General features: G+C 42.5%; 4 protein-coding genes across 4 annotated transcripts in view; 2 read left to right on the top strand and 2 right to left on the bottom strand.

Moving 5' to 3' along the window:
- The first annotated feature begins 8536 nt into the window (after positions 1–8536).
- Positions 8537–19888, top strand: shtn2 (shootin 2). Its single transcript, XM_083992506.1, has 17 exons — positions 8537–8679; positions 10276–10325; positions 10556–10616; positions 10730–10824; positions 11761–11983; positions 12814–12911; positions 12991–13072; positions 13637–13731; positions 16493–16618; positions 16719–16884; positions 18186–18318; positions 18418–18476; positions 18587–18678; positions 18806–18826; positions 18921–18974; positions 19097–19247; positions 19525–19888. Exons 1-17 carry the CDS (start codon positions 8646–8648, stop codon positions 19683–19685), a joined length of 1701 nt encoding a protein of 566 aa, XP_083848632.1. The 5' UTR covers positions 8537–8645; the 3' UTR covers positions 19686–19888.
- Positions 19889–22795: 2907 nt separating this feature from the next.
- On the top strand, positions 22796–28703 carry tex261 (testis expressed 261). Its single transcript, XM_083993462.1, has 6 exons — positions 22796–22985; positions 24640–24719; positions 24820–24973; positions 25086–25153; positions 25297–25399; positions 27229–28703. The coding sequence occupies exons 1-6, from the start codon at positions 22916–22918 to the stop codon at positions 27342–27344; spliced, it is 591 nt and encodes a 196-aa protein (XP_083849588.1). The 5' UTR covers positions 22796–22915; the 3' UTR covers positions 27345–28703.
- A 1053-nt stretch (positions 28704–29756) lies between these two features.
- ankrd53 (ankyrin repeat domain 53) lies at positions 29757–34505 on the bottom strand (the record flags this gene model as incomplete). The annotated part of the gene is made up of 6 exons (XM_083993093.1): positions 29757–30356; positions 30441–30561; positions 31104–31268; positions 32937–33136; positions 34055–34154; positions 34453–34505. The coding sequence occupies 6 exons, from the start codon at positions 34503–34505 to the stop codon at positions 29757–29759; spliced, it is 1239 nt and encodes a 412-aa protein (XP_083849219.1).
- Positions 34506–60863: 26358 nt separating this feature from the next.
- Positions 60864–60948, bottom strand: part of LOC311001914 (uncharacterized protein) — a gene marked incomplete at its 3' end in the record, with an annotated part of 8144 nt that continues 8059 nt past the window's right edge. Inside the window, exon 3 of the mRNA XM_083993092.1 lies at positions 60864–60948. This exon is cut by the window's right edge and continues 5470 nt beyond it. Coding sequence (XP_083849218.1) covers positions 60864–60948 — 85 coding nt within the window.

The raw sequence follows: 60948 nt of genomic DNA, 5'->3' as shown, positions 1-60948 counted from the left end.
TGTTGACTGTGTGTGCGTGTGAATGCATGTATCTGTATGAACCTCACTCTCCCCTCTCTCTGTGTGTGTGTGTGTCCAGTGTTGTGCTGCAGACAGTGCCACTGTGTGCCCACCATGACTAGACACCCTGCTTCCTCTCCCTGTCATGACCCGGAGACGGTGATCGACCGTCTGTGCCACTTTGTGCCGGGTGCAGCGGGCGGCTTCCCCTCTGACATCATCACTGTGAGATGGTGATGTAGCTGCCGCCGCCGCTGCTGCAGGAGACGGGGCAAAGAGCCGACCATGGAGGACACTGACAGTGTGTCTGGGATTTTTTTTTTTTTGTTGCTGTTGTTGTTGTTGGCTGCACAGAGGATGAAGTGTTTTCTTTTTTTCTTCCAGACTTTGCCTGCAGTCCTGCACGAGGAGAGAAATGACACAAGAGGTGAATGAACATGAGAAACTCCTCCTCAGCAGGTGTGTGGGACAAAACAGGAAACACCTAGAAAAATATTGTTTTAGCATCCACAGATTATTTCTAGACTCCCAGAATAATAATAAATTATGATTAAAAGTAGCAAAGTAGCAAACACACTGTTTAGATTTCACAGTCCCAAAGATGTGAGCACATTTCTGGCATTAATTCTCCTCTTTTTTGGAGACACAACATCATCGCAATAATAAGTAGATTTTTTTTGCTTTTCATTTCATTTATTTGCATCGTATCTAATTTAGTTTTCTATTCAAAGTCCAAGTTCAATTTTTCCTCCCCTGCAGTCGGAGGGTGTTAGAGGCAGAGAGGAGGAGGAAGGAACATGTAGACTAGAGGGAAAGTGGCAGAGCAACAGGTGTCAGAAGAGCAGAGTTAGAGCGACACCTACAGAGCTCAGAGGGGAACGACACCCAGCTGAGGGGAGGGGAGGGAACACACACACACACACACACACACACACACACACACACACACACACACACACACACACACACACACACACACACACACACACACACACACACTGATACACACACACACACACACACACAGACACTGACACACACACACAGTGACACAAAACGCCTCCACATACTGTATTATTCACAGAGAGACACCCACAGTTACTATGTCATGGTATGTAAAGTATATCGTCTTGGCTCATGTGTTATATATATTTATATTTTGTGCAGTAAGAGCTGCTTTCTGTTTTTACAGAAGACTGACCTGATGCTACGGCAAATGAAAAGTGAAAATATAAATAATTTATTAAAATACTGAGCAGGAATTTAGCAGTCATGTTTCAAATGTGGTTAAACTTTTTTTTTTGTAATTTATTCCCTATATTTACATCAAAGATATCAAGCAGGACTGGGTATTTTTACCAAGTGATATGAGTTTTTTTTAAAATTTATTTTGGAAACCGTGTCGCACTTGAGCAATCTGTTTTTAATTTTTTTAATTTTATTTGTTTGTTTTTTTTTTACAATTTTTTTTCCTTCTTAACAAAATAAGAGAAACTTACTTATTGTATATATACACATAAGATTAAAAGACAAAGTGATGCATTGCAATATGTCAGAGTGTGAAAGGTTGTTTTTTTTTGCTGTTTGAAACCAAACAAGACGGAAAATCTCACCAGGTTTTTATTGCCAGTACAGTAATCAATATTTTTCTGATAATATAAATGTAAATAAAATCACATTTTGACCAAAAAATACTGTAGTTCTTATAGATAATACATGATACATTTTCTTTAAACTTGCTCTTTTAGAGAATCGTTCAGGAAGAGAATGGACACTAAATAAAATCCTATATAAACCTGTGTTTACATGTTTTATGTCTATGCTCTGTGGTGATTGAATTAAATGTTTATGATCCATTCTGATTAACTGGACTCTTATTGGCCTTCCTGTAAAAGTTTGCAGCCTGATCAATAGCAGCAGCAGCAGCAGCAGCAGCAGCAGCAGCAGCAGCAGCAGCAGCAGCCGGGACACGTCTGTGTTGGTCCTCTCCCTCTGCTCGGTGTGTCCAGTGTGTGTAATGTGTGTTGAAACTAATCACAGGAGAATATTGTCATTTACTCACTCCAATAGACTCGGTCATCATCCTCTGGTCTAAACTAATGCAGAGACAAATCCCCCGCAGGGAATTGACTCACCGGCTGCTATTCTCAGCGAGCGACACACACACACAGTCAGATATTCATTTACACCTGCAGCCTCCGCAGCCTCCGCACGCGTCTCCTCCTGCAACACAACGTAGTAGTGCTGAATCATAAAACACCGATGCACTTTAAAGCTGCGGCAGTAAAATATCAAGTGGTAAACATGGCCCACATTTTAAATATCCCATTAAGTGCTTATAAATAAATTCCTGCTGGCTGCTCCCAGATGGTTAAAGGATAGTTCTGGGGGTCGTGGAAAATGATCTCCTTCTGTTTTGGAGGCACAAAAAAAAAAAAAAAAAAAAAAAAAGTGCTGGTGTTTGTGTTTGGACAAAATGTAATGGCTTGAATGAGAGAGAGAGTGGGGGGAATAGTGTGAGGGAGAAAAAGGAGAGTCTCACATTAAAGATGATGGAGCCGCCGGCGGCAGCAGCAGCAGCAGCGGCGGCCGTAGCAGCAGCAGCAGCAGCAGCAGCAGCGGCGGGCGGGCGGCCCTGTTTGTTTGTGTTTCTAGTGTACAGTGGAGTCACCAGGAGGCCAGCAGTGTCTGCGAGGCTCTTCTGTCACAACGCATCCCGTCTCCCTCCTCCCAACACACACACTAGCCTACATCTTCTCTTCCCCTCCTCTCCTCTCCTCTCTCTCTCTCTCTCGCCGTTTGCAGCATCCCCTTCTCTGAATTCCCAGAAATCGAACGTGTCTGTCACCATCCTGCTAAAAACACCCCCCACTCCCACTCCCACTCCCACTCCTCCTCCTCCTGTCTTAAAGTGTCTTTCATTCGCTGCCTCGTCTTATCTTGTGCCCGAGGCCTCGTCTTCTGCAAAGTTCACGGCCCCGCTGACCTCCTGTTGACCCGGGCTTGACCTTTGCAGGTTAGCGTCTCTGTCAGCTGCAGCTGTGGTTGCTGCTAAAAGCCCAGATAATCCAATCACACAGTCATTAGTGCTGAGTAGGCCAGAGCCGGAGCAGGTGAGTGTGTGTTTGTGTGTGTGTGTGTGTTTCTGCCTCTCTCTCTCTCTCTCTCTCTCTCTCTCTCTCTCTCTCATAATCTTCCTCTGTTACTCAGATTTTTGCTCGTTGTTACACACAAACACTGTAGGTTTACCCCACGGCAGATAATCACAACCTTCCCCCTCTTTGTCATGTGCTCAAAAACACATCAGATCAGTGGCGGTAAAACCCAATGATCTGTCACCTCGGTGCAATTCTGCTCCGAGTATTAAACAGCTGCTGTAATGTCACATCTCAAATCGAGTCCATTCAGCTTCATTAAACCTCTGCTTTAAAAAAAAAAAAAAAAACAGAGGAGAGGACCAACGACACGTGTGTGTGGATGCAAATGAACAAACCAGGGGGTTGCCAGGATTGAGATTTTCAGGATGAAAGGCATCTGCGGTGTCTCAGCCAGTCATGACGGACACGAGGGACGGAGGCCAAAGACTGAAATTTATGATATAAACCACAATGACGAAAACTGACTCAGTCTGTGAGGGAGAAAACTTGGTAGCAAGATGGTGAAAATATTGTTTAAATGTGTCATTACTGTGCTCTCCTGTCTGTCTGTTGAACGTAGCTGATTAATTACAATTCAAAACAATATAATATACCTGCATATAATAATAAAACATTAAAAACGTGGCTTTATTTTTTAAATCATATGCTAGCCCACACTGTTTCTTTTTTCAATTCTTATTTGACGACTACTGTATATTTGACTTTTTCATCTTGCCTTTGAATCTTGTATGTTATGTTTACATGTTTTTATGGCTGTATTGCATTTCTTTGCAAATATTTAGCCTGATATAGTTGGTAGTTTCTTTAAAACCGTGGCAATCATTATTAGAAATCCAGGATGGATGATGAAATGTTTTTAAAATCGGTTTTTAAAAAAAGGCTAAACTTGTTGCTCCTTTTTCTTATTTTATTTTCAACGTTTTTTTTTTTTTAATAAATTTTTTAACCTCTGGTGTTATACAAATGTGACGCAAAAGCGTAACACGGACTTCACGCAGAGATATTCACCTGTTGAAACCGTCAGCACCAGTGGACACTGACTGTTACCTCTTTTCCACCAAACTGGTTCCGGTGCTGGTTCGGCGTGTGAGGTAAGAATATTTTAACAGACGTAGTTAAATAAAAAACCGTAAATGAAACCGGATATGGCCGTTTAGTGAAGCTTGCACGTGTTTTCATATGAAGTTTTTTGGCTGTAAAGTTAAAGTTTCAGTAGTTTACGGTGCGTGGCGTTGTAAGAAGCTCAACAAGCTGCTAACACTGTCAGTAACTCATGGCAACAGGAACGTGTTGCCTTCCAGAATGTTTATGTTTTTACAGAATGACGTGTTACACTGTGACGCAGCCAAGATGCGTTCAGGGTACTCTCTCATTAAACCAAACCGGGAAAAAAAAACAGACTTAAACTTTAGCATAGCTCCATGGCGCTATTGTTTATATAGCATCATGACGTCCATGCGGTATCACGTCAGGATGGCCGAGCGGTCTAAGGCGCTGCGTTCAGGTCGCAGTCTCCCCTGGAGGCGTGGGTTCGAATCCCACTTCTGACATTAACTTTTTTATTCACCACCACCACGGAATAACAATGTAATAGCAACGCTTCTGCCGAGTTTTCTCTCGATAAAGCGCCTTGGCTCACACTCTTATTTTGAAGAGACCTGGATAATCAATGGCTCCGCTGTCAGCACACAGCAGCAGTTGTTTCTTGTGTCAGCTGTAACTGCTCAGCCCTGCCGTCTACACGCTACAGCACACATACAGACACTCTGAGGTGCATGTGAATAATACGTCTATTATGGGAAACTATGGTGACCGTGCTCAGATACTGTATGTGCAGTGACGTCAGCGAGACCGGATGTCACTGGGTCCTAACGTCAGGATGGCCGAGCGGTCTAAGGCGCTGCGTTCAGGTCGCAGTCTCCCCTGGAGGCGTGGGTTCGAATCCCACTTCTGACAGCAACCTTTTGTTTTTTATTCCCCGTGTATAATAACTACCTTACCTCTGCTTTAAAGTTACAATCAAAGTTGTTTTCCCCCCCCGATAACTTTAGCGGAGACTTTTATTTTGAAGAGACCCAGGTAACTTCAGGCTGCCACTTCTCCATCTCAGGGGCGCCCTCTACATGCTACATCATGCTAGCCTAGCATGTAAAGATTATCCCCACTGTATGAATGATGCCGACCGTAGCATAATATGTCACTACAGTGAAATGCAATACGTTTTAATAGCATTAATCGCAGCTCACAGTGATATCAAACCAGGTAAAATATCAGGATGGCCGAGCGATGTACGGACACCGGAGCGCGTTTGTGACGTAGGCTAATTAATTAGCCGAATAAACAAACATGACGATGACAACACGAACCAACAGGTGAAATTGATTTTACCCTTCATCTTTTGTCATGTAGCACTGTAATAGTTGTGTAAATGTACTCACCACATCGATTTTCAAACTGTTTTCCCAGCTTGTGGATGAGTAGCTAGCAAGCCTCACTCGGTAGAGGGGAAAAAAACCGACGATATTTCTCCTCCAACATTTCTGAGCTGTGATTGGTCAAATGTTGGAGCTCCACGGAAGAATCCGCGGCGCTGATTGGCTTCCGAATGTTGGAGCTGCCAACGTGATTGGCTTCCGAATGTTGGACCTTCGAACGTGATTGGCTTCCGAATGTTGGAGCTGCGAACGTGATTGGCTTCCGAATGTTGGAGCTGCGAACGTGATTGGCTCTCGCCTCCAACATTTCTCCAACATTTCCAAAATTAAGCTGGACATCACCTCGAGGTGCGAGATCAAATCCCACCTATTACTTTCTCTCTCTCGACAACAACTGCTTTTGAAAAGATATATTTAAAGGTTAATAATACAGTGACGCAGAAGTAGGCTATCCTCAAAGTAAAATACCGTAGCCTACATAAATAAATTATCGAAGTTTGTAATTAACACAATATTTATGGCTATACTACCAGACATTTAGATATTTATATTTCAGGCTCAGTCTGTTATTTATTTATTTATTTATTGTGGCATAAAAGTTACTGTTTAAATTCAATAATGAGGCTACAAAAATAGTTTAATTTTCATGCATTATCTCCACCAACCAGATTACTTTATTTGATCATTTATAATGTTTTATAATGCATTATAATATTCATGTCATAAACAGGTAAAACATCTTTATTACTAATTACTACAGCTGTATTTTACTGTGTCAGCATCATCTGCCCATGCATCAGCCTCCAATGATGGAGGATCTGAGGAACAGTTAAAGCTGTTAATACATAAAAAATTATAATAAAAAAAAACCTAGTATGTATTGTTGATAAATGCTAAATAGGACAATCTATGGCTCTATTAAAGAAAATGTTGTGGTGACATTGATGTAGAAACCTGTGGGTGGGTGTTTGATTTTGACAAAAGAGGTGTCAAAATACAAGCTCACTGAGACCAAAGGCCAGCCATGTTTGTGATTTTCAAAAAAAATTAAAAGTACTGCTGCCTTTCTAATCTGTCTCCATTTAGCCAGAATTTAAAGACACAGTTTTAATGAGGAGCGAGTTTTCTGACAATGTCGCCCGCTGCAAGAAACACCAGACAACGGCTAATGTTAAGTGACAATTTCACCTTTATTAACATGGTGAAGAATCATTAGTAAAGGTCAGGGTGACAGGCTGGAGGAGGCTTTGGTGCTCAGGTGGTGCCTGTAAAGAGAGCAACACACTGAGAGAGAAAAGACTCATTAAATCACAAGGACGTCACCGCCAAGACTCACAGCAGCTTCTTTATCGTTCAGCTACACGGGCCATCCACTTTGTGCGTCAGTTGGTGAATTAACAGAATAAAAACATTTCTATGAGGCCTTTTGATTATTCCTTCAGGAATCATTAGACATGTTTATTGTTCCACGTCGTTTTACAAGTAAAGAAATCGTGCAGCCAATTTGTTTTGGAATTTAAAATGTACCTGTTCAAGGCCGCCATTAAAGACTGGCGTGCTTCAGCACAAGGCATTGATGTTAAAAAAAAATCATTTGTGAGCTTTATAGATAACCAGTTGTTGTTTCTGTGATGTCTGTGGGCATGAAAGTAACTCATGAATGTGTGAAATTACAGTGATCGCTGTAGCACTCTTTATTTTCGCCTGTATTTGCTGTGTTTAATACTGAAAGACTCTGCTTAAAACAGACTGTGGTCGAATACAATAAACTATCTCTGGTTGCAGATTGAGTCTGGCAATATTCAATATAGATCTCATAAAAACTCCCCCCAAAATACTGTATTGGTCCCACAAGTAATAGCCAAAGCTTTACTAATGAGGGTAATTTGTTAATTTATGCATTTGTGCATAAATTAAACACTGCATGTTCAAAAAGATGTTTGTTTTCTGCCAAAAAATATCCACTCAGTTCAACAGGCACTTGTGGTGAATCCAGCTGTTTTATTGTTGAGTTGGGGAAAGGCCTACCTCAATATAACTGAAACTGTATAAACTGATGGTAACTAATATAGACACTGTTTATTTGGTTCTGATAGTACATATTGGCTGGTTGATAGCTTTCTAATGTAAATACTTACAGGGCACAAGTGCATGTTAATCTACAGTGGAAAGCTTTCCCCCAGTAAATGCGCTATTTGTTCCTGTTGTATAATGTTTGATAGAAAATTCAGTGTCCAGCTGTTTTAGCAAAAGGAGTGATGCATTGTTAGTTTTGGTTTCTCAATGGGACTGTCAGAAAAATATTATTTAATACCAATGTAATCCCTTCTTATCTCATTTTGTTACCATGACAGGCCAAAATCCCTCAGGTCCGGAGCTTCTACCAGGCTACATGAAACGCTCACAGTTTAATGGAAGATGCACTTAACCCTCGGGCTTCGCTCTGCTCCTAGAAATCACCCTGGATGTGGTTCCCATGGCAGGTGTGTGATGTTTCAGAGGTCGTGAACTCCGAGCACACATGCTAATGGAGGAGTAAAACCCAGCTTTGCCGGGGCCCTGGCTGCTTGAGTGACACTGATCTTGCGGCAGGAAGACAGTGTCGTCCCTCAGAGACCACATGAATGGACAGAGGCTACATTTCCTCCTCTTTCACTGTATATGCAAAGGAGCGAAAGGAAGTTCACACACATCCTTATTTAATATACTTGTAAAACTGAGAGCAAACTGACACATTTGAATAGTGCTTGCATAGGGATAATATGTCTTTAGGCCGCAAAAATACACTGAAACTGACTGTGGTGTAGCTATAAATCCTCCTGTTGGATTTATTTTGATGAATAAGACGCTCCTTTGTGGAACTAAAGTTCCTTTTTTCGTAATCCTGGCAGCGGGGGAGGGATCGAGCAGAAATTCTCTCTCGCTTCTTCATAATAAGGGCGAGTGCTGCTCAAGGAGAAAGCAGGTTTTTTTTTGTTTGTGCTGGAATGTGCAGCTTAATTTAGTTTATTTACCAAAGAGCTAAAAACTTCTTAAGCAAGCAGACGACAGGATGTGGGCCCAAGACGACGACAGTGCAGCGGCAGGTAAGATATGATAATGTTGTGGTGTGGATATAAACTGCTGCTGAGATTCTTGTTTTAGTCACAGGATGACTAATGCAGTTTCAAAAAGGCGTCTCAGTGTCTAAATAAGTTGTGATACTTATCATGGCTGGAGCAACACTGCAAGAGGACCTGTTTTGTCTAGTTTGTCATTTTCAAATGCAGATTTACAAATTTATAGCCTATATGATGTCTGTTTCAGTCTGTTTAAAGGGGAAATCCATGCATTATAGTGGATATATACGCTTAAGTCTTTGGAGAGTTGTACTAAATATGCAAAAGACTTTGTAGGTGTGGCGGGAGCTGCAAAGTCTGATTAACGTCGTCAGATGACGTCACTTGAGTCAGCTCTAGTCTATAAACTGAAATATGGAAGAAAAAAAAAAAAAAGAAGAGAAAAAGAAAGAGATGTTGACAGCTTACTCTTCGTTCCAGGTTGAGGCTTGAGACTAGAGGTTATATTGTATATTTACTATAGGCTGAATCTTAAACCAAACTGGCTGTGCTTGAGTTGCATTGTGGGTAGTATAGATATGGATATTGGTAGAGAATAATTTCACTTCCCTATAGATAGTTTGTGTAGGTAATAGTCAATCCCTCTGTGTCATAATGACTTTCTGTTAGATTACTGTTGGGGTCAGTTATCTGCCCTATTTTCTCTCTGAGGAACATGCCAAGGCCATGGTCCCTCTTTGGCGTCCTCAATCTCACTCACAGACACAGCTGTAGAGTTAGAGGATAACGCCCTCCGTCACTGGATGACACTTTGTATTTCCTAGCTGGTGTGAATCCTTATCTTTATGTTTATGCACTCTAGCCAATTGGATGTTGACACATCTCCCCTTTGCCATCTCGTTCCGTTTCTAGTATAAGAATCTGAGCTTTACTGTTTGACCCTTAGAATTGAGGTGGACTCGTGCACTTATGTTGTGATGACGAATCTTCTGTTCTCCTCGGCCGAGCCTAAATAAACTCCTACAGCATAAGACATACAGGACTCTGGTACTTCTTCTTCTTCATCGGCATCACCACAAATTCCTCCCTAACAGATATCTCTAGTCTGGTTTTGTTTTGATCTTTTTGTTCAGTGAGAGTTGGACAAAGTTGTTTGAAGTGCAGCAAGAATAATCGAACCTATACACAGGGATAACCAGTTATAGTTGAGCGCTGAAGGTCATTAGTAAGTTGTGTTACATCTGGTTTGTTCTGGTCATCCAAACAAAAATCCCAACTTTCAATCTCTAACTTTTTTCAGAGAAAGCAATTTTGTGTATTTTCCAAAAATGCGAACCAGTCGCTTTAAAAACTGCGAAGCTCTCGGTTTGTTGCACACAAAGGGAAGTGCACTCTGGAAACTATTATGAGCGCAACTGCTGAAAGTGAAATAGGTTCATTTGTGATTTCACTTCCTGTATGTCTCTGGCTGACCTCCTTCAGACGGCCTCGAAGTTCCTCTTGCAGTCACGATGTGAGGATCCTTGTTTATCTCGCCTCCCACTGAGATTGTTCTCTGTTTTGTGTCGCCATGGTTCTGTTTGTTTGTTTTGTGTGTATAAAATGATTTTCTGTTTCCCACAGAGTCCGATGGAGAGAGCGGTCTGTCCTCTGAAGATGAGGGGGACATTCAGGTAGTGAAGCAGCGAATTACTTCTTAATTACAGAGCAACTTCAGGACAGGAAACTGTAGTATCACTTCCCTCAGGTCACAATTTAACGTAAAAACAGTGATGTTAAGATTTTAAAAGAAAGAAAAGATGTGCACAAAGTTATGTTTTGCTACTTTAGCTGTGAAAACATATTGGTTTGTTGGCTTTGATTGGTCTTCTTGTTCTTCCATCTTCTAATGGTTGAATGTCAGTATGAGTTCCTGGAGAGGCAGAGGGACGAAGCCAATCAGAGACTGTCTGAGCTGGAGGAAGGTGAGCAATCAGATCAGATCTTCACTTTATTTAGCCGGACCACCTATCAGATACATTTTCACACCTATATAGAAGCTTCAAAGCCAACGTGACTAACAACCTTTCTCCTCCAGTCTCCAGTCAGCTCCTCAAGGAGATCAGTGTGTTGGAGATGCAGTTCCAGATTGAAAGATCTTGTAGGGAGAGCGCCGAGGCCTTGGCTGTCACGGTAACTTTACCTCACCCTTTCCTTATCTTTTTTTTTTTGAACATTCATTATTTAAAGTTGTGCATATGAAAAAAAAACAATACACTAAAGACAAAACACAACAACCAAGGAACGGTTAGTCTCTATGCAAACATACAAACCCAATTTACAGGTCCAGTGTGTAATATTTGTCAAGGTTTATTGGCAAAATCTGAATATACTACCAATGAATATATTTGTATAAGTGTATAACTGCTATAAAATAAAATCTGTTCGGTTTTCATAGCCTTATAATTCTTCTTTTATATATACAGTACATATAGCGAGGGTGTTGCTTAGAGATTGTCGTCATCTTGCGCCGCCATGTTTGTACAGAATGGAAAATCCAGCCAACCAGAGAGCACGTTTCAAGAGTTTCACGTTCATAAAATAAACAATAGAATTATTTAATAGATAAATAATAGAGTCTAAATGCTATATGTCACTGTTTTCCCCTCATTTTACACACTGGACCTTTACTGTAAGATCTACTTCACATACTGTATGGACATCCCACTAAACAAAGACCCAAATAGGGCAGAGAAAAAACACCATACGACAGGCGACCTCCACACAACAACAACAAAAACAGACACAACTTCTCACGACAAGCTGTCACAAATTCATCAGTCTGGCCAGCCAAAATGGGGGATGACAGGGGCCCACAAAACCAAAAACAAGTCTATTTTTACATGAAGTTTTGCAGTTTTCTTTTCCATTGAACAAACTTTCTTTAATCTCTTTCGCCATTATCATTGTCCTCACCACCAGTAGGAGAATCTGTAAAAGCTGGACTTTCCTCTTCCCTGTATCGTCCCCTGGAGTCATCTTCATCATTTTTAAAAATATGAATTAGATAACACATCACCGGGAGCATCCACCTCCTCCACGCTCACCGCCGCCTCTTCTGTTGCCTAGGTGACCAAGGAGAACAAAGTGCTGAAGAGGAGGAGTCAGATGCTGATGATGCCGCTCATCCCCGAGCTGCCGGAGAACCTGGCTGCTGTGACCTTTGAACCAGAGGTTTGCGCCGCGGTTAACGGTGATGAGGTCGATCTGGGTGAGGACAGAGGTGATGGTGGCGGTGGCGGTGGCGGGGAGGAGACGCTGCTGCTGCTGGAGAACCAGGCCAAGATCGCAGGTCGGAATTCACCTAATTGAAAAGAAAAGGCACAATCTGAACCGTAGAAACTATATATTTTTTTTTAATCTTCCTGGTGAACCAAACTAAAAAGAAATGAATAAATGACTACAGAGTCACTGTAGCTGGTGTTCCCATAATAACCATCATAATATATTAAACGTTACCAGTTCTGCCAATTAGCTCAAGAATTACATTCATGTATTTATAATCAGGCTGCCACACTGAAGTGTTACTCTGAGCTCTACCTGTACTCGAGGATCTCATCACTGTGTTTTCTAAGCAGACCTTAGGGTTAATTAAAAATCTTAGTTTATTATGTTGCTAATTAATATTACTTGAATGGGTTCATTATATAATTCAGTTGCAGTGTTTTACTATTTTGTATATATATAATTTGTAAGTGTCACATTGAAGTGGGTTATTTAAGCCCTTTTTTAATACTCAAGGCCAGTGAAGAGAATTCTGGGTAAAATGTCACTCAGCACCTGAGATGCACCTTAGTCCGTGTTAACATGATGCGAAACAGCAGTTATCAGATCATCAGGGAACCTGGAACAAGGGTCACTTCAGTTTTGACTGGTCAGGATCTTTATTTTCACTATGGAAATAGAAATCTTACGTACAAAGGGTAGGCAGTAGGCACAATAAGCTGTTGCTTCAGCCTACACCTTTTGGTTGTATGTATTACTGACCAATCTATGCATTTTGTCAGTCTCTTCTTTTTTTTAATTGACCAAATGAAATAATAAATTAACTAATAAAGGATCTGGTAAACTCAGATTTAGACGTTTGTCCTCTGTGTGTGTGTGTGTGTGTGTGTGTGTCAGAGCTGCAGGTGTCTGTGGACGGTCTGTTGGCTGAGAAGCTGCAGCTGGAGCAGGAGGTGGAGGATCTGACCAAACAGCTGGACCAACTGAGAGAGCAGGTAGGTACATCCCTCTCTATGTGTGTGTGTGTGTGTGTGTGTGTTTGTGTTTAGACTCATCATAGATCTTTTATCGCAGCTCGCTCTGGAGGTTGAGGAGAAAGAGGCCATACTGAAGAAAATGAACAAACAGAACAAGACCATGAATAAACTCAAACGAGGTGAGTCCTCATCAAGCTGCTGCTGAAACAAAGTTCACGTTCTTAATGATGAATGTATCAGTCATTTTCCACTCATAATTGATTATTTAATCGGCCTTCACCAGTTCCCTAACTCAAGGTGGCATCTTTTCTTATTATTTTACCCAATCATTCAAATGCTGAAATCTATTTAAAGGCTCAGTTCAACCAAATTACAAAAAAAAATCAACATTTATGGATATCTATTCATACAAAAAAATATTAAGTTTTATTTTCTAAGGTTTCATCATGTCTGTCATAAAGATTTCTGCCGCCACCCCAATACAGTGGAGGGTAATTGTTGTAATTGCTGGTGTAATTTGGGTGAGAACAGAGAAAAAGGACAAATTCTCATAATATAAAGCAAATAAATCTAATTTTTATTCCATAAATGACAGAACATGATTCATTAGTTTTCAAATCTGTTCAGCAATTGATCATTTCAGTCCTAAAAACTTCTTGAATGCTGCAAATAACGTTAAAAATTTAAAACTTTGTGTGTTTTTATTTGTCTGTGTGTGTCCGTGTGTGTGTGTGTCTGCACAGTCTCCCAGCTTGTCACCGAGGAGTTCAGCGAGATGTCTCAGAGACTGGAGTTGGAGGAGGGTCTCCGTCAGCACGCTGAAGTCTTTGCCCACCAGGTCTGAGCTCTTGGCATGTGCATGTGTGTGTGTGTGTGTGTGTATTTTCAGCATGGCACGAAACATTTTGTCATACATTCACACCTATCGATACTGAAGGTGACAGGTCGTGCCACAGGAGGTGGAGCAGGAGTGTTAGCCGGCGCTGACCTTCGGGCGGCTACGGCGGACGGACGGACACTTGGCAGCGAGTGGGTGGAGACGGTGGTGATGGTGGCGGGTGGGGGGAGGGGGGCACACTTCCTCTGTCAGAGAGCAGCTGATGTGGCGGGACAGGAGAAGGGGTCTCCATTCTTTGTTTTCACACCGATGACACTCTGGTCAAATCTGGGCTCTCTGTGTGTGTGTTTGTGTGTGTGTAGCGAAGTATTCACACACACGGGACAAAAGAAGAAACACACTCGTACACATGCAGGAAAAAAAAACACCAATTCGCTTAACATCCACATACCCAAACACACACACAAACACACACACACACACACAGCTCAGTTTTTGGCTGCCCCACCTGCTCCTATAATGAAGCCCCCTTTTCTTTCAAAAACCGTCTCTCTGTTCCCGTCCCTTCCCATTTAGCCCCTCCCCTTCCCCGTAATTAGTGGTCATCACTGCCGCTGAAGGAGAATAGTGGTCTTTAAGCACAACCTGTCTTTGCCTGACACCTTTATGTTTTTTTTTTTTTTTTCCCCGAGCATATAGCAATTGTCGCCTTTGTGCGCAGTGTCCTCCATTTACCGGACAGGCGCACAATGGGGCTGCCTCGCAGGGGTCCTTACCTGTGAAAAGGACCCCCAACTGTTCACACAATTCAGCCCCTTTACTCTCAATTCATGGTAAAAGACCCCCCCTCCCCAGGCTGAATGCCTCTTGTATGCACTACTATTTGTCTGTTTTCATGTGTTTTGAAAACACCAACCATTCACACCTCTCCTCTGTGATGCATGGTGGTATAATGATGCAGGGCCTCAAACAGGAAACAATTTGGACTTTTGTGTGTGCGTGTGTGTGTGTGTATCTTTGTCTCTTTGTGTTGCTGTTTGTGTGTGTGTGTGTGTGTGTGTGGATGGGCCCGTGTGTTTGTATGTATGAAATAATTGTGCTAATTGCTGTGTGAAAATTGGTGTCTGCTGAAGGGACACCAGAGATAGATTAGAGCGGCCGGTGTAATTTGCAGCGTGGAGCCTCGTGCTGCATCGCTCTGATAGAGAGCTCAGCAAAAACCCGCTGCTTCAGAAAACACAGAAATGAAAACCATTTGTTTCACACTTCCTGTTCTCTGATGATGAACCTGTTCCCCAGAAAGAAAGAGAAAAAAAAACCTTTATAGGCTACAACCTGTTGGAGACGGTTAATGAGCCACACACGGCCAGAGTGCACAGAGGTCATATCCTTTCTGGGAGTTAGAGTATTTTAAAGATGAGTCAGTGTTCCCATGAGTCAACTTACTTTAGTTTAACATTACTGTACATTTTAAAATGTTACATGAAGTTAGAAAAAACATAAAAATATATTATAAATAATTATAATATTGGGAACATTAAACAACCTTCAAGTGATAAGATACAATTCACAGGACACACAGGTGAGTGGTTATATGGATAATTAAATGTGCATCTCAAATGTGCATCAACTTTTTGAGGAGCAAATAATGAAAATAAAAAAACACTTTAATCTTTACTTTACTTTACTTTTGTTTATTTGAATGAGACAGTGCACATTAATGGACATAACATGTAAATGTGCCTGATTATAGCAAGATGCTAATTTCCATCCAGAGTCCAAAAACAGTTCAATAACTGTACAAATTACACATTATAATATAGACAACACAAAAATCTCACATTAGCTTTACTTTTGGGTTTGGACTATTTAGCTACTTTTATCTCTTATAATAACTACGGGAAGTAGGTAAACCATATACTTGACTTTCTTAAGGTGTTTCATATTAATTCCTTGTTTTATTGGTCACACTTTAAAGTGCAAATAGCCAGCATTTTATTTCTGGCTGCATTTAACACCTTTGTCTTTACATTTTTCTATTTGACCCCTTAGATTAATCTTTATATTTGCATTTCATCATCTTGCAGCTTCAGAGTGTCTTTGTTATTGTTGTCTCCTCCTTGTCTTACTTTAGTCTGCTTTGTTATTTGCCACAGTGCATGAGCAGGCAAACTAGTTCTCCCTCTTGTTAATGGATTAATTAAGTTATCAACTGGTCAATACCCACATTTCAACAACATACAATATAAAAAGTTTGTTTATAGTGCTCTGATCATTTATCAGCCCCAAACCACAGTAATTAACGACGACTGGTGCCGACATTTGACACAACACAGAAGAAAGAATCTCATTTCCTCCAGTGCATCAAGGCAAAGTCTGACATTTTTTTTTTTACTTTTTCCTTTACGAGCCACTTATCATAATGTAGGAGAGATGAGGCTTTGTCTCGCAGCTAAATCGTCCTGTTTGCATTGTTAGTACCTTTCAATGAAGCAGATGAGTAATTGTAACAAGGCTTCCAAGGCATTGTTCAGTCCAACAGTTTGAAAACATCTCCCCTGCTTGGTGACAACCTCCTGGGGGGAGGAAATGAACAACGAGTCATTCAGATCTCTCTTTATTTCCCCCTCTAATTGTAGTTCACTGTCACTGATGTATTTCTCGGCCCATTTCAGTCGAGAGCGGATGATCGTGAAGATGTGTTCAAGAAGATGTCAAAAGGTGAAGCTGGAATTGTTTTTTTTTGTCTCGTCGTCATCAGATGTTGGCGCAGCAGGCGGCGGCGGCCCGCGGCTCAGAGACCGTCCTGCAGCTGCAGCAGGCGCTCCGACAGATAGGCGACATCGGCACAGCCCTGACTGACATCCAGCAGTACTACCAGGACCAGGTGTGTGTGTGTGTGCATGTGATGAAGGAGAGAGGGTTGTAAATGTCAGAGAGAGAGAGAAAAGATTGATTCTCTCCATAGTGACCTGTGTTTGTCTCAGGTGAAGCAGAGCCGGGGCGTTAAAGAGGAGGAGGAGGAGGAGAGCGGCGTCCTGTCTGAGCTGCAGAGCCTGAGAGAGCAGCTGGAGAGGAGCGAGGAGGAGAGGAAGAACTTGGAAACTCGGCTGTCTGAGGCGAACAGCACCGTCACACAGCTGCAGGAGGAAGGTAGCTGCACAGAGGTCAAACACTGAGGCCAACGTTTGATTTGGTTTCATCTGACTGATCAGTGATTGATTGATTTACTGACTTGAAATTTATTCAACCTTTTTTTTTCAGCCTTTATTTAATCTTGAGAGCAAGCCTTTGATGATGTTGAGAGAGCAAGACAGATATATAGATAGTAACAACACAGCACAAGTTAAAGGGATACTTCACCCAAAATCTATAATTCACCAATCGTCTACTCACCGTCATCATGCCAAGAAAGGGTTTGGAGAACTTTCAGAGTCATCAAAACGCTTTTGGAGCTCCAGGGGGGGTCCGGCTGGCAACAGATTTTCATATAATGGCGGCGGATGGAGCGCAGTTTTGAATCATCCAAAACACACACTATGAAACATCCAAATACCTCCATACTGCTCGTCCGTACTGACCCAAGTGTCCTGAAGCCGCCACATGAAAAAGTTGTTTGGAAAAAATGTATTTGATCTCTGTTTTTAGCCTTGATGTAGCAGTAGCTCCCAGTGGCTCTGTTGATGTTTGTGCACATGCACAAACATGCGCAATTGTGCATTTGTGCGCAGATTTGCTGCGAGATGTTCATTCATCGTTGTAAACCATTGGATGTATGATGTAAACACAAAAGAACATCTTGCCACTGGGAGCTACTACTACAACAAGGATAAAAACAGAGATCACATAAAATTTTTCCAAACAACTTTTTCATGTGGCGGCTTCAGGACACTTGGGTCAGTAGTGACGAGCAGTATGGAGGTATCTGGATGTTTCATAGTGTGTGTTTTGGACAATTCAAAACTGAGCTCTATCCGCCGCCATTATATGAAAATCCGTTGCCAACCGGACCTGGAACTCCAAAAGTGTTTTGATGACTCTGAAAGTTCTCTAAACCCTTCCTTGGCATGACGATGAGTAGTAAATTGGTGAATTATTGATTTTGGGTGAAGTATCCCTTTAAAGAAAGAACACAGAAGACAGTTACATCCATTAAAAACAGTTACATTCATAGACAGAGGAGTTTGTTGTCATAGTTTTAAACTGACACAGGTGTCTGTAGTTTTAAGTTGTAAATGATTCCAGGTGGATGCTGCAGAAAAACTAAAAGCTTCTTCCAAATGAGGTGTTTGTCTGTGAAATACTTTTACTGCTACTGCAACTAAAAACTGTCTAAGTTATCCAGATGTTTCCAACTCTTCCTCTTTCACATCTGACATATTTTGATTCGGTGCTTCTCTTCCGGGTTGAGTTTCCTCATAGTTTCTCACAGTTTGTCTTATCTTCCTGTGTAGTGAAACAGCTACAAGAAACACTGAACAAGGAGGATGCGACTGATGAACCAGTGAAGGAATCCACTCCTGCTCCACCTCCACCTCCTCCTCCTCCTCCTCCTCCTCCTCCTCCCTCTACCTCTGCCGACACCAAGTATGTTCAGATAAGAGCTTCCTCCATCATTTAACCAGTACTGGAAATGACTTGACTTGACTTGATGCATCATTTTCGATAACTTCTCTTTGCGTCTAGTTTTCAAGATTTCCTGAGGAGCAGGAGGAAAGATGGAGCCAGTAAAAGTGACCCAGACAGTGAGTCTTGAAAACAGAGAGTCTTTAAGGAATATAACGTAAAAACAACACTTATGAGAAATATCTTTTCACATCTCTTTTTTTTTTTTTTTTTAATCTTTAAGAACCAGTAGCCCCGTTGGATGTGAAGGCGAAAGCAGTGGATGAAATGATGAACAGAATAAAGCAAGGCATCATCCTGAGGCCCATCAAGAGAGTACAGGTAGAAAAACTGTATTTACTGTTAGTGTCATTGGTCAGATGTTGATTCTTGTCCTGAAGGGCTTGCCGTACATATAGGAAAAACAAAACAGTTATTAATAAATGCTTTTGTCTTTCTCTGATCACAGGAGGATGACAGCTCATGGAAGGTCAGTCACATTTGTTCTTTTTAATTTACAAAAAAAAAAAGCTGAGAAACTGGTCCAATGATTGTTTTTCTGTATGTTGCAAATCTTCTTGTAGGACCAAAGGAGTGAAAACAGGAAGTCAGCTGTGCTGGAGTTGAAAGGGATGCTGGTAATCATTTAAAAAACTAAATCTCTCTATGTTTTTAATCAGCAACAAAGGCCAAACTTCTATGAAACAGTGAACTGACACTGACGGTTCACACAAATGCATTTTTAAATATCTTTAACCAGGACAACATTAAACGTCAGCACCACCGCAGAGTGCCGTCCAGGAGGGGGCTCGGCCGGAACGTCGGGGAGGCGGAGCTGCTGCAGGTGCTGCAGAGGAGGAGGAGGGCGATGGGGGAGAACCAGGACCTGCACTCCTCACCGCAAACACAAGGTAGACCTGTCCTGTCACTCGTCTGTGTTCATCATGATGCTGCAGACTTTTTCAAACCTAGATTAGGCTTATTAAAATGTATGATTATGTGTAAATCTACCTCACAAATAGCTGTAATTTAGGGACTGTGGGCCTAAAACAGCTGCGTGCATTAGCTGCAATATTTATGATCAACACTTTATAATATCACTGTGATCAGCCAGCTGTTATTGCTCCCCATTAAGTCGTCATTTCAGTGGATTTGTGCCTGAGATGTGTTGATCTCTTGGTTGGTCAGACTCCCAGCCCGGCGCAGCACAGTGCACCTCAGCTGCAGGAGCTGCTCCCTGGGCCGGCGAGAGCGGCACTGCCCCGGTGCTCCGGAGACTGAAACAGAACAGGGAGAAGAGAGACTCTCGCATCCGGGCGTCAGCTCTGATCGTGGACCAAGAGAACTGAGAGCAGCGAGAGGAGGAAGTACATCTCTTTTCACTTTTGAACACTGCTGCATTTGTCATTGCTGTTTTAATCAATGATGACCTGCAGAAGTGTTTGTTGCCCTGCGAGGATGTTTTTGATTTGGACCTAAAAGCAACCCATCATATCTATGCACTGAGTTGCTCCATGAAAGCGCTGCCTCTGTGTTCCCTTACAATAAAGCAATGGGCAACCAAATAGTCGGTGTGGATTTCTGTTGAGAAGGTTAACTAAAGATTTGAGCTTGTAATCGCCTCTGTATCAAATACTGCCAGAAAACAGCTTTTAATGTTTATTTTAACCTCCTGGGAGAGCCAGACGGGAGGGGTTTTATTGCAGACAAACATCAAATCTCACATTCATGGCCAAACAAAAACAAAGAAAAGCATTTTTCAAATGCCATTTTAACCTTAGTCTGCTCCAAAAGGGGCCGGGACTTGTTGCGTGCCAGAGGAAATGGAGCTCCCCTCAGCCGTGTTTAACGCCGTCCAGTATTATTCTTTTTGGGTTGTTGGGTTTGAGCTGATCTAAGTGCAGGAATTGAATCGTCGCAGGTTTTTTTTATGCTACGGAATATAAATGAAAAATAGCCTGAGCCATTAAAAACAACACCCTTGAATATGAATACCTTTCTTCTCTCCTGAGGTGTCGGTCTCTTAAAGCTCGATCCAGCGGATGGATGGAGATTGCAGGCGCATTAAAGCTCTCACACCCGGAGCCCAGAGGTGTCGCTGAGATAAGAGCCTCAGGTGATCTGCGTGCTCCCCCCATGAAAGTATCTCAAAATGCAGCAGGTTGCCTTTTGTTTTCTCACCTCGGCAGAGATACTGTATATGTGCACGCATGCATGAATGAATACACACACCCTCACACCATGCTACCTATCTATGTGCCTATCTGCCTTTGTTAAAAGCATTTGAAAAGGGGATGAAATTACCCTCACCTTTGACTCCGACACCATTTTAGTGTCTTCACACTGTTTCACATTATATATTTACTTTATTTAGCTCTTCTTACTAGAAGGTCTGCCTTTTCACTCTCATGCATACATTTTTAATCTCTTTCAGTCTCAGAGGTGTTGGCTTTTGCTTATGTAGGCTGCCCTCTCTATGTTATTGAATTCAGACACATTAAAGCAAGTATGTGTGTGCGTGTGAGAGAGAGAGAAAGAAATAAAGACAGAGAGACAAAGAGGAGGAAATTCTGCTTGGATGTATTTATTTATTATGATAATAGAGAAGTGTTTATGACTCACACTGCAAGGACTGCATACAAATGATGTTAAATTAACATCTTTTCTTAACTTGACCTCTGTAGATCTGAGAGAAATCAGTGCAAATATAATTTAAGGTCTGAGTCAACGACATCAAAGCACCAAAAGCACCAAATGTTAAACTTTTTTTTTTTTTTTTAACTGCTGGAGTAAAGCAGAAGCAGAAAGTGGTATCATCTTTCCTTGTAGAAAATCAGGTCTTATGTTTCACAGATGAGTGAGTTTCCCCAGAAAATTCAACCACCTCTAATCAGAGCTGTTACCTGCTAGATAGCTCACATCTGTGTAATTTCTTTCTGTCGGGAATCCACCCTAACCACCCGTATCCACCCATGGTTTACTAAAGGTTCAATTCCTGAAACAAATGTAACCGAGTCAAAGGCCCAGAGGCAGCAGATATGTTTGTAAATGAAGAAAGAGATGAGGACCTTTCTATGTTTAGAAGAAGACACAAGTAGGCTAACCCACTTTGCCCTTCGTGTTGTTTCCACTGGACGTATAATTACAATTCAAAGGTCTGTATGCAGTGCAAGGTGATGCAAAAATAAAATAGATGTTTGCTTCCATCAAAATTGTAAGCATCTGCCTGGAAAATATGAAGTAGCAGTGTCACAGAGTTGCATGTTAACAAAGGCACAACATAAGCGAATGCCAGTATATTAAAGAGGATCTATGCAAGATTTTTTTTTAAACCTTTATTAAGTTTAAATTATTAATTTATTAAGCAGCTTTGGAGTAATTGTGATGTTTAAATTACTTGTTATGGAGAGAATGGAGGTCTTCCACCTAGCGACTCTTGGCCGAAAAACCAACTTTGCAAGATCAGCACCTCCGACCCGATGTCCCAGATCGTCTCGGTGGCACTACACATTTTTCATATATTTTCTTTCTCAGACTCAGACTACTTTATTGTCCATTAAACTTAAATAAAATGGAAAATTATATTTGTCACTGGCATGGGTTACAAAACATTCATACAGCACACAAACACATTACAATACGTGAAGAAAATCAGTGCATCATGTTATGGACATAATAAAAAAAATGTGTCTCTGTGTGTGCTGGGTGGTAGATCTTGCAGGACCTATTTGGGCAGCCCCTTATTGAGAAAAATCACTGCTGATTGAATTAAGGACTTCTTATAGCTGTTTTTTTTTTTTTTTGGGCCATTGGGGCCTTAAAGGGATAGTTCAACATTTTGGCAATTCGCCTATTGCCATAATCCCTATAGTCATAGCAGTAGGTTCGTTACCTTTAATTATTGGTGCATGTTGTTTTGAGATCCACAGGGCAGAGAAGCAAGCTGCTCAGTGAACACAGAAAAAAGTTCTGAATATTTACTTCATGTGTCGTAATGTTAAATAAATATACATGATTATTTCATCGTGTGGTGAATGTGCAGGTCACAGCTTCTTCACGAGAACGTTTTGGCGTTGTTTGATTGTGTATTTGATGAGTTTGATGAGGGACAGGGGACCCCTACCATTCAGCTCGCGTCTCTGCCCCACGGATCTCAAAGCAACATGCACTGATAATTAAAAGTAATGAACCTACTGCTATGACTATAGGGATTGTGGCAATAGGTGAATTTACCAAAATGTTGAACTATCCCTTTAAGTCTGCGGCCTGAAGGGCAATACTTAAAAAAAAAAAGTATTTCATTACATTTCTGATCCCCATACCCATAAACCATTTGATTATGTTGTCTTCGTGTATCTCTAGGCATTAATAGTCAGGCTGCTGCAGTTCCCCCTCCGGCCGCCGGCGGCGCTGCACCGCTCCTCCTCCCCGGCGCTGACACCTTCTTCTCCGCCCTGCACTGAAAACACAGGGGGAGGAACTTTGACCAGTGCTAGTTAGCAGTCGGCTAGCTGCCTTTTCTTTCATTTTCCTGTATCGTTCTCATATTTTTGTGTGTTGTTGTTTCATATGCAGAGAGATGTGGTTTATTTATTTACTCAGCTGGCTGTCGTTGGTTGTCCAGATATCCTTCGTCACCCTAGCGATAGGTAAGTGCATCATGCTAACAGTGCTAATGCTAGCGAAGCCAAAACCAGCCGGCGAAAGTTGCACCAGTGAAACGTTACTGGGACTCGGGTTGTAACAAAGCCACGGCCTCTTTAGCACAGATAAATGTGTAAATAAAACATGCAAATGCAAAATAACAACTCTGTTGTACAAAAAATAACTTGTGTTTGTTATTTCACGGAGGTATGTGCACCTGCTTGCTTAGCTTAGACTACTGTAATAGCTAGCTTTCCATCACAGTAGGACAAACATGACAACGTTACATATTTTCAAACTACAAACTATTTTATTGTCAGTATATCGGTTTCTTATTGTTACATTGTGCCATTTCCATTTTAAATTGTTCATTTGGGACGATGTAAACACTTTTGCTGCATGTAATTTGTAAAATATACCGTTATTTCTCTCTTTCTTCTGGCTCTCCAGAGTTTATTTATACAAACTAATCAATCTGTAGATATCAAACCGATCGTTCATAATAATATGTGACGGAGAAAAAAACAACTAAAATAAAGTGACATCTTTGCGGGGTGTGCAGTGGGAGGGTTAGCATGGAGGGTTTAAGTTTCAGTAACCTCAATTTGGGGACGTTTTCATCTGTTGACATGAGGTATTAAGGTAACACAAGGTGTTTAGTTAACACTGAGCTCATAAAGGGAATCTTGGCGCCGAGCCTGTCCACGTAGCACCTGCTGCAGCTGTCAGGTGTGAGCCACACCTGACAGCTCCTGACTGCTGCACTCCACCGGTGTAACAGAAAGTGAATCTATAAGGTAAAACGCTATAACGGTCTATTATTATGTATCAAATGAGGACAGGTTTTGGGTTGCCAGGTTGAGGGGAAATCCCCATTTACCGGTGAACGATAATATTGTCTTCTTCCCTCCATTAAGGACCTCGCCCATGGCTGTCAAATGATGTAACATATGGAAACTGGCTGCTAAGCATCTGCGTTATTATTGACATATTACTGCACACGTGGCATCTCTCTAATATAGTGAAGGGATTGCCTTTTTTATTTATTTATTTTTACTTGTATAGCTGCTGAACTGAAGTTTTTACTACCATTGTGAGCTGATGAAGTTTCCTGTTTTCATTCCTCAAGCATCAAAACTGTTAAATAGTCAAATTAAGCCTCAGATGTCTGGCCAGACTCTCCCTTTCCTTCATTTGAACAAGTCTTGCAAAAAATTAACATTTGTGAACCTTTGTACACTATTTAGACATTTGTGACAGCCATGTAAACATTATTTAAAGTAAGACTAGAGGTTTCTCACAGTATAACTATGGTGGTGCTGAAAAAAACTATTGTATTGTCAAACTAGTCCAAGCATTTTTTATTAATGCTATATTACTGTTATGAAAATAGACTGATCCTGGTGAAGTGTTAGTGTGTAGTGTTTCTGTTTCCTCCACAAAACAATGCCATCTTTATTCTTAAACACTCTGATTACATTCATCAAATTTAATCACTTAATCTGCAACAAAAGTGGTGACTTGAGGAAATACATTCACCAGCCTTAGTGTGTGTGTTTTAACTGTGGTTTGTGTTTATATCTTATCACCGCAGTGACAAAGCATTCTTCTTATCTGTGTTTTTGTGTTGTTTTCCTGTTCCCTTCCTCTTTCACCCAGCTGCTGGCCTGTACTACTTGGCAGAACTAATAGAAGAATACACAGTAGCCACAAGTCGAATAATAAGATACATGATACTGGTGAGTAAATTACCTTTTTTACTATAGAAATGAGATATTCAGGGATAATAACAAGCTGCTGTTTAACTATTATTACTGATCTGTGTGTGTGTGTGTCCAGTTCTCAACAGGTGTGCTGGCAGGTCTCTATCTCTTTGAAGGCTTCCCAATGTTGATGGTGGGAGTCGGTCTCTTCACCAACCTGGTGTACTTCGGCCTCTTGCAGACCTTCCCCTACATCCTGCTCAGCTCCCCCAACTTCATCCTCTCCTGTGGTCAGTACCACAGAAACTGGCTTTACACTTATAGTTTAAAAACAGAGAGTGTTGAGTCTCGTATACCAGTGACTGTACATGTGTGTTTTTCTTGTGTCTTTCTTGTCTGCAGTGTTGGTGGTGGTGAACCACTACATGGCCTTTCAGTACTTTGCACAAGAGTATTATCCATTCTCAGAGGTAAGTGGGTGACGGCTCAGATTTATGACGCATGTGCAGCGTTATATAATATATACGATCAAGCACAGGCATGTATGCTGCTCTATCATGTTTCCATTCATGTTAATAATCATATTTTTCCATGTATTCCTGGTTGGCCTCAGGTGCTGGCCTACTTCACCATCTGCCTGTGGGTGATCCCCTTCGCCTTCTTTGTGTCGCTGTCAGCAGGAGAGAATGTGCTGCCGTCCACTATACAACAAGGAGGTGAGAAATGTTATCACCTTTAAAGTTGTTTTTATTAGAGAGCCGGCACCAGTTAAACCTCTGATTTATCTGTGGTTAAAGGGATAGTTCAACATTTAGGCAAATTCTCCTATTGCCATAATCCCTATAGTCATAGCAGTAGGTTCATTACCTTTAATTATCGGTGCATGATGTTGTGAGATCAGCGGGGCAGAGACGTGAGCTGCTCAGTGAACACAATGGAGGTGAACGGTACAGGTCCCCTGTCCCTCATCAAATACACAATCCAACAACTCCAAAACACTCACGTGGACAAGTTGTGACCTGCACATTCACCACGCTATGAAATAATCATGTATAATTATGCAACATTACAACAAATGAAGCAAATACTCTGAACTACTTGCGCTTTTGAAATCACTCTGCCCAGCAGCCGTGTCTGGGATGTAGTTCCGGCTACATTTGCCTCTGAAACAACTCCGTCTTGTAATGTTGCATGATTATTTCATAGCGTGGTGAATGTGCAGGTCACAACTTGTCCACCAGAGCGTTTTGGAGTTGTTGGATTGTGTATTTGATGAGTTTGATGAGAGACAGGGGACCTGTACCGTTCACCTCCATTGTGTTCACTGAGCAGCTCTCTCACGCTGATTTCTAAACAACATGCACCGATGATTAAAGCAGAAGTAAGCGATCCGGTCGTTTTGGCTAATGCTGCGTTCCAGGCAGGCTTTTGAAACCGTAAATTACAGCTTCAAGTCACAACTTACGACTTTGTAGCGTTCCAGGCAACCCACTCGTGTTTTTCCGACCTGTTTTACCTGTGAAAGTCACTATAACGGCCACTCGTAACTTCCGACCCGTGAACTCGCACCAGATCGAACTGGTATGACTTCACAGGTCGGAAAAACACGAGTTACGAGTTGCCTTGAACGCACCATAACAGTCCTCGTCCCTACGTCACCGCATTCACGGCGTCCCTTGGCTGCACACACAGCCCTGCATGCCGTTCTCTCTCCTCATTGGATAAAAACTGTAGGATACGATAAATGTTTTCTCCTCGGCTCAGAGCAGAGCAGAGGGACTGACAGACCCGTGTTTCGGTCCAAACACTCTATGTAAGTGATTGCTGTCGGGAGATATAACTATTTAAGATTTATATTAACACAAATATATCGCTTACTTCTGCTTTAAAGGTAATGAACCTACTGCTATGACTATAGGGGTTATGGTGAGAGGAGAATTTGCCAAAATGCTGAACTATCCCTTTAAGTCCATTGTTTTACGCTGCAGTGGTGTCGCATAGTGTGCACACTCTCTGATTTCTTGTCACACTGTATATCAAACATTGGTCAACCTGTTGCTTACACTGTTTTGTTTGCCTTGCCATGCCAATGAAAAACCGGTCATATTATAACGTCTCTGTCATAACTGTGTTGCATGACTACTATCAGTCGGCTGAACATCTGTGTCTATGCTGGAGTTAGCATTAGCCCGGCTAGCTCAGTCGGTAGAGCATGAGACTCTTAATCTCAGGGTCGTGGGTTCGAGCCCCACGTTGGGCGCATAACTTTTATCAAAGTCTGTCTAATAGCAGTTGACTGATTGAATGTAGGAAACAAATTATATGGATTTCATATTGATACAAACAACTTTTCAGGTCATTTTGTAAACTTTTTTTGTCATTTATTGTCACTTTTCCTACTTTCTAGGTGTCGGTAGAGTGTAAAAATCCACTCACAGGGGCTTCAGCCGAATCAGCCCCCTGCGGTTCTGCACACAATAAGTGTGTAGGGATGATTGATGGATTGTGTAATTAATCACAATTGCCCCTTTTTTCTGCTTTTTAGACGACGTGGTGTCCAATTACTTCACCAAGGGCAAGAGGGGCAAGAGGTCGGGGATCCTCCTCATCTTCTCTTTCCTCAAGGAGGCAGTGCTGCCCAGCCGACAGAAAATGTACTGAGGAGCTCGGACTCGGGGCGCAGGTTCAGGAGTTGGGGTGTGTGTGTGTGTGTCTGTCTGTGTGTGTGTGTGTATGTGTGCGTGTGCTGGAGATGAAGAGGAAGCAGGAAAGACTGTGGAAATTTGTTTTCTGGATGGGACTAAAACGAAGCAGCGGCCAAAAGGGGACGGAGTAGAGCACACAAAGAAGGACGGACCAATGAGCGGAGCAGAGCCGAGCTTCCTGCTGGACGAGTTGACGAGTTTACACAGGCCGTGTTTGTCCATCGTTGTCCGTCTTGTCTTGTCTTGTCTTGTCTGTCTGTCTGTACTGACTGCCAAGAACACCTACTAGAGACCTCACCGAGGGGATCTTCTCTGTAGCGCAATGCTTTCTTATTGTCACATTGGACTCCTCCATTTTTTAAAGCTTTGGTATTAAAACATGTTTGTGCGGGGTTTTGAAAATTAACAGCCACCAGACACCTGTAACTTTTGACTTTGGCAGATAAATCATGATCAGTTTTTCCTTCTCGACATGACATCCTGCTGTGATTTCAGTGTGTGTGTGTGTGTAGGTCTCACACTCCATCATCAGAGTCAATACACAAAGTAGCACTGAAGAGAGTTTAGGAGAATAAACACGATGAAGAAGGAGGGTTGGAGATGAAAGACACATCTTGAAGGTACTTTCTGGCTTAATCCAGGTTTGTTTTTGTTTTTGGTTTGAAATAATCGTAGAATCCACCAGCAGGAGCTCTTATAAAAGTTATTTAAAATGAGAAGGGGGCAGTCTACTCTGTAGTCTTAAATTATAAAAAATCAGCTTGTGATCTCTGGAGACGTTACTAGGTGTGTCCTGATGTAAAAGCTCTGCCCTGTCGCATCACATTGATGAAAAGGGGTTTAAATAAAAGCACCTAAAACAGGAAACCCACTCTGGATGATCAACATGTGGCAGGAGAAACAATGCACTTGGTGAGATTGTTTTTTTGTTTTGTTTCTGTGCATCTTACACACTCGTTTATCATCACCAGTGCAGCAGTCGGTCTGCAACCTGGGGGCGTTTTTAAGAATTCACCGTAACAAACTGACTTTTGTACATTTCATCATCGAAGACAAATGAAAACACTTGTGAAGATCGAACCTGTGAATGACTCTTGTAATCTTACAGGTGTTTGGGTGGGGGGGGAGAAAAAAAAAACAAAAGCTGCTCAAAATGGTTTTGATCAAAGTTTTACCCATGAAAGAGAGAAATTCTTTCTACCAATTACAGAGTGCGATTCATTGTAGGCTGGTATGCACACAGCTGTGTAATAAAACATTTTGTTGAAGTAACTTGCAGATTAAATGCTTCTTTTCAAGGTTAGCGTTCAAGGAAATAAAGACGAAATTAGAGGAACGGATTCATCATTTCAAATCAAACCACATCAAGTCTGGTTTAGAAGATTTATTTGGAGTTAAATGGATTTTCTAAACGTTGTCACACCCTGAACTTCACTCTGTCGTGTGTTTGTGTGTGTGTGTGTGTGCGCCAGACTGTCTGGGTGAATGGCACTATGTTACTCTAGTCCCATGTGGTCCAGTCACAGCGGGTGCTCCAGGTCGAGGCCAGTGTGTGCACTTTGACCCCCGCTGAGGTGTGAAGTGCTTCATCAAGTAAAGGGACACGACAAAACCCCACACACACACACACACCTACCTTTAGTTGACAGGCCACAGCTTGCAGTTACACACACTCAGGCTGTTGACAGGCCCTCACCTGGATCCCCAGTCAGTTCCCTGGGGGGGATCAGTGAAAGTGCAGAGCTACATCTGTGGCAGGTGACACTGAGGTTTTCTCACCTTTCTCTCACCCCTCGCTTCACCCTGCTTCTGGAGCTGCAGCGTGTGTGTATGTGTGTCTTGTGTGTGTGACATTTTTAATTTTTGTCACTTTAAGATGACGTTATAAAGGTGGTTATTTTATGCTTCTGTGCCTGTTAATAGCTACGATGTGAGATTTCACAGAGGTCGCTGCCAGACCTCTGTGTGACACGTTTCCCTAAAAGTAAATAATCCTCTAATTCTTAAAATGCAAATGTTAATTTCTATGTTAATCATTCTGTGCACACCAAAACGGTCTTAAACAGGTGCGTAGGTGGAGCTCAGCAGACGGCATCAAAAAAAGGAGGAAAAACACCTGCACACTGTCTATACTTGCACACAACAGTTAAATGTATTAAACAACATTTCAGTCTTGGACCTTCCTCAGGTAGATGTAGACAGAGAGCAAACAACTCATTTAAAGTGAGAAAGTAAACAAGTGTGGTTGTGTTTTTCCTCCTTTTTATGTAAATCGTTCTAAAATCTGTAACTTTTTTCATGTGCTATCCACAAACTACGTAAGAATATATCAAAATTTCTCATAACAGACGAGACGACGATGTTTTAATCAACAGCTGTCGACTAGTTTCACGTCTGGTTCGACCTCCTCCTCCTCCTCCCAGTAGTGTCCAGGCTCCAGCACCTCCACCAGGTGCATGGCCACCTCCGTCCAGGGGGAGGTGCTCCGGTCCTGGGGGCACCGGAGCTGCTGGACCTCCGCGATGTCCTGCGGCTCGAAGTGGCGAGGGGACGGGATCCTGGAGGGGAAGGCTCTGGGGAACAGCGCCCTCTCAAGGACGTCCATCGGCAGGTCGGGGGCGGCTCGGGGCCTGCTCTCCCACTTGGTGCTGTACTGAGGCTGCCGGCTGCGGCCGTCCCTCCACAGCCGGACCGTCTCTCTGAGGTCCGGCACCGCGGGGGGCTTCTCCGGCGGGAGGCCCGTGTAGATGGTCCAGGGCCTGGGGGCCGGGGCTGTAGGCGGCCTCCCATGATCCTCCAGGGGACATCTCGGCTGGTGTTTACACAGACCCTTGGCGTGTTTGTTGGCCTGATTGGACGAGAGGCAGTGGGTGTGGTACTGGCTCGCCAAGACCGTGGGGGTGAAATCCTTGATGTGAGGAAGACCTTTCTTCTCCTCCCACTCCTCGATCCTCTCGTCTATCAGTGGCTGGAATCACACGTCAGGAAAAGTGAGTTACATGTGCTGCAAAAACGTCCTCACTGTGTTTTGAATAATACTGAACACACTGACCCTTCTTCTGAGTTTATACAGCCGGAACATGTCCACAAGATCAGTGTGTAGAGCTTGGGCCTGCTTCCTCTCCTCCATTTCTTTCTTCTTCTCTGCCTTCCACATGCAGCTTTTCAGATACCTACACACACACACAGGAAGTCTGTTCAAATAGAGAGCCTAATCGATGTGGAAGAGAAGCTCGCCATGGGACCTCAATTCGGAAAAAGTCTCCATGCAAATGAATGGGAGTCAAAATTTTATTTTGTGATCCGATTGAATTGTGTCATGAGAAAAATACATGACCTCTACCTGTTTAAAACATTGTGTTTCACACCAAAAAATCAGTTTGTAGTAAAACGGCAACGGAAGATTTTATTTTGTGTGAAGACCGCTCTACGGACTACAGTACAAGGTCTGTGTCCCACAAAAAATACGGTGTGTGACGCCACCTGTAGTCTTTCTGGTTACGACAAGCTGCTGATTTCCCGGCATGAAGTGCAATGTTTTAAACAGGGAGATGTCATATTTTTTCTCATGACACAATTCAATCGATTTTCTCCAAATTGAGTTCCCATGGCGAGCGTTACTTCCTGCTTCTGCTTAGGCTCTCTATATAAACCATGGCAAGTTCCCTGAAACTGATTTTTGTTTTTTCTGTGAATTGTTCCTTCAGCTTGTTACCTTGCCACCTTGCGGCGGCACCAGATGCGGGTCATATCCAGAGGTGTGTGCCCCATGCCGTCCTTGGCCAACACATCGGCACCGGCCTGCACGAGGATTTGTGAGCAGTCCATGAAGCCCTCGGAGGCGGCCAGGTGCAGCGGCGTCTGCCCTGAGTCTGTGGTTCTGGTAAAAATGATAACAAAAGAACAAAAATATCATGAGGAAACAAAAAGAGGAACCTGGAGCACACGAGTCACTGGTGATGCAAATAATTTACTTAGTGCAGAAACAAGACCAACGTTTCGACGTACAACGTCTTCATCAGGGTCAAATGGTTCTGGTGCGGACTACAAGGCATTTAAATATCCTCCCGACTGTGATTGGTTAAGGAGGGTGGGAGTGCCAGCACCTATCACATGGCCGCATACATCAATTCCGAACCAATCAAAAGTGCTCATTTGTTACAAAATATACAACTATACAAACATCAATATAAACAATATTTACACTTTCATTAAAGGGACAACGAGGAGTTTCTATTCGGTTATAAAAAAGTCTCACGTTAATGTGGATGAATCTCCGCTACCCACACTTGTTAATGGGCCCATTTTCGATAAATATATCGTTCTGTCTCTATCGTTATTTTGTTATTATTAGTGGTGGCGGAAATGCTGGTCGAGCCGACCAGCGTTTCCTTCGTGGCGAGTTATGAGAATAACGCCGCCGAACCGCCGTTTATGGTCGGAACTACGGTGGTATGTGAACCTCTTTGAACCTCTGACTTTAATTATTGATGAATGAAAACACGAGTCCGTCTTGCGCCCGGTCAAAGAAATGTACGGTGCGCGCGGAGGCTCATAAATGTAGTGTGAAAACGCTTCGCTTTTCCAAAACTCCTCGTTGTCCCTTTAAGCAATAGATCGGTATGGGCAAATGGCACATAGCAAGATCAAAACGAAAAAGCAACACAGAACACACAGTAACCTGATACAAAACACATAGGCTATTAGAGACAATTAAAGAAAACATGAGAGACTGAGTTCTTCATTCAGTCCGAGTGGTTCCACTGTGTTGAGGGTGAGGGAGGCGTTTTGGATTTACACCCTCAACACAGTGGAACCACTCGGACTGAATGAAGAACTCAGTCTCTCATGTTTTCTTTAATTGTCTCTAATAGCCTATGTGTTTTGTATCAGGTTACTGTGTGTTCTGTGTTGCTTTTTCGTTTTGATCTTGCTATGTGCCATTTGCCCATACCGATCTATTGCTTAATGAAAGTGTAAATATTGTTTATATTGATGTTTGTATAGTTGTATATTTTGTAACAAATGAGCACTTTTGATTGGTTCGGAATTGATGTATGCGGCCATGTGATAGGTGCTGGCACTCCCACCCTCCTTAACCAATCACAGTCGGGAGGATATTTAAATGCCTTGTAGTCCGCACCAGAACCATTTGACCCTGATGAAGACGTTGTACGTCGAAACGTTGGTCTTGTTTCTGCACTAAGTAAATTATTTGCATCACCAGTGACTCGTGTGCTCCAGGTTCCTCTTTTTGTTTCCTCAAGTTTTTGGTCCTTCCTGAGAGCACCGACCTCCACCTGTGGAGTGGCTGCAGCGCACAGATACTCCTTCCTTATTTAACAAAAATATCATGTTTATCTGTATTCATTATCATCACTGTCGTCATTATACTCGTTATCGTCATTATCTCTCCCACAAACTACAAACTTCCACCAGCATCTCATTGTAATCATCATAGTGACTAAAATGATTTAATCGTTCTATTCTCACTTTAGGTTGAGATGCAGTTTTCTAAAGTGACAGCTGAAGAACATGAGGCTCCTACACATTAACGTCGGCTCCGTTCTCCAGCAGGTATCTGAGGCAGGCCGAGGTGTTGGGTGAGCTCTGGGAGGACATGACCATGTGGATGGGCCGGCGCCCCTCGGGGTCCGCGCTGTCCATGCACTCTGGCGTGGACTCCACCAGGAGCCGGATGGTATCAAGCTGTCCGATGAGACAGGCCATGTGGAGCGCTGTCAGAGTCTGGAGGATGAAACACGCAGAGAAGCACAACATGTAAGTCTCTAAAACTGTTTACTGCTTAAATTCAGCTACAGCGTCACTCACCCTACATGACCTGATGTCTTACTGAGTCAAACTGGCCTTGAGGAAAAAAAGGTGGGCGAGTGCGAGGGCGGTAATGCCACTGCCAGTGTTTTGACCCGTCATAGCAGGAGAACACAGGTGTAACTAATGGCATTAACGATGACTGCGTTTCATTTAGGTTGATTGATAGTCATTACTTGCACCTGTGCACAATCAACCGCACTAGCTGCACCTGGAGATTTAAACACACCTGCTGATCGGGTGCTAATCTAATATGTGGTGTTTGAAAAGAAGATGTTAAACTAAATACCATTGTGCACATTAAAAAAAGGTATTGGCAATCGACTTGATCACTTCTGTTTGATAAGACATTAGTATTCATTTAATGGGAAGTCAAAGTGTGTGCTGTGATAAAGGTCTGTTCCATTTTAGTGTTTTGTTGTGTTGCCATTCAAGCCTACAGGATAACACAGCAGTAATTTAACAAAACAATTTTTCTTTTAAGCTTTTTGAATGTTGTTGTTTATTAATGCATGACATCTAAATTTGTGCAGTGTGCAGTTTTGTAATCCCCCCCCCCCCCCCCCCCTTTTTTTTTTAAAGCTTCTCTCTGTTCTTTATCACCAGGGAGGCATAGAGAGCTTATCTTCAGAGACAAGAAGACTAAAGAGTCCTGCAGAGATCCAAAATGGTCAGGTTTTTTTTTTTGCCTCCAAATGCTTTGAAAAAACTTACCTAATTGTTAACTATTTGTAGTGATAAATGTGAATAAACCACTAATGGCCTTATTTCTGCAGTAAGTATCTTAACCTAGTGGATAAACACCTGCACACTTGAGCTGTTAGTGTTAGTTACCTTTGGTCTGTTCGTGCAGACACCCATCTCCTCCCTGCTCCCTCCTCCAGCCACAGCGGGGAACATCACCCCGTCTGCCTGAGCTCCGCCGGACTCTGTCCTGCCAGATCACACAACAGCACAACCAAAGATACTCTATTTATTTCATAAACCGTCTTTGGTGCAACGATGTAGAGACACAGGTTGTAATTAAAACGTCATTACGTCACGATTAAGAACGTCGCAACTTTTGCAGGTTGTGATTTTCTTTCACGGTCGTGTCGTGTGGCGTTCAAAAAACTACTATACAAATAAAGCGTACATAGCAGTTAGCTTGGTTTAATGTGTAAAAAGTTTACACATAAACTATAAACAAATAAATAAATAAAAAATCTTAAACATTATGAACGTTATTTTACCTGTTTTTGAGTCTTCCGCGTCTCCGTTTTCTGGCTTTGTTGACGGGCTCCATGGTTGCTATGGAAACGTCACTCTCGTTAGCTTTGATACCGGAAGTAATGAAACAAAAGGGAAATAAATATCAGTAAAAATGCGAATAAGTAAAGAAATAGACATAGAAAATACTCCTTTCAAAATCGCGCTACATCAAAAACACAAGAGTATGGGAAGGTAAATGTTTTTTTCCACTATATTATTCTTAAATGTTTTCAACTAAACTAATGCAACCATCAACAGCTAAAAAAAGAAAAATGAATCACCATTTCAACATACAACAAACTCAAAATAATCATGAAGCAACACTTGTTAATTTATGTAATCCTCACGTTTATTAGATTATAAATACAATTGTGATTTACATATTGATTCTGTAGTTTAATTTCTGAATATTTTTGAGTGCTATGTTAATCTTTTTCTGTAGGCTACTGTAGCCTATCATATAGCACGCCCCACTCTATTTATTTGGTGTTCACTTTGTCTTCAAAGATTTATTTTTTATTCAGTGATGTTAGAGTGTTTAAGGAAGGTCAACTTTCTCTTTTTCCCAATTTTTTTTTCTCAAGGTAACAGAATAAAAAAAAGAAGGGGGCTGCAGATGTTCCAGTCAGAAAAGCTCAGTAAATGCAGGGGCAGCCACCTGATAAAGAATATTTTTATTCAACAGTCGCACCCAACATCTTTCATAGATTCAGCCTTCATCCACATGTAATTGCCAGTTCTTCTTCCATCTCTGGAATAACACTGAAAATAAAAAGCTGCTTCCTTATGCAGCGTGTTCAATAACACATGTTTATGTCTGAGCCAGTGAAATAGCTTGTGACAGATACAGGCAGATGAGTGGCTGCAGGCATGGCAGAAATGGATACCTCCACCCTCCTATGTGGAGTCCATAGCTCTCTCACACATCTCTGGTGAAGCTGTATTGATGGGGCATCGGGATTGGCCCCTGAGTAAAGCGGATTGATCGGACCAGCGCTGCGGAGGCCTCATAGGACCCGTTTATTCCAACGCACCCCGGGTCGGCCGCTGCACGTGAGGCCGATATGAAGTGGAGCAGTAATATTCTCTATATCCCTGAGGAATCGATGCGCTCAGCGAGGATCAGGCCTCTCTGTCCAGTCAGGGGTCAAGTGGTCAATAGCTGTGACCATAATGTAATTCACTGCATTTACTGTACATACTGAGTCATGGCAGAAATACTGTACTGAATACAGAGCAGAGGTTTAAGTAAATTAGTGAGGGGGTTATAAATTAGGGAAATCAACTTCATCAGAGTTGTTCAGTTTCTATTTTTTACCACTCATCTTGAAGTCTCTCCCTCCTGTGAAAACAAATCTTCCATTAATAGATTATTTTATGGTAAATTGTGACCCAATGAATTTAATCTTGCTTTCAACACAAGTGTACATCAATGCAATATTAATTCCCAACCCAAAATAATACCTTCAATTGATTCCTTCAGGGTTGCTTTATGAATAAAGAGGAAAAAGAAATATGAAATGTAACTTTTGCAACTTATTAAATTATCTTTTGATTTTGTGCAATTCTGAGTAGTTATCTTTTCTAGTTTATGTTATAGTTATTTACATGCATCTGTATTTTTTATTCTCTTCTTTAATTTGTGCTTACTTTTTTATTCTCTTCTTCTCTGCCCAGCGACTTGATCAGTGTCCAGTGGAAGGTCAAGGTCAGGTCACAGACTCCAACCGACCCCCCTCCCCTCCCCGAGCCTTTGCTGTTATCACAACATGGCCGTGCAGCGACACACAGAAAGGGTAAGCAAGTCAACTCTGTGTGTGTGTGCATATTAAAGCGTATACAGTGTTTGTGAGTGCGTAAGGGGTTAATAGTAAAAGAACATCGTGCCCCCGCCGTGGCCTCTGTGGCTTCTTTTGACCTCTGTCACATGTCACATGGAGGTTGTACGGAGCCTTCGGTGTAGAGCTCTTTCATGTTTGATTTTTCAGCACAAGTCCCTGGACAACGACCCTCGACACGACCTCTTTCTTCTGACAGCTGTGTGTGTGTGTGTGTGTGTGTGTTTGGTTGCCCGTGTACTGTCAAATGTAGTCTGTATGTGAGTGTGTACTCCTTAAAAGCTCTAAAATCTTAAAAGCTTTCTGACGTGTGACGGTCGTAGATTACGGCTGCTGTTTATGTGAGGGGTTTTAACTCAGAGATGTGCACTCTGAATTTCTTTTTCTTTCACCGAAATGCGCATTACATTCAAAAAACTACAATGGAACGTGGTTTTGTGTGTGTGTGTGTATGCGCATTCAGTGTGCGTGCGTGTATTAGGTACAGCACACCCAGTTGGTGCAGGGCAGATTAGCAACTGGCCGATCAGAGCTGTCTAAACCTGCTTAGGGCAAGGATGAAAATGAGATCATGTCCCAGCATCCTCCCGGCAGGCTCTCCCATTGGTCGATTACATCATCCAATCGCACCCCATCTGTTTTTAATTGGTGGTGCAATACAAGCTTCTGCTCGACTAGCTGCACCTGACCAATGGCTCTGAGGTTTGCGGGGAGGGATGGAGACGCAAAAGTATTATCATCCGTTTTATAACTTTATTTATAAAATCTAATCCTGTCATTGTTGTTACTATTATTAATTTGTTCCCCCTCTGGATAGCGCAGATGGACGGGAATCATGGGAGATATTAGGCACGATTACATCTACGGGGCATAAAGCTGTTCTCTTTAACAGCTCTATAGAATTGAAATGGATCGTAATATATTGACTTTATTGTAAAATGAAGCTTAAAATGCTTAAAATATTAATGTTTTGGCATGAAACCTTTTTTTTAGAAGCAGGAATCTGTTGAAAAACAAGTTTTTATTATTAGATCTCTTGTTTATCAGTATGAAACAGTGAATTAGAGGAAGTAGAAGTAGAAAAGAAGTAAGAAAGGAATAAAAGTGAGTGAGATAAGACAGAGAAGAAGAAGATGAGGAGTGGAGACCAGAGCGAACTCACAGCCTCGATGTGCCTTTATATTTGATGAGCCACCTTACAAGGACCCTGTGCCCCTGGGGCTCCTGAGCTCAGCTTGTGTAAGTGCGCTGATGCCCTCACTTTACTTCCTCTCGCTCTCCTCTTTCTTCCTCTGCTGCTCTTCCCTCTTTCGCTTCTCAGTCTCTCTGCCTTTTACGCCATCCCTTAGCTCCTCCTATCCTTCTTCCTCTTCTCCTCCTCTCCTCTCCTCTCCTCTCTTCTCTTCTCCTCTCCTCTCCTCTCCGTGCCTCATGCTCAGCCAGGCGGCAGTGCGCTAATGCACCATGGCACATTCTGCAGCTCCGAGTCACAATGCGACCAGGCTTTGCGCAGTGACCGCACGGCGACCTCCCTCAGCAGCGCTACCGCACAGGCGCTCTGCTGTAAGCGGGGCCGGTTCAGGGCGGAGGAGGATGGAGGTGATGGGTGGGTGGGTGGGGCATCTGAGGTGGCGGAGGTGGGGTGTGGCCGAGCAGAGCAGAGCAGAGCAAAGGGAGCGGTTCTGCCTCTGACAGGTGCAATCAGGTCAAATGACAGTGAGGTAGATGGATAGCGAGTGGAAAAAAAGGGGCTGAAGGAGTTTGAGATCGACATCTGGGCGACGTTTTTGTGCCACATGTGAGTGATCAAAGTGTCCAACCGGAGGAGGCATGAGCTCATGTGTGCTGCTGTAGCCCGTGGAGCCGTGCAACTTGACGGATGCTCCTGTGACCGGATTTACCTCCCGGTCATGTATGTGGTGTCTTATACGGCAGAGAGCAAATACATTGCACCTGTTGACAACAGCTGAGCCTCCGCCTGTAACCTTCACCCTCGGACAGTTAGGTTCTTTCAGCCGTCAATAAAGGTGTTACTCCTCCACACATGTGCCGAAGAGGAGGAGGAAGGAGGAGGTTGGTGTTCCTGTCGCTGCTGCAGGGGGTTCATTTCCTTCTCCCTTCCCCTGCTCCTTCATCCCCGAGGTCCCGCCTTCGCACCTTCCCACAAATCCCGAGCTTTTTCTCCACGACCCTCGGACACGTTCTCCACGATTCTCACAGCTGACCAGAGGGAAGGAAAAAGAGAGAGAGATGGGGGGGTGAAAGGAGTGAGATAGTGAGAAAAGGAGCGGGCAGGCCGTGAAGGTCAATGTCACAACGGTGGAGAGATGAGGAGAAGGAAGTGAAATAGGAAAGGAGACGTGCATCATTCACTTCTGGATTTTTACGGAGTGAGTGAAGCTCAAACTAACTCATGACAGGCCCTGTCCCATCTGATTCATCTGTAGGTCGTGATTCTTCTCAAAACCTGAGGGCGATACCGTCCATCTGTCGGGTGTCTCCTCTCCTGAGCTGGTCCGCCATAGGCTGCACTCTGATAACATCAAGATCCACCCACTAATGTACAGAAGTCGTCAGAATAAAACAGATGCTTTGGATTCAAAGCGGCAGAGTTACTCTGATCACAAGTGAAAGCTAGTTTATGTGCAAGTTACACGATGAACACTGATGAACACCCTGAGGGGAAGAAAGGACATTATTAACTTGTCAGTGAACATGATATCGTCCTAATCACAAAGGATTCATTTTATAAACGTGTCCAAACAACAAACTTATATTATTATGGTCATCAGAGAGATTTTTAATCAAGGTTATTCTTATCAATGTCTTGTAACTCATCTATAAAGCATTAGTTAATGGTTTATTAACAGTCCTCTGCTGTTTAGCACAATGAACAGTTTAAGAATATGATAAAAAACTGATGCACAACCAGACATTGCTGGTTTATATTGTGTCTTTTCAATGCGTTTGTCACTGTAGAGCTCACGTTTCCCATAATGCAACTTGACTGGTGACAGTTAAGGCTGTCTTTAAAAAGAAAAAAAATGAAAAAAATTCTGGCAGTTAGGCAGGTTATGCTAATAGTGGCTAATGTAGCCTGGAGCGGAGGTCTGAAATGTTCATGTCTTTCTAGCTGAACGTGTCCAGATGACGTCGTCCATTTTCAAGCTCTTCTCAGTTTTTCTGAGCTTTGTCATGAGCATCAAAGACCAGTGAACGCACCTTGTTGTGCACATTTACCAACTTCTACTTTTCAAGTCCTGGGATGCAGTTTCCCAGTTTGTCCCTGAAACTCTCATTTGAAACCACTTATTGTTCTGTTATTTTTATGGATTTAGGGGCAGTATCCTTAAAAGGCAGAAGAAAGCACAAACCAGCTACTGTGATAAACTACTCTGAGGACTTTTTTGAGCATTTTTGGGCATCAGTGGGCAGTAGGAATCAAACGGAGGATGATGAGACCACAGTGAGCTTAAAGAAACTCTGTATTAGAACCATTTAAAGAACCTTTTTTTATTTATTTATAGAAAACAGTTTGATCTTTGCAAACATTCAACAGACTCAGAGCACAGGCTGAATATATCCTACTTTTTTTTTTCTTTTCCCTCCAAATGAACCTCCTGGACTTTGCCGTGACCTCGGACTTTACTGGTTCAGCTGCTGTGTGAACTCACACTCTGGTTGTGTGTAAAGCTGCAAAGATCAACTGATCTCAGCAGCAAGGTCGAAACTACATGCTCCCTTCACCCGCTCCCTTTCAGTCAGCAGATTACACTTTAACGCCGCCTTCGCACAGTTAACCTGCACATGAACACGAAGCTTTGCGAGATGAACCGAAAACGCCATCCCCACCACCACCACCACCACCACCACCGGCACACGCATACCGCCACTTTGTCCTGTGTGTGCGAGCGCTTACATGTGCGTGCCGTTAAATATATGTTGTATGTACGCGTTGCATGTGTGTGCGATTGCTTCTTCTTACACGAACGTGCGCTGCCACTGACACCGTGACCCTTTCTAATATGGCGGCCCTCTCCTCTCGTATCCAGGTCACGGAGCATCGGCTCATCCTGGTTCATCAGCGGGGCAACGCTTGACAAAAGCCATTGTTGTCGTGACACGCATCCTGATTATATTCATAAAATCTAGTGTTGGTAGAGATAACACGACATAGAGATGCAAATGCCGCTGGGACAACGATACCACAACAGCTTCAGGACAGTCAGCCACTTTCTAATGTGTACACACTCTGCCCAGACAAACGATGTGATACAACAGGAAGTGAAAGGCACACACACACACACACACACACACATGCATACACACATACACATGCGAGCTCTCTCACAGGCCTGCACACAGTGTAAATGGTGTTTTTTGCCCCAGGTTTTTTATCTGTTCAATTAAAGTGCTTGTATTTTGCTCATTTCACGAAGCTGGAATTAGGCCAAAATAAACACAATGAGTGGAGACGAGGGTGGAGGGATATTTGCCTTTCAGACAGATGGATGGATAGGAAGCTGATCTGATGACCTACAACTAAAAAAAAAAAAAAACCCAACAATGCTCTGCAGCGACTTTGGCCTCCAGAGACGTACAGTACAGTGCAGCAGCCACAATCACCTAATTACCCCCTTAAATAATGCAGCAGCGTGGCAGCTACATGCAGAAACTTTGAAATCCATTTGGACCGACACGACTAAAAGGGTGTAGCCTCATACGCTGTGTACGACATGTTGATCTGTGTATTATTGATGCTGGATATACACAGTGTTTCATCAGGCTCAGCTGCAAAACCCAGAGGACTTAAAACTTTGTAATGCACTGGAAATCAGAAAGATGACTGCTGTAATTAATTAATATCTATTGTTTGAGCCCTGAGGACAGCTGAATATGTTTTATTATTATATTACTTTTCAATATGCATATACATGGAATATGTCTTGATTGAATATTGAAAGAAAATCACACCAGGTGTATTTCTAACATAAAAAACGAGGAGTTTTAGTCTGAATATCGTTGATGTCTGGTGAAGACTTCGAATGTTAACTTCTCCGGAAGAAATAAAACGTCCTGACAGCGGGTTGTTTTGACATTATCAGGTTGATTATGAAAAGGGCTCATAAGTTCAAGAGGTTGCGGAGGAATCGGCCTTTCAGCAGATGTAAGAATCAGCAGCGTTGAGGTTAAGCTGCTGTTACAGGGTCAGGCCGCAGCGCAACAAGGACGCAAGTTCAGGCAAAGTTTATCCGCTAGAAAAAAGAAAAATCTCTGCTTTAAAAAAAAAAAGAAAAAAGAAAAAGCGACATCAAATCACCCGGCGAATGTGAAGAGACCACTTCTGTCTGGGTTATTATTCCTCAGGCTGAAGCTTAACATGAGTTCACAATATAAACAGATATCAGAGTTTGTCTAAACTGATAAAGTTGTGGACGAGTTTTCTGAGAAATGCACTCAAAGCTGCACCGACTGACTGAATCCTGAGGGAAACATGTGGCTCTTCAGCTGCTAAATGTTTCGCTCTGTTCACAAACTTTTCGCTGACTTTCTCTGCTGTTTAAGACGCGTTGGTGAAAGGCGTTTTGTTTTTTTGCTCTTCCTGCATCTTTAAGCAGTGAAGGTTCATACTAGAAACCAAAACAATGAGCTGAAAGACTCTAAAACTACTCTTAAACTGAGGAAAACTCCAGAGTTGGATGTTATCACCATGAATGACGTATTTAACATGTGACCCATGGTGTCTAACATTTTTATATTTATTAGAGCAGCTTTAAAGGGGAACTATCATGCAAGTCCAGTCACTTTTTCACTGTTTTGCTAACCTTCCTCCCTCCCCCTCGGCCATGTGCATTTGTTTTCAACAAAGCTGTCTAGAAGGCAATCTGTGGAGCGATGGATAACGTTATATATCGTATATACGTTTTACGATATTTGTGTAGTCTTATCATAAACAAGAGATTACGGGTTACAGGGCGTCTGATCTTACAATGTTGGTTTTCAGCCAAGAGACACTAATGAAAGGCAGGGAGCCTCCGTTCTCCCTGTAACAAGTCATTTAACCATCACAATTTCTCCAAAGCTGCTTATTAAATTTAAATTATTCATTTATTAAAGGTAAATCTTGCATAGATCCTCTTTAAGTTAAAGTAAAATTGCTGACTGGGACATAAAAGGACAAAAAGGACATGATCAGATACTGTTACAGGAGCCGACTTCATATGTCACTTCCACCCTCGTGCATGCTATAGGTGTGTGTGTGTGTGTGTCTGTCAGCCCAGTGTGTGTGTGTGTGATCCTCACCTCCCCTGGCATCCCCCACAGTGCCAACACTAAGGTCTGCCACCCTTCCCGTCCAGCTCCTCTTTACTCGGGGTCACGGCGGTGGCGGCGGCGGCCCGGCGCAGAGAGGTGGATTTTGATGCCGTCTGGCATGTTTGGGCTCTTCCTGCATTTTCAGCCAAGTCTGCATGGATACACCCGCTGTGTTGGGTGTATTATGTGCTCTTACAGTTAATGCTTGTGTGAATGTTTGTGTCTGTTGTTATACGCCACTCGTTTCTTTAACACGTCCACGCAGCTGCACGGTCCTCTGTAGTCACACATATACATTGACATCAGTTGCAACATGTGGCGCGAGGCCATATGGCTGTGATACTGTCAGATGTGCTGTTGATCTATGTGGATTATATCATGCGCTGCCTTATATGATCTCGTTTAATCTCATTTGTAAATGTTTGGATGCGGAACATGTGCGCCTTCATGCGTTCACATCTGTCCGTCTTCATTGAGTGCGTAGGCCTCCTTCATGTGTTTTTGTTTGCGTTCAAACGCCCTCGGGGGGGGAGGAGGAAGACGTGACCCGTAAACTAGGCCGTGAGCATGCTCAGTGGTTTCCCCCCTCCTCCTCCTCCTCCTCCCCCCTGCGTGTGCGTAGCTGGGTGAGGTATACCTCCCAGATGCTTGACCCGGGGTCGCCCTCGCAATTGCGATCAAAGTGTGAAAAGAAGCCTGGGCATGAGTTAAATCACACCCCACACCAGAGTCTGGCTCCTGTGGTTCACAGGTGTCCTCTCACCTCAGATGATGCTAATGTGCAGAGATCTGAGAGCGGATCCTCAGAGGGCTGTTTCCGTAAAAGCAAAGGACAAAGAGAGGGCGGCTGAAGGCGCCATTGTTGTCTTACTTCTCCTCCATCGTCTCAAACACCAGCAGTTCAGAGTTTTGAAAGCGGTGTTAAATCCCCCTGCAGACGTGCAGAGGTGCAGTATGTACGGTGCAACATCTGTATGAACGTGTGGGACAAACATATCACAACACGTACATGGAAATGACATCAGTGTGAATACGCACACATTACAAGGTCATAGTCAGAGTCATGGAGGATATTCACAGACTGATGTTGTTGAAGTTGATTTTGCTGTTTGTTTTGGTAATTCTTTAATTTACAGGCTGCTAATTACGTGACAGTGTCAAGAAATAGCCTAGAAATAACAAGTAATTGCATGATAATGTCTAGAAATAGCCAAGAAATAACAAGTAATTGCATCATAATGTCTAGAAATAACGGTCAGTTTCATAGTAATGTTGAGAAATATAGCCAAGAAATAATTGCGTAGAAGTAGCCCAGAAATATTGGAAAGACTCAGTGGAGAAAAATTCTGGCCTTTCCCAAAAAATTCAAAGCATGAAAAGCATGTGTAATCTTTTGCCTTAATGAAAACATTAAGGCACTATCACGTAATTAGCGGTCTGTAAATTAAAGGGTTACCTTAGTTTCCAGCTGATCATTTTCATTCACCTAAAAAGTGACTGGATGATATTTGGATGTTTTTGCAAGGACAAAAAATGTATTGTTGCAATTACAACAACACTTTTAACACCCACACTTCTCAAGACTCCACCTCTTTTAATGTGTAGTCCGTTGTGTGCGCTGACCTGATTAGTTACTTTCTTCTTGTTCAAAATGACCTGAGCGCCTCAAACGCAACATCACTGACCTCCAGTGAGCTGTGTAGGACTCAGCAGAGCGAAGGGGGGGAGTGTACTTAGTCATGTTGTGTTGTTGTTGAGCTGTTTTAGCATCATCTTGTTTGAGTGTAAACAAACGGATCGTCACTTTTTAAAGCTGAGCACAAACATTTGCTTTGAGGCTAAAGGAAAGAAAGTTAATACAGTTACAGAAGCAGCGTAAGAGGCCTAATCTCTGATGTTTTTCATTATATGGTCGGAGGAAAAAGGCGGGAAAACACTTCTCTCAGGTGTTAAAGCTGTTTCTGTTTCTGAACTTTACTTTAAATTCCTTCAGATTTTCTATATTGAGTATTTTTACTGTTTTAAAGCTGGTTGTGTGTCTATAAGTTGCTGAGTTGAGCACATCTGGGTGATGTTGCAGATGTTGCAGACCTTCGCCCTCCTGACTGTGTGTATGTGTGTGTATGTGTGTGTGTGCGTGTGCGTGCTCCGCCCTTCAGCAGCAGCTGCTGAGGGGCTGCATGCTTTTATATCAGTGCGGTGATGCTCCGAGGCAGCGAGAGGACATGTCATGTCACCTCCCCCACACGGCCGACAACGCAGGCTTTTAAAAACCTCCACGGTCCTTCCCCTCGCCGCGTCCTCTCCGACATTACACCGCCAGGCTAAGAACCGAGCTCCCTGCTCCGCTTTGACCTAATGGGCTGTGAAGCAGCGAGGGGGAGGAGAGCAGCCGACACCTTTATCACCCCCCCTTCTTTTCTTTTTTTTTCTTCCTCTGCATGTCCCTTTCACTGTTTTCAGTTTATTTCCACAAAAAAAAACGTTTATTCCTCTTTGGTGTGATTTAACTCTTCGCCTGTGGTATTTTTGGCACTGAACCCGCCAGACTAAAAACAGAACGAATGCTGCAGAGCCACTGAAACCGAATCGTCCACGGCAGAGTGGATGCAAGCGTGGGTGGGTGGGTGGGTGGGTGGGTGAGGGGGAGAAAGGCTTAGAAATACCAGGATTTAAATTCAGAGTTGTTGCACAGCAGCGAGTGTGAAACCCAAAACACAGTCACTGGAGTGGAGGTAAATGTTTGCAGCTCAGATATCCAGCTGTTTGCACACTTGGAAGTGCTCAGTCAAAATCAGACCGGGGTCAAGCTGGAAGGGAGGGAAGAGAGAGCAGCAGAGAGGAAAGGGATGGAAAAGAACAGATGGTGAAGAAAGAAAAATGGAAATATTATAAAGATAGGGGAATAAAAGAGAAAAAGAGACAGAGAGGGAATCTCTTGCACTTCCTCTTGAGTCAGGAGGCTGTAATAAAATAAATCAATGACAACCAAAACTTTATTTAGACTGTTAAATGGCTGACGTACAACACCAGCACCTCTCCAGGGTGCAGACTTTGTGTGGAAACTGTCATTGTGACCATCATGTGTGTGTGTGTGTGTGTGTGTGTGTAACGTCAACGTATGACACTCATGACTCTGAAAGGAAACAGCAGGAACAAGAGGAGCCCAGGTGTGACACAGACCTCGATCCTGTCAAGAGCTTTTCTATTCTCTTTTTGTTTTCTTTTCTGTTTTGGAGCAGCCTTGCCCTCGGCTGGAGGCTGGTCGTGTATTTTTATTTTTATTTTTTTTTTTAATTTCTGCGTAAGATTAACTGTGGAGTCGTGTTGGTTTTTGGCAGCTTTTTGAGTCCTATAATTTTCAATGTTGTGTTTGGGTGCAGAGTGGAGAACAGGTTTTTGCAGCAGCACATCTCAGCTCACACTTGATGTAATTCTGCAATATTCAAGGGCGTCATCTCATCTGCCTCGACGCTCAGCGAGCTTCAGCTGAATTTAAAACCACATTAAACATCCTCAACCTGTCGTCGGAATCTATTTTAAATCAGTTAAGATGCAGATCTGTCAGTTTGCTACAGCTGTCATCTGACCTAGACCAGTCCAGTCCAGTCCAGTCCAGTCCAGTCCAGTGCGGGGCAGTGCACTGCTCTCTGCTGGACTGGCTGTCAGTCAGAAACAGCAGCTCAGAGTTGACAGCTGTACATCACTGTCACGGGGGGGTTGCAACTAGTTGACCTTGCACGACCAGCGTCCATAAATGAGTGTATGTGTGTGTGTGTGTGTGTGTGTGTGTGTATGGTAGAGCAGGAATGCAGCGAGGAGCCCTTTACTGGCCTGAAAACCAAACCCCCTGCTCCCCTCTGTGCTTTCAGCTGGCTGGGCAGAGTGGCAAAAAGAAGATAGCATCATTAGAGCGACTCTGCTCAGCCAAAGACTTCAGGAAAGAGATCTCATGATGGACTGTAGTGGGGACGGAGACAGCTCAGCTCAGGCCCTGGGGACGCTCTGCCCGCAGGACACGAAGCAGCAGCAGCAGCAGCAGCAGCAGCAGCAGCAGCATCAGCACCTCAGGAGCTGGTCCAGCTCGGTGGTCAGAGTTCGAGGACGGTGCCCCGGCCTAAGGAAGAGTAGGACCCCCCCTCCCCCCCCCCCCCCCCCCCCCCCACTTCAACCTCAACATTGGCCGGTTCTGTTAAACATCTGCGAGCTGAAACGACCTGACAGCGCTTGATGCATTTGCTGCCTGGCACATAAGCGATCTGAAAAACGCGGAGCTATTTTTTGCTGATGTTAATTTGCTCCGTGTTAGGGCCCCAGTTCACAGCTCGGTCAGCCTTCCCTGATACTATATTCCCGTTTGTTGCAGTAAAGGTTCTCCCGTCACATCGCATTTAGGTCGAGATGCCTGTGAACTGTGAATGCACCGCGCGCTGGGACCCAGCCACGCTGAGGCTTCTGGGTCCTGGGCTCCGCCGCTTTCAGGGAAGATCCTCCCCCCCACCCACCCCACCTCATGTGGAGGGAGTTGTCAACAGTTTCTGTGTTTCCCTATGTCTATAATCAGGACGGTGAATGATAGAGGCAAAATAATACATTGAAGTCATTTAAAAACATCTTTAACTTTAACCCTTTTCATGAAGCATCCATCGGTCAAATCCCTCTCGACTAAATAGGCTCTAAAACGCTCTGAATATTTCAGTAATTAATAAAATATTAACAAAGTGTAGCATGCGATGAAATATATGAATTGGAATTGAATTGAATTTTACAATTTAACAAGTACTTCTTTTAAATAATGGGATTAAGGTAAAAAATTGTAAACATAAGGCACTTTTAAATTGTAATTTTCTAAAATTAAAGTTGTGTATGTATTAAAAAACACTTCAATTCTGACAAAACACATCTCTAAAAGTGTGATATTCAATAAATAATGAATAAAAAATAGATAAAATTGTTATACTAGCAGTATACAGTATACAATATACTAGTAAATAGAGTAAATTTTACCTTATTTGCGCAGTAGTATCCAGTCAGTGTATGAGCAGCAGACGGCTTGTGTGTGTGTGTGTCCTCTAAGAAAAGGCTGCAGTGTGTCCTGTCTTTAAACCAATCCCTCCTCAGTGGGCAAGCTGATCCCTTCATTCTCCTTCTTGTTAACTCTGATTTCATGAATAATTCATCACGCAGTCAGAAGCACAAACGAGTACGCTTTAATTGCCGCCTTTTTTATTATCATCATCATCTTTATTATTGTTATTATTCCCAGCTTCAGCGCGTGTGATTAAAAAAAAGTGAAATTAAATTAATGTGATGGCAAAAAAAAAAAGGAAGAAATTTTTCTAATAGTCCCACATTAACCCTCTTGTTAATTTGAAAACAGACTCGGGGAAATTAATTTCAGATGTGATCTCCGTTTGTTTCGCAAACAGCTCATTTAAGTATTAATTTGTGTAATAGCTCAATTTATTTGCCAGTGGAGATATGCTAATGTTTCTTTTCAAACTAGTCCACAGGAGAGGTGTTTGAACACAGGCTGAAATAATAATAATTATTATTATGATAATAGAACTCAGATATTAAACTAATTCTGATCAACTTATTGATTTTATGTCTAATTTTCTATTAAAGAAACAATATTTTTCTCGCAATAGTCACATCAGGGCCACAGCTGAGTGGTTATTAAATCCCCTTTATTGTACTTTTTCAAATTTCATGACCATTGGATATTTCTTTAATTAAACAGTCATCCCAGTGGCTGCATTAGTGTGTGTGTATGTGTGTGTGTGTCTTTAAAACAGCCACGAGGTGAGTGTGTGCCTCACAGTGAAGCGGTTAAACGAAGGTTAATACGCGTTGAGGCAGAATACAAACATAATTAGGTCACATTAAGTTCATGACTGAGTAAATATTTTCCCTAAATGTTTTTTTCCCCCCTTCTTTTTTTTTTTAAATATTATTTTTATTTCTCAGACGTCATCGGGGTGCGAGGTTTGAATGGAGGTCAAGGTTGTCGAAACAAAAAACACACTTTGAAGTTCCATTTAAAATTGATGCAACATCTTCTCTCTCGCCGCTTCGTGCTCAGGGCCCCTGGTTTACTACGTCCTCCTGCATGCACAGTTAAACAACTCACTCACCAGTTGCATGAATCTCTTAGTGTTTTAACATCTGAACCCAGAGTTTCTTATTCTTCATTAATGCTGCCTCTTTGTTACAATACATAAATAACACGCATGTGGATGATATCAGAAGCCAAACAAGCTTCAATTACATCATTATATGGTATTGTGTAGGTAGTGTATAATACTGTATACTGTGCAGTATTTTTATGTAAAGTAGAATCATTTGTTTTGTATTGTTTAAAAGATTAGTATTTAACTCGGTAACTAATAAATCACAAATACATGTTCATGATTTAGAGGTTAAACTGGTCCAGGTGTATTTGTTTACATTTTAGATATTATTCTCAGGCACAAATCATTCAACATCCCATAATAGCAGTGGTCAGAACTCAACAGTATCCATGGATACAGCTGTATGAAGTATTTTCACAGTAAAAATGTTCAGGAGGAGGCGGTAAATGTTCAGATTTCACAACATTACAAAACTCTGTTCTTTTCTATTGCAGAGCAGTTTTAATGCACCGGCTGTGATTTTATTCATGATAATAATAACAATAATAATAACAACAATAATAGTGATAATGAACACTTGCTCTTCTTGCGTCCCTTTCCATCTGTCAGGCAGCAGCAGTGGCAGCAGCAGGCTGTTGCCATGACAACAGAAGCAGATGTTGAAGGGGCTTCTCCTGTGTGATGGGATGTGAACTATTGACCTCTGCCTTAAAAAAAAAAAAAAAAAAAAACGTAGAAGAAGAGAAACAGCAGTAATGGATATGGATTTATGAGTGTATGGGCTGCAGATATATCGCCGCTAACGAAGCCTGGCACACCATATGCCACCGTGTGCATTTTTTATGACGCGGGCCGACTTACTCGCAGTGGTTGGGCAATTTGACTTGGCTCACGAGCTCTGGGGGATTTGCAGCAGCAGTGGCAGCACACACACACACACACACACACACACACACACACACACACACACACACACACATAGTATATTGAAGCTATATGGTCCAAACTGTATGTATGTTTGGAGTGTAGTGACCGTTCAACAGTTGTCTGCATCTTTAACAAGCAACAGGTGAGAAACGACTCTCAGCCCACACAGGAACTGACCTGAGATCTGTTTGTGTGTATTGAATTAAACAGAGGACACTGCAGCTCTTGTGTAGTTTACATATGAATAAAATGTCCCAACCTGCTCAGTGTGACTCACACACACACACAAACACACACACGGCTGAACCAGCTGCAGATCGGATTTGACAGACAGGGATGCATGTATGCATTAGTGGCTCCGGGCGCGACCTGAGTCACAGCGGCGCTACGCTCACCGCAAGGGCGCACTTGTGCATGCTCTCCATGGGCGACGACATGCAGGCTGCAGGCTCTGACTCTGTACATACACACACATGCAGCTGTTTGAGCTGTGTGCGCACAGCAACTTCCTTTTTGTTGTGTCACTTGTGACACTGTTTTTGTGGCTGACAAACACTTTTTTTTGTCGTTGTCATGTACCACTTTTACCCTTTGGTACCGAGCACTCACCTGTTGTGGTGTGGTGACTTAAACAACGACCTCAGGCTGCACTGTGGCTATAAACAGCTGATCAGCTATTTTTAAGTTGTTTTTTTGTTTTTTTCTGACTTTGGGTCTTTGAGAAAGTCCTGGCAAAATTGAGACTGTTATTCTATAAATGACAAAATTACCCCAAAATTACCCAAACAGCACAAATGGCTCCTTCAAAGCAAAACAATATGCACATGAAGTAATAAAACACATGATTTCTCATCTAGAACCAACATTTTAAAATTAAAATAAAGTTGGTTTTTCTTAGGGAGTATTTTTTTTGTCTATATTTGCAGTGTTTTGTGAGGTCACTGTGACTTTGACCTTTTGACCTTTGATCAGCAAAATATAATCAGTTCACCTTTGAGTTCAAGTGAATGTTTAATCCAAATTTGAAGAAGTCCCATCATGGTATTATTGAGATATACAGTAATACACCATACATACGTACATACGCATGTCTAGTACACTGCGATACAATGAGCTCAAAAGTATTAAAATACATTATTTCTAATCGAGAACTAGAACTAGAACTTTTTTTTTTTCATCACTGCATCTAAAATAGCTGTTTTTTGTCTCTGCTTTTTTGTGGCTGAACAAAATTCAGCTGAACTCTGAAAACGTTCTTCATTCAAAATGCTGAGCTCATGTGGTTAGCGGTGGGATAACGGAGCGTGTACCCTGAGCGTGTCCTGTCCTGTCCTGTCAGGCCGGCCCCCGCTCCGTCAGCTCTGACTGCAACGAGCGCACACGAGGAGACAAAACAACCATCGTCTCTGCTACTGAGCCAATTACATCCTCCCACCCGTCAGCCTGCGAGAGAAGCCTCAAAATACAGGACGGGCCACATGTGCCTTTCAATTTAAACTCTGTGGGTCAGGGATTTGTTTTTATTTCCTTTGAGCTCATGTTGGGGAGCAACATCTTGAAGCGAGGACCTGCGCCGCTGCAAAGATTAAAGCAGTAATCTGACATTACATGATCCTTTCATTAACCATGAGGTCGCTCCACTAGATGAGCTAAACATTACTTTTTTTTTTTTTACCTTCCTGACCGTGGCCGTGACCCGGACACACACACACACACACACCACAAACCAAACTCCACTGCATCTTTTCAAAAGTAGAAAATAGTCTTAAATCCTCGTTTGTCCATATTTGTGTAGGTCGCGTTAAGTCAGAGTTGCCGTTGGAATATTTGAATATCATTTACATTAAATCTCAGGGTGAAGAGAGTAATTGAAACATCCAAACAATATATGAATACTAAGCAGCTCATGAGTATTAAGGTCACTGATTTGCCTGCAGAACAGCTTCAGTCCTAATTGGAAAAGTGTAACGCACAAGTCATGAACTGTGTACAGTTAGATATTGTAGGAAAAAAGCCTCTCGGTGTTTGAGAAGTTAAAGTTACTTTCTATTAATAAAGTAAAAGTCTTGCGCAAATGAAAAGCTCCATAATCTTACAGCAGCAACAACGCACCTGAACGCATCCTTTACTTCTCTGCAGATACAACCGGTTCTCCATGTTTAGGAGAAATGTTAAACAGCTCATCATCAGGTCTTGTTTCTGCATTGTTATCAAATAGTCTGCAGTGTTTTGGCCTCACGGTGGAGGTTGTGTGTGTCGGGGTTGTTGGATCTTTGCGGTGTTGGATTCAGGTTCAGCTCAGTGCGATGAGACTCAGAGCTGCGGTTCAGTTCGTTCACCATCTGTGCCTGTCAACTTGTGATTGTTGAATAATGCAGTCGGTGTTTGCGCTGGTCAAGCACAGCAGAACATCCTCAACTTATGAAGTCGTTTGTTTTTTTTTAAGTTTAGTCCAGCTGGGAAGATTTTTTTTTTTTAAGAAGTGAGGAGATTGGCCTGGTCATCAAGATTATTTCATGTTTTACAATAGATTCATTATATTTTATACTCACACTGCCTCCAACACTCAGACTAGTTCCAGGTTAAATCCCTGTTTTTATGCAGAGTGGTATCTATGAACCATTTGTGTGAAACTGTTATGGCTAAAAAGTAGCACTGTGACCTTTGACTACCAAAGAGTAAGCAGCTCATCTTTCAGGTCATTCATGCCAAAGTTAAAAGGTTTCTCTAGAAGGATTTTTGAAATATTGTGTTTGCATTAAAGGGTAAGACGTGGTGCTTTGTGACGTCACGTTGTTCTTGACCTTTGACAATCTTGACAATGTGAACATTTGATCCAAATTTAAAGAAGTCTGTTTGGGAAAAATAGCATCTGCTAAGCTTCGGTGTGACCTTAACCTTTGACGATTTGAGCGCCAAACTCTCATCAGATGATCGTTCAGTCCAAGTGAAAGTTTGTGCCAAAGTTAAAGAAGCTCGATGTCGATGAGAATGGGACGTACGAACATACGTACACACATCTTGTACATATCTACAGTGTGTCTCCGGTGAGGAGCTCATGAGTTTTTGGTCCAGTAGTTTATTATGACTGATAGTTGCATCTTCCATCAGCTGTATTTATTGTAACAGCAGCAGAGGAACAGATCTGATGACGTAGTTTAAAGAGACACTACTGTATGTAAGTCCAGTCGCCTTTCCTCTCTTTTACTAACCCTCCTCATGGCCATGTGCATTTGTTTACAATGAAGCCGGCGAGAACGTTATATATCATATGATGCTACGATATTTGTGTTCAATCAAGGTAAAAATGTAGCAAAGTTAAGCTGCAAATCCTGCATAGTTCCTCTTTAAAGGCGACACCATCCACATCAGGATGAGGATGTGTTGGAGGGATCTGTCAACAAAATGGGAGATGTATGGGACAGAAGAGCAGCGTTTGATTCCCAGCAGTTAGTGTCGTTTATTTTATCCAGTGCAGTTCAACAACAAAGTGAACAGCGTTATGATTATTGTAACAGACAAGAAACATCTTAATATTGTCCTAAACCTCTTACTACAGCAACCGCAGCAATAATCCGCTGTAGATACAACCTTTCAACTGGTACACACACACACACCCTCGTGCACGTACACACAAAATGCACATTTGACCCTAAGCAGGAGAAAACCAGTTCCCCGGACCGACTTCATTATACATACACAATTAATCTTTCATCTCATCCTCACCTCCACCAGGAGCCGCGGCTCCCGCTCCCGCTCTCTGCCAGCACATCAAACTTTCATGGGGGTAATTGAGATAAAGCCGAAATGGAACAACTGCTCCTTCCGTATACGATCCCGCAGGAAAGGTGAAGGAAACCGTTTTCAAGGTGTTACGAGGTGTCAGACGGCGCTCTGATGAGTGGTGTCGATGTGTTTTCAACTAGAATATTAACTAGTGTTTCCCAATAAGATATTCTACAGTGGCCTGAGGGAGCGCTTGGCGTGCATGTGTGTGTGTGTGTGTGTTTCCGTGTGTGTGTGTGTGTTTGCGTGTGTACCTCAGGATGTATGGAGCTAAGTCCATCCTGCAATAAACGAAGACACGTTGTACTGTGGACGTTTTATTTTCCAGAGAGATTAAGGAGTAAAGAGTTCAGATCAGGTCAGAAATTTGTTGTTGTTCCATCGCAGCAGTTGACATAAAACTGTGCGTGCGTGCAAGTGTGTGTGTGTGCGTGCGAGTGTGTGTGTGTGTGTGCATGTGTGTAATAAGTTTGTACGGCCATGTAATTCCCTGTTAGTCTGTCATACAAATCTTTTTCTCTTTTTTTCCCCTCCCCTCCCTCTCCTCTCAGTCTTATATAATGCAGCTCACATAAGGTGAACGGGTCGTCCAAGGATCTGCAAGGATTAGGCGTATGCGGCGTATAGAGCAGGGAAGAACAAGAAGAGGAAGAATACATGGACAAAAACCGAGAGGCGTGATGCAAACACACCAAAATAAACATTGCCCGCGGGGCTCGCCTTCATGCATCTGTGCCTCCTCTCTGTATACATCCGTATGCATTGAGTAATGAGCGGAGTAAAGCGAGGACACGGTGCACAGAGGCCGCGTCCGCCACTAGAGGGAGCCCGTCCTCGGTGAACTTTTGACCTCCCGCCGCTGCTGGGCATTCAGACGATGGACACATCTGTTACTACTACGTGATCCAACATCGATTAATTAGACAAATCCCACGGCACGCGGTGACTCCTACGGACGTCCGCCTGGACGAGGGCACAATTAAAGGAGCAAAAGAGGGAACGGAGCGCGTGAAGTGATGCAGATTGACAAACTATGAAACAGAGTAGAAAGAGAGGGAGAGGGAGAGAGAGGGGGAGGGCGTGGGAGGAGAAGGGCGAGAGGAGCTGACAGGAGTTGTAATAGATGTGAGCGAGTGATGCACTCAATGACTGTGCGGATTAAATACGCAGCAGCTCTCTGTCTCTCAGAGATCTGTACGTACATCTCACCCTCCGCTGCATCAGTGTTTTTCATCTTCCACCCCCTTTTTATTTTATCTTTTCTACCATGGATGGATGAGTGAGGGGTCTCGTGGGGCCACAGAGAGCTCCTGGGCCTGAGCCTATTTTGTAAACATTTCTCGTTTTTAAAGTGGATTAAATGACCAAAAAATGACGCAAAACAAACTCATGATGCAAAATGTTTGCATAGAAATCCAACCGACTCTTTTATACGATTAGTGTGTGGCCTTTTCTCCGTCCCTCATTCTTCCCCTCCCAGGCCCAAAGTCATGGCTTCGATTTTCCCTTTTATTTCCCTCTCGGTTACCCTCCTCCTCCTCCTCCTCCTCCTCTTCTTCTTCCTCCTCCTCCTGCTCTCTTTTCCCTCAGCCTTTAGGCATCTGCCACCATGAGCTGATCAGAGGGGGCCCTCGCTCTGCGATCAGATAATGTTCGTCATCCGCTCTTCCCCGCGTCCTGACCTCCAGCTGAACTCGGTCCCTCGCAGCTCCGAGGACACGGAGACGGGGGAGAGGGAAGATGTCAAAGATGGTGGAGAAGAAGCAGCAGGTTTGACGCGTCCTTTGTTGGACCACAGTGGACAGTGCAGACTTTAACTCGTCTTGTGCTCTTGGCGATGAAATACTTAAAAAAAAAAAAGTGTATTGAAGCTAAACTCCACATAATGCAGAAGAGTTTCAAAAATGGGTCATCGAGGCTGGAGATGGCGTTCGGAGCGTCCACATCATGTTTAGGACGAGTCATCCGAGTCAAAGTGCAACTAAAAATATTTGTAGGACGTTCCAGATGAGTGGACCTGCCATTTTTCACATAGTAAAAAATACAATATTTTATTCATGCTGCAACATTCACAGCGTGTAGTCTTTATTGTCAAGGCCCCGGCTCTGATATCTCACTGAATACATAAAATCTTTATGTATATATACTTTTTTTTTTTTTTTTTTTTTTTTTACAGCGAATAGAAGTTAGCAATCATATCTGGATGATGTGATGTCTTGATGCGTCTCTCTTCAATGGGACCTTGACAAAAGAGTGAATTACAGCCCTGAAAGATGAGTCTTTATGTGGAGGCATCACGACTCATTCCGTCGTACGAAAGAGGGAAAGCTAAACGCACAGAAAAGATCAAATACAATAAGCTAGAGAGTTAAAGGCGCTGTATGAAACGTTTTATATACAGGATGAATAAAAATGTAAATGTTTAAGATGTGTTAAAGGAAAATACAGGTTCAGCCTGAGGCGCATCCCCCCTGTCGCGTGACGATCCATCATCTATTGGGTCAAATATATGTTTAACGTAAATAAGACACGACTGCAGCAGCGACGGCATCGACCTGTAGCTTTTTTTTTTTGTAATTTTAGCAAAATGTTAGTTTGAGTATAGATTTCACTCTGCTCATTTAGCTTCTTCGCTGCGTGCCATGCTGGATATGAATACTGTGACTTTGATTTGCAACACGCTCAGACAGCTGCTCGCTCAGGACCCGATCGGCCAATCGTCTCAGCTGCCGCCAGCCTCTCGGCCAATAGGACGCCGCCGAGCCCCTCCGGGGGGACGCGTCTCATTAGCTAGATTCCAGGACCTGGCTCTGGCCCACTGGACGCACTCAGCCGGAAAGGATGCAGTCCAGAGGGGGATTCATCATCTACTGCATCGTCTCCTCTTCCTCTCCCTCCCACTCTCTCCCTTTATCCCTCCTCCTCCCTCTTCAGGAGACGACATAAAACACACAGATGCACCAAACTGCCACAATCTGGTATTAAATCCTGATCGAAATAAATCCTAATGTTTGTTTTCATTTTCTAATTTTACATATAAACAGTTTATGTTTTTTTTATCTTGTGTTTGTGTTTTCCAAGATCATAGCTCTTCCAGTTCCTGGAACATTTTTGCGACTCACCACAGTTATTTCAGCCACAGACCAAATAACTGTTTTTAAAGATTAAAGATAAAAATCATTTTTGTTTCTCCCCCCAAACACTACTCTGCAGATATTTGTCCTCAGAGTTGATGTGTATTTTTTTTTTCACTTGAACAACTATTTTTGGGTAGCGACTCCAGAGGGCATGCGTGGGGACCATGGGTGGTTTTACGTAACTGGTCGAAGTGAGCTATCCAGATTCTGAAAGGCTAATGTTATCTAAACGTAGCCCCCCGGGACGCTGTTGGAGGAAAGGAGGGGGGGTGTATTTGGGAACAGATCTCAAACTTCTTATGGTCCATCAGGTCCAATATGAATCCACGTCCTCGAGGGACTGTTGTTGACTGCGGTTGTCACGATCATGGAGGAATGATGAGATTTTATTGACACCGGTGCTTTTTTATCAGTTCAGTGTGATTCTTTGCTGAGTCCCAGAACTATTCCTCAGCTTTTCAGTGTATTTGAGAGAAGTAGGCATCAATATAACTTAGCCTCATGATAACTTAGCAACTGAGCATGTTTAACCTTGGTGGGGCCCAGTGTTGGACTGTACTCTGGGAATTGAGCCCATGTTGCGTAAAAAGATGTTCCAGGACATGTTGTTGTTGTTGTGCCACGCGTTGGATCGTGTCCTTTTGACGTCAGAGAAAAACAGAGAGTTCTTGATTAAAGGACTTGATAGGGTTAGAAACATCTGAGTCCAACGATATGGACACTTTGGATTCGACTCTTACCTGGAATTGGTTCTCGATCTACCTCCGTCAACACCTCAACACCAGCTGCTCCCTGATCAGTTACATCTCCAACGCCAGGAGATAGATTGCAAAGCCAGAACAATGTGCCAGTTTTGCTACTCTATTAGGTCGAGCTAATGACCTTCATTTCTCCTCATTTCTCTTGCCTTTAATTTGCATCTGGTGCTTTATTCATTAACAAGTCCTACTTTTCTTTCTGGAACCAAAACTCAAAACGGAAACAATCCACTCAAGAGGACTTAAAGAAATTGAATAAAGCTCCTATCAGCAGCAGATGGACGTAGCTGAAGGTTAAATTGACCACTGACTTGGAGCCAAAGCAGATTTTTTTGCGTTACGGTGAATCGACCTCAAACGACACAACGATTAAAAATAATTGCGTATTTAACAAAATTGGGTTTTGTTATGTTTTTTTAAATACGATCTGTCAGGTATAGTCTCTGCACACAATGGCCATGCATTTTATTTTGTAATGAAAATTTTCCACCAGCACCCAAATGCACAATCAGAACATGATTTATCATAAACTAGCGCCAGACTGCTGTGCTAATTATGGTGTGTCAGAAATAAACCTGGAGTATTAAAGCCACTTGAATATTAATGGAGGTGTTAAAGCGGAATCACATTTATTTCCTTCCTGGGTCAAGTACTGAAAAGAAAAAACATTGTTGGAAAGACCATTATTCAAATGAGAGTGCACAGTCCTTAATAAAAATCAGCCCAACCATTAACTTCTGTTTTAACACAGCCCAGTAATTTTGTTTCCAACATTTGTAGACATGATTGACTGTGATGTTCCTGTCTATTGTGGTGCATGTAAATGTGGCCCCATCCATATTTCCCAAAAAGCCTAATTCAGGACCTTAAAAGGCTTCAAATAAAGATAAATTAGGGTTACCTTGTTGCCTTAATCTGAACTAATGCCAGCTAAAACCGAAATGAGTGCCCAAGAGTGGTTTTTATCATTCACTGTTTGCACCATTCAGCGCGACAATGCTGCTATGGAGCAAGGACTTACCTGTGAACTCGCTCATATAGTGGTAAAATTGTGTTTCCTGAACGTCCTTGAATGAAGAGAAGAAAGTGTGGGATGGATTGTAGGATCATAGTTCACTGTTTCTTTTTTTAACACACGTTTTTACATGCCTGTACCTTTTAAATGCTTTTCTGACCGTGGTTTTAATGAACTTTAGGATCATCTCACTGAGGCTAAGGAAGGTGTCTCTGAAAAAAACTTCTTAAAATGTTGTGGACTTTTTATTTCAGATAAAAAAAAGATATTTCAATACCTAATGCATCATCTTAAGAAGTACTTTGACATTTTTCTTAGATAAGGACACAAACAGCAGTCTGTGCATTAGCTAATTATGATGCTAAACCCACAAAACTCACTATGCTAAGCTAAGCTAGCCAGATCTAGCTGTCATTTTCATATTTACAGTACATGCATGAGAATTATATTGATCTTGTCATATTATTGTCAGCACGCAGCCAATATCTTTCTGCCTGCTGGTCCTCATCAATGCACCCACTTATCAATCCTAGCTTGTAATCAATAAATCAAGTGTTGTGATGCTATAAATGAGCTACGCACTGATGATAAATCAAAGGATTTAAACAGGAAAAAGGCCGATATGCTTATGACACATTACGCCTGAGTTTGTGTTGGATACCTGATATCTTTTAAACATTATGTCTATAATGTATGAAAATTATGTCTGCGTCAACTGCAATTTGACAACTTTTTGTTTTCTCCCTTTAATTTCTCCCCCCAGAGCGAGGCGCTTTTGAAAGAAGAGATGATCAAAGAAGCAGGGCTCCATCTTGACACAACACCCTCTCATCTCGCCTCTAAAGGCAGCTCACACTGAATGGACAGATTAAAAAAACATTGCTGCCATGTTAGATACAGACCAGCACTCACAGTCCATAATTATTAGGCTGATGATTGCACACGAGTGTTTTTGGATGTTGCATCTGGCTCCGCGGATGATGGAAGTTGTTGTATGTATCCACCCGCATTTTCCCGGCTGTCAGAAATTGCATTCTGAGAAAGCCGTACTCCTCTCATCAAGAGTCATAATTTACTTGTCAAAGCAGGAGTCCTCTCAGCATGCGGGAGGCTCCCTGGGGTTATAATTGCGAGATGGTTTGGTTCTCCTGAAATACCTCCAGTCAAGACGGAGCACGGGCCCTGCTAGTCAGGCTTTGTGTTGCTCTTCCTCTTAAAAGTAGCCATTTACGCAGAAAATTGTAAAACATGGTTAAAAAAATATGTTTGACTAGCTTCACTACACTTTTGCCATCAACTCCTTGTCATCAGTGACTTTCAACACTGATTGCGGTGGAGCGGCGGCCCGGCTCCACGCTGGCACAAGGTCCCCATCTGGTGGAGGAAGAGTGAACGTCACGCTTTAAAAGAGGGAGCAGGTCAGTCGAGGTCTGTCTGAAAAACCATGTTGGGTTTACAGTTCATTCAGGAGGTTATACCACTGTTGGAGTGATGAATGATTAATGAGTGTTTACATGAATCATTCAGGGAGCAGGATGTTAAATTCAATACTCAGGAGTTAGAATATGAGGTAGTTGAACTTGTGTTTCTATGTTAAACTACTTTATCTGTCCTGCTGAATTTCAAAATAAAACGTTTGCTTAATTACATTTATTTGAGAGCTGTAGTTGCTGCTTACTTAACCTTAAAGATATAACATTAAAACAAGTGACTGGTTTTATTGTTGTGGCCCGTTTCTGAACCAGAAGTAATTTTATTTTGCGTTTAATTTGTAGTTTCAGTTATGTTCCACAGCTTCATTGCTTCACTCAGTTACAACATTAAAACCAATCACCCGGAGAGTACATTCCTCATTTAATTAAACCATTTGCATTTGTTAGTTTTGGCTTGTGGTTTTGTGGCCTCAGTTGTCCCACAAAAACGTGATTTTCCCCTTTTTTAACTTCTCACATGGTTTTATTTTTAATAAATGTTAATTTAATGGGTAATATATCAACAAATAACCTAAAATTGTTCCGCAACTCTACTGTTAGTGCGGCTCCATCTATTTCCTGCAAATGCCCCGAGAATATGTAGGGCTGACGCGTGCTTCAAAAATAAAACTGCACAGTTCGATATGTTTCTTTCTGTCACAAAAACAAAAACTGTGCAGGAAACTTGACAAAAATAATAATCCCGTCAAAAACTGGTGTGCTCCATAGCTTCACTTAATTAACCAAAAAGAGAACTGCAGTCATTATTAGTCTTAAATAAGCACTCTGCAATAATAAACTATGAAACTGCTTATTATACCACAAAGTCTTATCCACTTTGTTAATGTGTAAATAGCTCTAACATCTGCTTTAAATTCAGCATTTATGTGGTGTGAATAATTTTGCGTGAAGAACAGCTCTGAGTTTTCTTCTTTAAATTTATTACAAGATATTCACAACAAACATGCACAAAACAACGTCAGAAAGAGTCTAATGTTTGATTTTACAGCTCAGTTCCCCAAACCCACAATGTCCTCCATCTTTTCAATCAGTCCTTCGATCGCTCCGTTGGTTTTCTTGCTGCTCAGCACGTGA

Source organism: Trachurus trachurus (assembly GCF_905171665.1).
Source record: "Trachurus trachurus genome assembly, chromosome: 18".
Lineage (NCBI taxonomy): Eukaryota > Metazoa > Chordata > Actinopteri > Carangiformes > Carangidae > Trachurus > Trachurus trachurus.
The sequence above is the reverse complement of the archived record's forward strand: the minus strand, read 5'-3'. Positions and strand labels throughout refer to the sequence as shown.

Coding starts and splice junctions, on each gene's coding strand:
- shtn2 (XM_083992506.1), top strand. CDS start 8,646: ATGTGGGCCCAAGACGACGACAGTGCAGCGGCAG. Junction 10,617..10,729: donor ACTGTCTGAGCTGGAGGAAG/GTGAGCAATCAG, acceptor TTTCTCCTCCAG/TCTCCAGTCAGCTCCTCAAG. Junction 18,827..18,920: donor AGGATGACAGCTCATGGAAG/GTCAGTCACATT, acceptor ATCTTCTTGTAG/GACCAAAGGAGTGAAAACAG.
- tex261 (XM_083993462.1), top strand. CDS start 22,916: ATGTGGTTTATTTATTTACTCAGCTGGCTGTCGTTGGTTGTCCAGATA. Junction 24,974..25,085: donor CAACTTCATCCTCTCCTGTG/GTCAGTACCACA, acceptor TCTTGTCTGCAG/TGTTGGTGGTGGTGAACCAC. Junction 25,154..25,296: donor AGTATTATCCATTCTCAGAG/GTAAGTGGGTGA, acceptor GGTTGGCCTCAG/GTGCTGGCCTACTTCACCAT.